Source organism: Schistocerca cancellata, chromosome 1, assembly GCF_023864275.1.
Source record: "Schistocerca cancellata isolate TAMUIC-IGC-003103 chromosome 1, iqSchCanc2.1, whole genome shotgun sequence".
NCBI lineage: Eukaryota > Metazoa > Arthropoda > Insecta > Orthoptera > Acrididae > Schistocerca > Schistocerca cancellata.
The window spans coordinates 498,996,798-499,068,886 of record NC_064626.1 but is presented as its reverse complement, the minus strand read 5'-3'; the positions used below and the strand labels follow the sequence as shown (position 1 = coordinate 499,068,886).

The following is a 72,089-nucleotide window of genomic DNA, read 5'->3' as shown; positions in this document are numbered from 1 at the left end:
CAAGCAAGGGAAGAAACGGCTGGCAAAACAAGTCCAAATCGCAAACCGAAGCACAAGTCCATAATCACAGCGTGGCTGCATTCGAGATCGATGGCTGAAGGCAGGCGATGTTGAAGATATACAGTAAATATGTATTGCGGGCATTCACAGCTGTAGAATCGTACTATGATGAAAAAGATAGCTTCAACTGTATGATAAATCTTTATATATGATCCAACTAGTTTCGCAGCGTTAGAGCCACATCTTCAGGAATAGATATTTATTTCATAATTTATTTCAAACGATAACCTAGACGTCTAGGTGGTCACTGCAGGCCTCATATTCTTGCGCCAATGTTACGTCTTTGATTTCATATTTCGAAATTATGTTCCCTACATTCCACCGTATTTTAAATTGGACTACCGACCTCTTGATAGTTTAACATTTTTATCACGATCGAACGAAGAATTTTGGGTTATCTACTGGATGTTGTTGTTGTGGTCTTCAGTCCAGAGACTGGTTTGATGCAGCTCTCCATGCTACTCTATCCCGTGCAAGCTTCTTCATCTCCCAGTGCCTACTGCAACCTACATCCTTCTTAATCTGCTTAGTGTATTCATCTCTTTGTCTCCATCTACGATTTTTACCCTCCACGTTGCCCTCTAATACTAAACGCTTTCCTTGCCCTTCCCAGTCTACATTTTATATCCTCTCTACTTCGATCGTCATCAGTTATTTTGCTCCCCAAGTAGCAAAACTCGTTTACTTCTTTAAGCGTCTCTTTTCCCAATCTAATTCCCTCAGCATCACCCGATTTAATCTGACTAGATTCCATTATCCCTATTTTGCTTTTGTTGATGTTCATCTTATATCCTCCTTTCAAGACACTGTCCATTCCGTTCAGCTGCTGTTCCATGTCCTGTGCTGTCTCTGACAGAATTAAAATGTCATCGGCGAACCTCAAAGTTTTTATTTCTCCTCCATGGATTTTAATTCCTACTCCGAATTTTTCTTTTGTTTCCTTTACTGCTTGCTCAATATACAGATTGAATAACATCGGGGATAAGCTACAACCCTGTCTCACTCCCTTCTCAATCACTGCTTCCCTTCCATGCCCCTCGACTCTTATAACTGCCACCTGTTTTCTGCACAAATTGTAAAAAGCCTTTCCCTCCCTGTATTTTACCACTTGCCACCCTCAGAATTTGAAAGAGAGTATTCCAGTCAACATTGTCAAAAGCTTTCACTATGTCTACAAATGCTAGAAACGTAGGTTTGCCTTTACTTAATCTCTTTTCTAAGATAAGTCGTAGGGTCAGTATTGCCTCGCGAGCTCCAACATTTCTACGGAATCCAAACTGATCTTCCCTGAGGTCGGCTTCTACGAGTTCTTCCATTCGCCTGTAAAGAATTCGTGTTAGTATTTTGCAGCCGTGGCTTATTGAACTGATAGTTCGGTATTTTTTACATCTGTCAACATCTGCTTTCTTTATCTACTGATTATCGTTTGAAATAAATTATGAAACAAAGGTGTATCCCCGAAGGTGTGGCTGTGAAGCCTCGAAATTAGTAGAATCATAAATGAAAATTAATCATAGAGCTGAAGCGGTCATTCTCATCGTGAAGACATAAAGTTACGACCGGAATTTGTGACATTTCTGGGCTAGCTGGACACATGTTGTTAAACTGTTGACTATCCCAAACTTCTGTTGCTGACCGTCACAAGAATAGTGTAATTTTGGATCGGGCCAAACGTCCATCAACAGGGACCTAATACAGAACGTCCCTGAAATTATCGTTTTGCTGGTTCAGGTGTAATGGTATTGGGAGGCATAATGTTGCATGGGTGCAGTGTCCTCCAAGTCTTTGAACACAGTAGACTCACTGTTAAACGTAATTGTGAGACTCTACTCGCCGGCCGGTGTGGCCGAGCGGTTCTAGGCGCTTCAATCCGGAACCGCGCGACCGTTACTGTCGCAGGTTCGAATCCTGCCTCGGGCATGGATGTGTGTGATGTCCTTAGGTTAGTTAGGTTTAAGTAGTTCTAAGTTATAGGGGATTGATGACCTCAGCTGTTAAGTCCCATAGTGTTCAGAGCCATTTGAACCACTTTTAGACTCTACTCCGTCCCCGCGTGCGTCTTTTCAGGTGTGCAGTCGGCCCGGAATTCAGTTTTATGGGTGCCATGCGCAACCGCATCGAACAGCGGAGGTGGAGCAGTTCTTGGAACGAGGGAGTATTCGGCAAATGGAATCAAAAATGGTTCAAATGGCTCTGAGCACTATGGGACTCAACTGCTGTGGTCATCAGTCCCCTAGAACTTAGAACTACTTAAACCTAACTAACCTAAGGACATCACACACACCCATGCCCGAGGCAGGATTCGAACCTGCGACCGTAGCAGCAGCGCGGCTCCGGACTGGAGCGCCTAGAACCGCACGACCACCGCGGCCGGCCAAATGGAATCGCCTGGGCGTTCCTCCGACTTAAATCCAACGAACACATGCGGGATGCGCCGGGGAGACGTATCGCATAACCACGTGCGCCAGCGACCACCCAGCAGTTGTCAACAGCACTTGTGAAGGAATGGAACGTCCTACCACAAGAACTACATACATCCCCTGTGGCCAGCGTGGGAGCACACTGCAGAGCATGCGTTGCTCTCCGTGGTGATCGTATACCGTATTAAGAAAGACGTCCCGGCTTTTTTAATGTCCAGGGGACCATCACGATTCGCGGTTACTTCAGTGCAGTTACTATCATTGAATGAAAATGTCACGTCCATTCGTCTCATTGCGTACTTATTTGTCACCTTCTGTATTATAGTGTAGCAATTCTTTCTACGTACGGTCCAAAAATCATCGAGCTATGTTACTTGGCAGGGATACATCATGCGAAATTTACTTTCATTCTTAAGTTTTGTACATCAGTTTTCCATGGAGAACTGTTGGCAGTCCTATTTTACCATCATAGCTTTTGTGGTATGATAAGTAGGAGGCGGAATAATACTCGTAGAAACTTAGCTTGGCATTCTATAAATAGATTTTCGCGATCATTAGACGTCATTCCTCGAGTGAAGTTTTTGAGCATATCTGTTGCAGTCTCAGAGACCATATCCTCTGTTTTTATTTCTGTTCACTCTACATCTGCATCTACATCCACACTCCGCAAGGCACCGGACGGTGTGTGGCGGAGAGTACCTTGAGTACCTCTGTCGGTTCTCCCTTCTATTCCAGTCTCGTTCGTGGAAAGAAAGATTGTCGGTATGCTTCTGTGTGGGCTCCGATCTCTCTGATTTAATCCTCATGGTCTCTTCGCGGGATATACCTAGGAGGGAGCAATATACTGCTTGACTCCTCGGTGATGGTATGTTCTCGAAACTTCAACAAAAGCCCGTACCGAGCTACTGAGTCTGTCTTGCAGAGCCTTCCACTTGAGTTTATCTATCATCTCCATAACGCTTTCGCGATTACTAAGTGATCCTGTAACGAAGCGCGCTGCTCTCCGTTGGATCTTCTCTATCTCTTCTATCAACCCTATCTGTTACGGATCCCACATCGGTGAGCAGTATTCAAGCAGTGGGCGAACAAGTGTACTGTAACCTACTTCCTATGTTTTCGGACTGCATTTCCTTAGGATTCTTCCAATGAATCTCAGTCTTGCAGTAGTTCAACACTACACTCTCATGTGTCCTATGAACCAGTTGAAGGTAGTATGTGGTTTTTCAAAATAAATTAAGCCAAATGTCGTCATGGTTCAGTTGAATACGGCACGACCAATTTCTCTCCCCATGTTCTTTCAGTTCGATACAGTACTCCATCTCTAATAACCTCGCCCTCGACGGGACGATAGCCACTAGTCTTACTTTACGTCTATACTGTAGTATTCAGTTGCAAATATTCTCAATTGGTGACTGAATTTTATTCTGGAAAAAAGAAAATTAATTGCCGCGAAGTGTAGCTTAAACCATAGGGTTAATAATAAGTGTGAGCAAACTGCCTTCATATTACCCTAGATCGAAAGCAGAGGATCGTACCTACATGATTAAACGGTATAGAGTACCTCACACCCGGCCTCAAATATTTGTCGGGAAGGAGTCCGGTAATTGGCGAGAAAGCAGCACGGTGATTACGAACTGGCGGCGTCGGCGACGGCTCTCGTTTAAAGAAGAAATGGCGCTCTGGATATTCAGTTAGTGAAGAGTTCCAGGAGTAAACACGTTTGTTTATACTTTTTTTGGTTTTTAAACTTCTGTCCCAATTGCCGTTCATATTTATGTTCCATAAATTACATCCACTTTTCGGTTTACTCAGACCAGCGCCAGAGGAGAAAAATTAACTGAGCTAGTGTGTAAACTCCGAGCGGGTGTTTACATACACATGTCCAGCCGGCGCGCCGAGACTGAGACTTCTGAGGAGACTTTTGATGTATTTTCACGGTAAATTCTGTTATCAGCAGCGAAGCCTTCGTGGCTCGTACAAAGTGGACACTGTAAAAGAAGCTCTACACATAAATATACTGAGCTGTCGGAATAAATTTTCGTCGACAATTCCTTTTCGCCCAGCCAGTCAAAAGACGCTTTAATTGCGGAAAGTTACTCTCCACTGGAGGTGTCTGGAGATTGTAAATCACACCCTGAACCACACACCTTCAACGAAGGATTCGTAATTGAAAGGAACGGAGGGAGATAAGGTGTAACGTACCAACAACAACGAAGTTATAGTTCATAGCACTTGAAAAAATGGTGGCAGACATATTTTACGGTAAAGGGTTACATATATCAGATACAACAAAAATGCAAACGCATATAGCCATCTAAACTGTGTGAACAGGTTGATCTATGCGTATAGGACGTAAATCTTTTATTTTATGGCTGACGTGGGCGCTTCAACTCCTTTATAATGCTTATGCTAGTGCCCCACAGTAAATTATGACTCTCTGCTTCGTACTTTTGTTTTTGCTCCGTGCGATTTAACCCATCCTTAGCAGTTATATAACTTAAATGTGGATCAAATGGCCGATCAGATAAGGGTCAGCGTACAATCGCCCACCATGACAGAGGCAGTACAATTACGTACACCTACATCTATACTTACTATATCATGTGACGGAGGGTACTTCTGGCATCACTATCATTTTACCCTTCTCTGCTCCATTGGTGAACGATGCATGGGAAGACCGATAGTTCATTACCTTCCATTCGAGCTCTGATTACTTCAGTTATTTCGCCGTGGTCATTTCGCGAGACATACGTGAGAGGAAGTTATATGTCGTCCAACTGTTCCTCAAAAGTGCCCTCTCGCAATTTCGGCAGTAATCATCTGCGCGGTATACAGCGCCTCTCTTGTAGCGTCTGCCACTGGGATTTGTTTAGCATCTCCATAACCCTCTCGTGCTTACCGAACGATCACGTCGCAGGACGCGCCGCTCCTCGTTGGATTTTCTCTCCCTCATCTGTTAATCGTACTTGGAATGGTCCCACACAGACGAATAATACTCAAGAATCGATGGGACAAGCGTTTGGCATGGAATGAAGCTGCCGGCCGCGGTGGCCGAGCGGTTCTAGGCGCTACAGTCTGGAACCGCGCGACTGCTATGGTCGCAGGTTGGAATCCTGCCTCGGGCATGGATGTGTGTGATGTCCTTAGGTTAGTTAGGTTTAAGTAGGTCTAAGTTCTAGAAGGCTGATGACCTCAGATTTTAAGTCCCATAGTGCTCAGAGCCATTTGAACCATTGTTTGGAATGAAGCTCTTGGCCGATTAATACCATGTGCCGAAGTGAGATTTATACGCTGCAAAAAAATGTTCAAATGTGTGTGAAATCTTACGGGACCAAACTACTAGGGTCATGAGTCCCTAAGCTTACACACTACTTAACCTAAATTATCCTAAGGACAAACACATACACCGATGCCCGAGGGAGGACTCGAACCTCCGCCGTATACGCTGCAACCTTGTCTTTTGTGAGCATTACTCATGAAGTTATTGTGGCGGGTTGTGAGTGCCTCGATAATTCAGTTGGAAAGAGCTTTGCCTGTGGGGGACAAGGTTCCTGATGCAAGCCCCAGTCTGCCACACAGTTTTAATCTTTCGGGAAGAAAGTTTTGTTATGGAGGGGCTAGGAAAACCACGGCAGATTCACCTACAATGTCCTCACCAACAAACACCGAAGAGCCAATGAAACTGGTACAGGTATGCGTACTCAAATACAGAGATATGTAAACAGGCATAATACGGCGCTGAGGTCGACAACTCCTATATAAGACAACAAGTGTCTGGCGCAGTCGTTACATCGGTTACTGCTGCTACAATGGCAGGTTATCAAGATTTACGTGAGTTTCAACGTGGTGTTATAGTCGGTGTTATAATGGAGCCAAGGTAGCCCCGGAGGGCCGGCAACCCATGTAATACCACAGGGGACGAGGTTGTGTATGCCCAAAGGCCTGCCCAAAACACAATCGTAAACACCGGGTATTTACACACAAGATATTGGAAACAGACAGTCCGAGCAGTACTTCCTGCAGGGGGAGCTCGAGCCACGGCCAGTGGGAAGTATCACTACGCCGAAATCTGATTGGCTGGAGACAGCTATTTAGGGGCTAGAACTAGGCCCGAAGTTTATTTCACGCCGGATGCCGACCTCGGGTACTGCAACCGTCGAAGATTACGTCTTCGTCTCGGAATTGGACTGTTACTGGTGTGTGAGTGTGTTACCACGAACCTTTGTGGAAAATAAGAAGTGAACTTTTGTTTGCCTCAGTTAGGAGACTTTTTATTCGTTATTGTTACCTTTCCTTTGTATGTTCAGTCATCAACCTTGTGAACTTACATCAATAAAAGTTGTGTTGTGAATCACAACAGTCGGCGCGCGAGCGATGAGACACACATCTCCGAGCTAGCGATGAAGTTGGGATTTTCCCGTACGACCATGTCACGAGTGTGCCGTGAATATCAGGTATTCGGTAAAACATCAAATCTCTGAAATCGCTGCGGCCGGAAAAAGATCCTACAAGAACGGGACCAACTATGTCTGAAGACAATCGTTCAACGCGACAGAAGTGCAACCCTTCCGCAAATTGCTGCAGATGTCAGTCCTGGGCCATGGGGCCGATATGGGCTTTCGGAGCCGAAGGTCCACTCGTGTATCCTTGGTGACAGCACGACACAATGCTTTACGCCTCGTCTGGGTCCGTTAACTCCGACATTGGACTGTTGATGACTGGGAACATGTTGCCTGGTGAGACGAGTCTCGTTCCAAATTGTATCGAGCGGATGGACGTGTACGGGTGTGGAGACTATCTCATGAACCCATGGACCCTGCATGTCAGCAGGGGACTGTTCAAGCTGGTGGATGCTCTGTAATGGCGTGGGGCGTGTGCAGTTGGAGTGATATGGGACCCCCTAATACCTCTAGATACGACACTGACAGGTGACACCTACATAAGCATCCTGTCTGATCACCGGCATGCATTCATGCACATTGTGCATTCCGACGGACGTGCGAAATTTCAGCAGGACAATGCGACACCCCACTCGTCCAGAATTGCTACAGAGTGGTTCCAAGAACACTCTTCTGAGTTCAAACACTTCCGCTGGGCGCCAAACACCCCAGACGTAAACATTATCTGGGATGCCTTGCAACGTGCTCTTCAGAAAAGATGTCCACCCTCTCGTTCTCTTACGGATTCATGGTATTTCCCTCCAGCACTACTTCAGACATTAGTCGAGTCCATGCCACGTCATGTTGCGGCACTTCTCCTACACGACATTAGGAACGTATACCGGTTTCTTTGGCTCTTCAGTTTATACAGTACATGATCTGACCGTCAGGGTCAGCAGCAGGCAGCGACTGTTTGCTGATGACGCTCTTGTGTCCCAGAAGGTACCGACTTTGAGTGACTGTAGGAGGATACATGATCACTGATCGCTTAGACAAAATTTCTAGGCGATGTGATGAATCGCAGCATGCTCTAAATGCAGAAAAATGCGAGTTATTGCAGATGAGTATGAAAAACAATCCCGTAATGTACGAATACAACATTAGTAGTATGCTGCTTAACACAGTCACGACGGTTAAACGACTGGGCGTAACGTTGCAAAGCGATAAGAAATGGAACAAGCACGTAGGAGCGTAATAGGGAAGAGAATGGGCGACTTCGATGTAATGGGAGAATTTTACGTAGGTGTGGACGTCTACAAAGGAAACGCTTCGTGAACTCAAACGGAAATCCGTGGAAGGAAGACGACGTTCTCTTCGCGAAACACTATTGAGAAAATTTAGAGAAAAGATATTTGAAGCTGACTGCAAAGCGATTCTGCTGCTGCCAACGTACATTTCGCGTAAGGATCACGAAGATAAGAGAAAGTAGGGCTCGTGTGGGACATTTAGCCAGGCGTTTTCCCTCGCTCTCTTTGTGAGTGGAACAGGAAAGGAGTAGGATGCATGAGAGAGAATATACAGTACCCTCTGTCATGCATCACAGACGTGCTTACGGAATATGTAAGTAAGTATAGACGTAGATTAAATTACGAACGAACTCATAATCGTGCCTCTGCATAGCATGTTACCGTATCACACTATGATGAAAATACGGCCCGCCTAGTGATTCAATGGAACACGGAGGCCCTGAGCCCCTTTAACTGCTTATTTTAGGAAATGATGAAGTAATGCGGTATGGCCGTCCATCTCTCCGCGTTTTACAGTGTAAAGTGCGTGTCTAACATCTTTTTCATGACACCTATGCAGTGTAGCATCCGAACAGTGTTCTTTCTTGACGAAAGTCACGCGTAATATCACTTTAATTCTCGAAATGCTGCCGTTGTAACTTAAGGGTAAGAGCTTATTGTGTATGACGTGATGTGCGGGTTTCACGCTCCTCGTTAGTGTTATTAATGACGATGAAAGAGAAAGGAAAGAGGGAAACCCGGTAACAGCACCAGCACCTAGTCTACTGCCAAACTTAATGTCCCCACGAAATAATTACAATCAACATTGTCACTTCCGCTAATTGAACGAGATTCTTAGAGAGAGTGTGGTTTCAATAAATCCTTCTAGTCGAATATCCTGGTTGGTCTGTTGAAGTTTAAGCTTCCTTATTTGATGTCCAATCCGAGCTAGTAGTGCGACCGTACTGATCTTGTCTGCAGCGGCGCTTATCTCCGTTCATTCTTATTGTAATTTTGTTATGCGTCGTAAGAAGGGAAAGCAGAAAGGTGGAAGGAGTATGTAGAGGGTCTATGCAAGGGCGATGAACTTGAGGACAATATTATGGAAATGGGAGATACGATACTGCGTGAAGAGTTTGACAGAGCACTGAAAGACCTGAGTCGAAACAAGGCCCCCGGAGTAGACAACATTCCATTGGAACTACTGACGGTCTTGGGACAGCCAGTCCTGACAAAACTCTACCATGTGGTGAGCAAGATGTATGAAACAGGCGAAATACCCTCAGACTTCAAGAAGAATATAATAATTCCAATCCCAACGACTTATCTTAGAAGAAAGATTAAGGAAAGGCAAACCTACGTTTCTAGCATTTGTAGACTTAGAGAAAGCTTTTGACAATGTTCACTGGAATACTCTCTTTCAAATTCTAAAGGTGGCAGGGGTAAAATACAGGGAGCGAAAGGCTATTTACAATTTGTACAGAAACCAGATGGCAGTTATAAGAGTCGAGGGACATGAAGGGAAGCAGTGGTTAAGAAGGGAGTAAGACAGGGTTGTAGCCTCTCCCCGATGTTATTCAATCTGTATATTGAGCAAGCAGTAAAGGAAACAAAAGAAAAATTCGGAGTAGGTATTAAAATCCATGGAGAAGAAATAAAAACGTTGAGGTTCGCCGATGACATTGTAATTCTGTCAGAGACAGCAAAGGACTTGAAAGAGCAGTTGAATGGAATGGGTGGTGTCTTGTGAAGGGAGGATATAAGATGAACATCAACAAAAGCAAAACGAGGATAATGGAATGTAGTCGAATTAAGTCGGGTGATGTTGAGGGTATTAGATTAGGAAATGAGACACTTAAAGTAGTAAAGGAGTTTTGCTATTTGGGGAGCAAAATAACTGATGATGGTCGAAGTAGAGAGGATATAAAATGTAGACTGGCAATGGCAAGGAAAGCGTTTCTGAAGAAGAGAAATTTGTTAACATCGAGTATAGATTTAAGTGTCAGGAAGTCATTTCTGAAAGTATTTGTATGGAGTGTAGCCATGTATGGAAGTGAAACATGTACGATAAATAGTTTGGACAAGAAGAGAATAGAAGCTACAGAAAAATGCTGAAGATTAGATGGGTAGATCACATAACTAATGAGGAGGTATTGAACAGAGTTGGGGAGAAGAGACGTTTGTGGCACAACTTGACCAGAAGAAGGGATCGGTTGGTAGGACATGTTCTGAGGCATCAAGGGATCACCAATTTAGTATTGGAGGGCAGCGTGGAGGGTAAAAATCGTAGGGGGAGACCAAGAGATGAATATACTAAGCAGATTCAGAAGGATGTAGGTTGCAGTAGGTACTGGGAGATGAAGAAGCTTGCACAGGATAGAGTAGCATGGAGAGCTGCATCAAACCAGTCTCAGGACTGAAGACCATAACAACACATGCGTCGTATCTTCTGTTCACCATCTTCTAATAGATGATTTCTTTTGTTTCAGGTAAGTGTCCTGGATAGCGGCCACGCCACGTAACTTTGTAAGTACTTTCTATAATATCACTGTAGCGCAGAGCAGAACCTCTGAGAATTCTTGCTGAGCCCACGCTCACAAAAAGACATGTTTAGCGACTTTCCCTATTAGTCTAGTCATTTCCAAAAAAAGAAATTGCTAGAATTGGTTGCGTAGTGTAATGCTGTGTCAGTATTGTTATAGATAAATATCAGCTGAACAGGACAGTAAGAGTGAACACCTACTCTAAAATATAGCTTTCTCCTCTACAGTAGCAGCGGACAGAGTGCACACCATGAAGACCTTATTTGATGGACTGTCCGCAGTAAATAATGTGGTATGCTCTCACTCCACTTGCCGCAGCAATGTTTGTGGATCAGTAGAGGTCTTAGGACCATTGTCTGGTGGTAAAAAAAGTACACAACTACTTCGCCTTCCCCTACCAGGAAAATTTCATAATTTCTTCTTTCTTCTAGCGTGTATTGACGACATCGGTTATAGCCTCAGGCTGAAAATTTGTGTATTACATGCGGTATCTGGTCTTTCATTTCTTAGGACGCAGCGTGTATCACTATGGCATAAACTGCATGGACACTTTAACGTTGCATAGCCATAACTGCTGTTACGAGTACGCGCAGCAGTAGCTTCGTGTGTGTTTAGGCCAAGGTCACGGGCGGTGGAGAATACTCGCCCTTCAGGTTGTTCGCCAAAGATTTTGCTTCTGTTTCGGCCCACTCTGCAAAATCTTGTGCAGTCAAGGCTTAAAAAATGGAAATGGCGGTTCCTCAGTCGGATGCGCCTCGTCGAGTTTGGCCATCTCCCTACGTTCCGTACTGACTCTGAACTTCAACAGTCATCCGCAGGACATGGCTACAACGTGACACACCATAGAAACGCAACAGCAAATCAATCCTATCAGGATTTTGCTTTGCACATCCCATCGCTCACTGTATATGTAAATGTCTGTTGACTCAACATATGTTCAACGGCATGTCGAAGAGATAATACAGTAAGTGGGAGAAGCCTATGAAATGGGACGGGAGAGAAATGGAAGTAGTGGTACACAGCTTCTACACCATTGTTCCCTTCTGGTCGAAAGTACCGGATGGTTATAATGAAGTGCAGCTACTCACAGTGGTCCAGTGTGGGCAGTAATTACCGTATGACAATGAAACTTAGTAGATATTCTAATACATTAATGCAGAACAGATTTACTCTGGAAGAAAATTTGTTACAATTTTGGCCACCAGCTGTAGATATGTAGCTGTGAATGCAAGAAAGACATTTAGAACTTTTCCTGAGTGTGATGGACTAGGAACTGGACGTGGGAAGAAAAGATCACACAATTGAGAAAGGCATATTGTTGATTTTACTGCTAACCGCCGCTTTGTTCAATATAAACATCGAAGACGTTGGTAGGACGCCGTACAGCGCCAGATTTGCACCTGGTGGGCAATGTTGGAACTATTGCTTTCTATCGTAAGCCGGTTCCGCACTAACGCATTAGCATATCTACCAAGTTTCGTTGCCATGCGATAATTATAACCCAACTGGACCTCCATGCGTAGCTGATCTTTAATTACAACGAACAATTGAATGGAGTGGAAAGTCTACATCAAAAATGGTTCAAATGGCTCTGAGCACTATGGGACTTAACTGCTGAGGTCATCACTCCCCTAGAACTTAGGACTACTTAAACCTAACTAACCTAGGGACATCACACACATCCATGCCCGAAGCAGGATTCGAACTTGCGACCGTAGCGGTCACGCGGTTCCAGACTGTAGCGCCTAGAACCGCTCGGCCACTCCGGCCGGCGGAAAGTCCACATCGCCAACGATTTTGTTTAAGACAAAAAAAAAAAAACGCGAAGAAAAATAGTGACCAAATGATAGATATGAGGATAGGGTATTTGGAGAGGCATAGTAGTAGTGAAATAATTACGCTTCCTTGAAAGCAAGGGAGACATCAGTTGTGTGGCTGGTAATTATTAGCTCTGCTTTCGAAGTGAAGGAAGACTGTAATGCGAGTCCTGTGTCTTGTTACTAAATCACATCGGTCTAAGACATTATTGGTATCGAATGTTGAGATGGAGGTGGAAGTGTATGTTAATGACACAGTATATCTGGAGAAAAGTATGGACGAGAAACCAAGATAAGATGAAACATAAAGTGTTAGAAACCAAAAGAAGAGGAAATTGGAATCATTTGTAATGTGATACGACCGGAAGATACTACAGTGAAACGGAAATGGACGATTAATGTGGAACTGCTACAAAATGAAATAGGCGAGGAAAGAATGTTAAGCGGAAACGTCAACAAATCAAGCGACAGGTCAATGAGACTTCCGTATGGAGCAGTTGATGGGAAATACTGTAGGGGCAGACAATCACTGAAGTATGTTAAACAGATCGTCGAGGATGGTTTGTTTACTAAAGCCATAGAAAAGAAAACATTAGTACTAGTTAGGAAGATGGGACGGCGGCATAAAAAAGTTGAAAGACTACTGGCTATTAAAAATTTTCAATTGAAAGTATTATGGAACGTGACCAGTATCTTATTAACCAGACAGGGTCTGCATCACCCCTAGACTGATCACTGGCTATGATACTGTCTACGGCAGATTATCGTCCCTGGATAACTGTGAAGAACGACATAGACAGTAAATTCCTCTGATGTACTGCACTGCAGTTCTTTTTAATACAGATAAATGCAACGCAATTAGCATAAACCGAAAGAACCCGGTAGTACCAGATTACAATATCAGTAGTTAATTCTGGATGATACTGCGTCGTCTGAACACGTAGTAGCACTTTATTAAAGGGAACATCAATAAGAGGTGAGTGAAACGAATACTGTGTGAGAAAACGCCGTACATCAATTAATGATACCACGTAGGCGACTCTAGAGCGACTTGTTTTAAATTGAGGTGACAAAAGTCATGGGATACCACCTAATATCGTATCGGACCTCCATTTGTCCAGAATAGTGCAGCGGTTCGATGTGGCATGGATTTAGCAAGTCGTTGGAACTACCCTGCAGAAATATTGAGCCATAATTGCGAAAGAGTTGCTGACGCAGGATTTTGTGCACGAACAGACCTCTCGGTTATATCCCATACATGTTGGTGGGATTCGTGTAGACGAATTGGGTGGGGAAAAACCATTCGCTTGAATTGTCCAGAATGTTCTTCAAACCAATCACGAACAATTGTGGCCGGGTAACGTGGCCCGTTGCCATCCACAAATATTCGATCTCTTTTTTTTTTTGTGGAAACATAACATCCATGAATGGCCGGAAATGGTCTTCAAGTAGCCGGACACCCATAGGTCCCAGTCCATTCCATACAAACACAGCCCACACTATTATGGAGCCACCGCAAGCTTACACGGCGTCTTGTCGACAACTTGGGGCCATGGCTTCGTGGATCTGCGCCACCCTCGAACCCCTACCATCAGCTTTTTCCATCTGAAATCGGTACTCATCTGATCAGGCCACGGTGTTCCAGTTGTCCAGGGTCCAATCGATATGGTCACGAGCCCGGGGGAGGTGCTGCAGGCGATGTCGTGCTGTTAGCAAAGGCACTTTCAACGGTCGTCTGTTGCCATAGCCCATTAACGCCATATTTCTTCGCGCTGTCCTAACGGATACGTTCGTCGTACGTCCCACATTGATTTCTGCGGTTGTTTGAAGCAGTGTTGCTTGTCTGTTAGCAATGATAACTCTACGCAAATACTGCTGCTCTCGGCCGTCAAGTAAAGGCCGTCGGCCGCTGTGTGACAGGTAATGCCTGAAATTTGGTATTCTCCTGAAATTTGATACTCTAGGTAAACTCTTGACACTGTGGTTCTCGAGATATTGAATTCCCTATGAATTCCGAAATGGAATGTCCCATGCGTGCTGCTTTAACTACAATGCTGCATTCAGAGTCTATTAATTCCCGTCGTGCGGTCATAATCACGTCGGAAACCTCTTCACATGCATCACCTGAGTACAAATGACAGCTCCGCCAATGCACTGCCCTTTTGTACCTTCTGTACGCGACACTACCGCCACCTGTATTAGGGCTGCTGACAAAATATCGGCGTATCGATATATCGATATTTTTTTCCGAAATTTACTGATATCTGTCGACGACACATTTTCCTCGATATCGGAATGGCAATGCCGAAGACTGATATTTTTATTGTATATTATATTCTTTTCGTAACTTTCGGTAAATATCTGAAATTGCTCTTTTCAAATCATAGTAGACCATAATTTAGGAGGTTTCCTACTTTTTGAGCTTTCATGAGCTTTCATCACATCCAGTTTTTCTCTTTGGCTATATGAAGCAAGTATAGGTGGCACAAAGAAGAATCCAATTGCACAGGGAGGTGGGGGGGGGGGGTCGGGAATGGTATAACAAGACTTTCGGTGTGAAAAAATACCACATCAGTTGTTGTGGCGTAGCAAGACAGCCACACCACTCGGAGGTAGCCGAAAGGCACGCTAGTAATGCAGACGGGCGTGAATTCTGGAACAGGATAACTATTAAATGGTAGCAAGAAAAAGTACGTAGCTGCTTTATACTTAACTTTTATTTTCTGATGAATACAGCGTTCTTCTTGAGACATTTATACTATAACTCTCAAAGTAGGTAAGGCTAATGGCGCCTTGCTAGGTCGTAGTCATGTGCTTAGCTGAAGGCTATTCTAACTGTCTCTCGGCAAATGAGAGGAAGGCCTCGTACGTCTAGTCGCTAGCAATGTCGTCCGTACAACTGGGCGAGTGCTAGTCCGTCTTTCTAGACCTGCCATGTGGTGGCGCTAGGTCTGCAAGTACTGATGGCGGCGACACGCGGGTCCGACATGTACTAATGGACCGCGGCCGATTTAAGCTACCACCTAGCAAGTGTGGTGTCTGGCGGTGACACCACATCAGTTGTGTTAAAAAAAAAACAATTTTTAACGCGACTAGTGTGCTATTTGTTCACGTCAACATTCTTCAAAAATGGTTGCTGAAAATGGTGAACAAAAATCTAAATGGTTTTTGCAGTGGGCGGAGACGTGTGAGGGGAAATGCTCACGGAATCGGCACACGGCTCTCCCCATCAGAAACTGCAACATTTAGCTTCGCCAAGCAATTTTGACACTACAAGTGCTATGCCAATGGCACTGGCCGAAATGAAGAAACAGTGAAGTCGACATGAAGTGTTCCAGACACAGCCGTTATCTAACAAAACCGAACGACCGACGCATAGGACCCCTTTTATTGTACCACTTACGTGTAGTTACCATTGTTAGCAAAGTGGTTATCGCCGAGCAAGAACGTGCGTCTTTTTCCTTTCAAATTTTGCTCTAAGGGGGATAGTAGCACGCAGGCTGCTATCTTGTTGATGTACAGAATATCTAATAATAAATCACCCTTCGTACATCCATATTTAAATTGGCTGATGGTGGGACATCAGCTGGCATAATTTTGTTTATTGAAAATGCAACTCATCCAACTGTATTTAAGATTTCATATTTATTTGGCTACTAGTTTCGACGTTTCGTCAACGTTATCTTCAGGCCCTATATAACATACTATACGTAAAACAATGTGAGACATCAGTAGTCTATGTGCTACTGTACAAATGAAATATATTATAAACATATTATATAAAGGATAGCTTCATTAAAAGTAGTTACATTTCGTTCATTTTCATTAAGATGCAATTTACCTTGACATTTGAAATTTACATGGTATAAACAAATACAAATGAGGTTATATATAGACGGTTATTTCCATTACAGATCAATACCAAACATTTGAAGAAAATGGGGGTATACATAAGTCTTAGTGACAAACCGTTACTAAATGGCTCTGAGCACTATGGGACTTAACATCTGAGGTCATCAGTCCCCTCGACTTAGAACTACTTAAACCTAACTAACCTAAGGACATCACACACAGCCATGTCAGGGGGCAGGATTCGAACCTGCAACCGTAGCAGCAGCGCGGATCCGGACTGAAGCGCCTAGAACCGCTCGGCCACAATGGCCGGCAAACCGTTACTCTTAGAGATAACAATACAGGCGTGAAACAGTACTAAAATTTTGTTACAAGCGTATAATGATACCTTAAACACTTCTTCGTGCGCACAATTTAGCTAACAGGAAAAAAAAATTGTGCGCACAAAGAAGTGTTTAGGGTATGATTATCAGCTTGTAACAAAATTTTAGTACTGTTTCATGCCTGTATTACTCGTATTATCTCTAAGAGTAACGGTTTGTCACTTAGACTTATATATACCCCCACTTTATTCAAATGTTTGGTATTGATCTGTAATGGAAATAACTGTTTATATATAACCTCATTTGTACTTGTTTATACCATGTAAATTCCTAATGTCAAGGTAAATTGCATCTTAATGAAAATGAACGAAATGTAACTACTTTTAATGAAGCCATCCTTTATATAATATGTTTATAATATATTTAATTTGTACAATAGCACATAGACTACTGATGTCTCACATTGTTTTATGTATAGTATGTTATATAGGGCCTGAAGATGACGTTGACGCAACGTCAAAACTAGTAGCCAAATAAATATGAAATCTTAAATACAGCTGGAGGAGTTTCATTTTCAATAAAAAAACAATAAATCAGTATTTAAATATACAGCTCTAGAACTGGCAGTATATTTATAATGTGTAGCCGATATTTTTATACGACGGTACGTCGACATGTTTCGTTTCTATGTATTGCTATATTGACACTTTTTTCGATATGTCGAGGTCCGGTAATTATATTGTTTTAAACATCCATATATTGGATTCCAGATATTTTAAAAATATCAGCAGTCCTAATCTATATATGTGCATATCAATATCCCATGATTTTTGTGACCTCAGTGTACGGGCTGCTTGAGAAGTGCTGCGATCCTTATCTGACAGCAGACGTTAAACGAAATCAGAGACGCACCTCTGAAGTCCTAGTAAGTCGGAATAGAGCACACAATGTAACAGAAAACTCAAGAACTTTAGTTGTGAATAAAGCACTATATCGCCCTCACTACAATGCAGACAGAAAAATTTAGAGATTCAGTATTCGCGCTAGACTGCAACAAATTAGCATCCTTCGTCGCATATCTCGGGCGGAAACCGCGGGAATAAGATAAATGCAATAAAAAAGGCTAATATTTGTAAAAATAGTGTACAGTGAAGCAGCATGTATTTTTTATTTCTATTCTTTTAAATTTATTTATTTATTTCGTTCTGTCTTGTTACCTAAAATTTAAATACAGGCTGTATTCACTCTTATTGAAATTATTACTGTCAACAGTCATTTCTTCCTATGTACTATTACAACTGACATAATACTACTTCCTGTCATCGTAACTATTTATGAAGATTGCAGCTATTACTATACATAACTCTAGCTATCGTTACTATTGGCCTCTAACTTGTTTCCCTTCTTTCCATCACTGGTAGGTACTATCTTCTTTTTCTTTTGCCTTTATCCCTTACCTAGAAAGCGATGACATGATTATTTATGTATTTATTTATTTATTTATTTAACCTGGCAAGATTAGGGCCATCAGGCCCTGTCTTACATCTAACCAGGCATTCTACTTATTTTACATTCATATGTTTTAGTAGTCATGTTGAACTACATCTAGTACAAGTAAACGTGGAAACAACAATTGCAAAGGCACACTTGGAAAAATACATACATACAGAGTTTATATACGTAGATGATAAGTACTGTTATAATTAGAGATTATGAAAGAGACAGATTTTGGATAGGAGTGCTAGCAGCAGGGAGTAGGAGGGAGACTGATGGTGAAGGGAGGAGAAGAATAGAGACACGACGAAACATAATTAAGGAAATATAAAGAAAAAGAAGATTGCGTGGCTAATAGAGATAGACGAAGAGGAAGAAGAGAAAGGAGCAAGATAGGAGACACTAGCTTTGCTATTTGACAGAGGAGAGGATTGGCCTTGTACATTAATTTAGTGGAAAACATTATGAGGATGATAGTAGGAAATGCTTCAACTTTTTCTTAAAACCAGCAGGGGATTGAATTTTGCGCAAGGTAAGGGGCAGCTTGTTCCAGAGGCGGACAGCGGCAACTGAGAAGGAGTTAGCAAAAGTTTTTGTTTTGTGAGTGGGCACAGTTAGGATCCCAAATAAGAGTGACCTCGTGTTACGATTATGATGGCATGAAAGATGTTTAATCTCTGAAGCAAGGTACTGGGGTGCTTGCCCAACGAGGAGTCGGTAAAGTAGACATAGAGTGTGATAGTCACGCAGTTTGTCCGGCCGCAGCCACCCTAGCTGGGAGTATGAAGCACTAACATGATCATATCGGCGAATGTTGCAGGTGTAACGCACACAGGCATTCATGGTTAGTTCTAGCCGTCTTTTGTTTTCACTACTCATGCCTTGTTGAATTACGTCACAATAGTGGTTGTTCGGTAGAACGAGTACTTGCACGAGCTGGCGTTTCAAGTCCCGTCGAAATACGTTCCGAAACTTTTTTAGAGCATAGAGACAAGCGGACGTCTTCCGGCACACTGCGACTGTATTCTCCGTGCAGTTGAGATGCTCATCAAAAGTTACACCCAGGTTCTTAACTGTTTTCTGATATGGTATTGGTATACCGTCGAGTAGAATAGGAGGCACCCGTTCGCGGAAATTTGAATTTATTATATTATTGTCGGATTTGTCACTGTTAAAGTTAGAAGGCTGCTGGATGCTCTTCCTGACACCACCCGTTTACCCCCTCCCCCCACCCTCCGGCAGGGAATTTGTGTACCATACCTGTCTACGTACGTTGGTATCCATGTGGTACTGTGCGATTGTAACTAAGGGTTTGCGAATTGTCTAATTGAGGCGGCACGTGGGTATCAGTCCGATATTCACCAAGTCGGGTGTAGGAAACCGCCTAAAAACTACAACCAGGCTAGCCGGCGCACAGACCCTCGTCGATAATCCGCCGGGCGGATTCTATTCGGTGTCGGCGCACCTGCCTGAATCCTGGAAGTGGCGTACTAACACACGCGGCTACCCGCGCAGTTGCTGGCATACGTTATGGAAAAAAAATTAAAGTAGACTGTAAACAGTAATGACACTAGATTTCTGTCTGCCACATTGGACAAAGCACTCCATCTGCTCCCAGCCCGTAGGCACCCCCTGACAATTCTTTCGGCGCTGCGAAGGGCGTCGTGATGGAATCAGCCTCTTCCGCCGTGCGCCGGCTGGGGAGACACACCTGTTCCGAGGGAGCATCGATGCCGGCGGTGAACAGCTCTGCAGCATGCCGGCGCACGTCACCTTGGTTCTAGTCCCTTGGGTGGCGAGTCACGGCCAAAATCTGCACTTCAACCCTGCTGGTGTTATGATCGCTGTGCGTGCTCACTTCGCCATATCTTAATTAATAGTGAAAACTGACACAGCTGGATACATGCGATGGTAGAAGCAGAAACATTCCAGTGAATACGGATGCGCAAACGAGACGTTTGCAAGATCGCTGCGAATGCTTGATTTCGAGCCACCACTGACTTGTGCGCGAAATATTGTCCTCGTTAGTACAGATGTTTTTTAAATGTTAACTTTTAGATTAACTCCTCCGCAAACTGGACTCAAATTTCACCCCTGGCCAATGTGGTACCTGCATAATGGTGCAACAGTACATTTTGCTGTTGATATAAGACTACGTCTAAAGCGGCAACATTATCCTAGATGGATAGGCTGAGCAAGATCTGTATCTCGGCCCTCTGGAATTTTATACTTGGAGTCATCTGAGAAGTAACTTTTACAGCATTCCCATTAACATGGTTGATGATCTGGAGCAGAGAGTGCTAGTCTTGTCAACATTTAGCATATGGTCTGGGGGTGTCTATAGAAATTCGCAGTCCACTGCAGAGGTAACTGATGTATTGCATCCAAATGTGAGGGCCACACGTGGAACATCTTCTATACCAAGAACAAGTGACAGTAATTCGTAACATGTAACATGCTGAAATAATTTAGTATTCTTGGTAACATAAGCCATGGACGTAATTTGAGCACAGTTAGATGCGAGATTAATAGAAAATCTACATTTCAGATACATTTGTGATTACTAGGGCATTATATCACACTGAGGTCAGTGGCGACTCGTAATCACACATACAGTTATCCCCCAAGAGGCTCATTTGCAAACCCATACTTATGAGAATGTTTTTGCTTATGTTATTGTATATTTTCATGTCCATATTTCGCTATTAATAATGATAAATCTTGTATAGGTTATCTGCGCGCCATACACCGCAACATAATGATGATAAAACGATGGTTACTTTTTTGAGAATAATTTCTGTATTGTATTGATATTTTCAGCTTATTCTTATCCGAACAGATATAGGTGATGATGGGCTACTAGTGGTCAACTAATTACACTAATATGTTTATGCGAGACCTAGTTTTTCAAGGTCCGATCGGTCGCGAAATGGAAACCACAGTGAAAATGAAAAATGTTTTATTTGCAACATTTACGCAGCCATACCTTGTTTACATAGTCGCCCCTCCGACTTAACAACCTCTTCATGGAAGGCAGCCGCCTGTGATTTCAGCCAATTCTCTACGCTGGTCCGCAGCTCGCTGTCTGTGCCAAAATGCTGTCTTCATAGCCAGCGGTTCCTGTGAGCGAAGAGATGAAAATCGGAGGGAGCCAAGTCCGGGCTGTACGGTGGGTAATCCGACAATTCCCATCGAAAACACTGCAGGAATATCTTTGGTACAGCTACTGTGTGCGGCCGATAATTGTCATGAAGAAGGTGAATGCCTGAAGACAGTATTCCTCTTCGCTTGTTCTGAGCTACACTTCATAGACTATTTTCTCGAGTCGCCTGATTCACCCACAGAGCAAGATCATCGTCTGGTACTCTCTTTCTTCTCTGGCCGCCTGCATTGTGAACGTTTGTACGTCCTGTTTTAAAGTTCCTGCTCCATTGTCGCACTTTGCTATCAGGTGTAACAATTAAATTATGTGGGCCGCATGAAACCAGGCCGAAACCCTAGACGTGAAGAATGATGGTAAGCACTTGGCGGGAGGCTCTGTTGTTTCAGATACCACGCGTTAACTGTGAACTAAGAACTAAAAAGTGCAACGTTACGCAATCCATGGGCGTAGGAGAGACTCTGTGCAACACCTCTGCTGAAAGCACCAGCTGATTTTCACTGTCGTTTCAGATTTCTTGACCGATCGAACCAAAAAAAAAAATTACTGCATATACACATACATTCCGCAACCTACCGTACGATCCGTAGCGGAGGCTATCACGTACCACTGCTAGTCATTTCCTTTCCTGTTCCACTCCCAAACAGATCGAAGGAAAATCGACTGTCTATAAACCTCCGAGCGAGCCCTAATTTCTCGAATCTTATTTTCGTGGTGCTTATCCGAAACGTACGTAAGCTGCAAAAGAGTCGTTCTGCAGTCGGTCTCTAAATTCCCGCAATAGTGCCTTGTGAAAATAGTCATCTTCCCTCTAGGGATCGCCATTTGAATTCACGAAGCATCTCCGTAATACCTGCGTGCTGACCGATCTTACCGGCAATAAATCCAGCGGCACGCCTCTGAATTTCCCGACGTCTTCCTTTAATCCGATTTGTTGGGGATGCCGAGCACTCGGCCAGTACTCACGAATGGGTCACACAAGCGTTCCATACGCCGTCTCCTGTATGGATAAGCTACACTTCCCCAAAATTATCCCAATGAAACGAAATCCAACATTCGCCCTTCTCTACTACCAACCTGACGCGCACATTCCATTTGATTGATACTGCTTCGATATTTAATCGATTTGACTGTATCAAGCTGCACACTACTATTGCCATATTCGACAGTTACAGGACTGTTTTTTTTTTCTATTCATCCGCGTTAAGTTACATTTTCCTACATTTAGATCAAGCTGCCGTTCATCACACCAACTAGGAAAGAAAATGAAATGATCGTGTGTCATTGTTGGCCCGGAGGTTCCATCCAAGGCAGTTCGGCCGCTGAGAGCAAGTCATTTCAGTCGACGCCACTCTGAGCGACTCGCGCGCCGGTAATGAGGATGAAATGATGATGAGGACAACACAACACCCAGTGCACGAGCGGAGAAAATCGAACCCGGACCCGCTGCATGGTAGGCAAGCATGTTACACCACTTAGCTAAGCAGGGAAACACCAACTATAAATCCTGTCAAAGTCAATTTCTATACACCTACAGTCACTCAACGACTACACCTTCACGTACACCACTGCATCATCAGCAACCAGCCGTTAAGGGGCTCCGGAACGCCCTATACTTGCAATGTTAAAATAACGCTTATAAATTACATCTTTCCTCACAAAGTATTTGAGGTAGGAAGTTGAACTTTTTACAGATTATTTATTGGAATATGAGCTACAACTTAACACAGGGATTTTACAAAATTTTAGTTCAGTTATTAAAGATGATTTTTTTTCAATTGTAATGAAAATTCACAACATTTTTTTGCAATTTTTTATTTATATATTCAAAAATATACAGTTTTTTGGAAAAAGGCTGTGTTAAATTATGCAGAAGGCACTGTGTAATATTTACTGAAAGATTGAAACAAATATGTTTGGAAGATCCTTAGAAAACATGTAATTAGTATGAGAAAATAAAAGTTTTGGGAATCGAGCGACAAAGATTGGATTAACTTTTTAGTGCATTCCAGGTCCATAGGATGGATTATCTTCATCCTCTGTAAACTCCTCCTCCAGCTTCCTCTTGTTCCTCCTCCTGTTTACTCTTGCTTGTATTTCTAGACTCTTTACAGCCCTGTCTGCAGCCCGAAGGCGTTCCTTGTCTAAAGCAAGCATCGCTCGTACCATGTTAGAACCTATCTTCATTCCCATATTTCTAAATACCTTGCACCTTACAATGTTGCCATCACTGAAAGTCGCAACAGCAACTTTACTTTTACTCATTATTATACTTCAACAAAACAGAGAATTAATTACGAATATTTTCGAGATAACGACAGAGTAAATAAACATGAAACAATCGACAATCACACCAGCGATATATATTGAACCATCACAGGTTAGCCACAACACATACTTTATCTCACATCACTAAAATGTACCTGATGAACACGGACGTTAATAATAACACCATTTGACAGCAGTTTAACAGCGCCACAGTGGGTCACGCCCAAGTAGAACACATTTCAAAAAAAATTTAAAAATAGTTGTAGTCTTCGGAATTGAATAAATTATATATATATTAAAAGGTAATAGTCTGCAGATTCAGAAAACGCAAAAAAGTAAAAATTGAACTTTTCATGATTTTGAGCCTTTCCGGAGCCCCTTAATCGCGTCTTACCCTGACAGTCAGCTCATTCACGTATATACACAATACAAGCAGTCCTATCGCACTCTCCTGGTGCACTATGCCCTTGTCTCTGATGGCCAGTTCCACTGTCGACAGAATTTCTGTGTGATCATAGTGATACAAATTATTCGAGCCGAAACTACACGCTGGTAAAGCAGCAAAAAGCAACACGTACCGATGTGTCGGACGTGGAAGGGTGTTTGCTCGATTCGCAGTGCGTCTGTGGGCCTTACTCTCCTGCTCCCGTGTCGGCGCTCCCATTGTCGATCGATGCTCCTTGCGAGACACAAAGCGTCAGGGATGACCGCCCCATCCCCTGACCCCTGATTGCCGGTAGCCTAAGCGCCCTCCCCCCCACCCACCCCCACCCCCCATGCTGCAGGTCGGGTTCCCCGCCCGAGGCCCGCGCCCCTCTGGCGTTAATTACATCGGACGCTAATTATCGCCGTCACAGCCGGCTAATTGGCCGTTTTTGATCGAGTTGTCCGCCCCGCCGCTCTGTCTATATGCACGGGGCGTCGTGACGCCACGCCGAGCCAGAGCCGACGCCGCTCTGACACGCGGGGCGTCCCGCAAAAAGCGACACCCGCCGCCTAATCACCACCAAAGGCCCCCAGGTGGTCTTCCCTGCCCTCCGGTCGTAATGCTCAAATGGACATCACAGGTCATTTGATATTCTTCCGTCGACGCCAATATCGTCAGAGGTAAAGAGGCGGGCTAATCACATGTCCAGCAGCATCTGCAGTGGTTCTGGCGTAACATACCATTTTCTGGCCGTGCCTGTGCGCACGTCCTGTTCGCTACTGTGGGCGTTACAGCTGGTTCCCGGTATACTCGGCGACGGTGTTTGTGTCCATGTCAAACGTTGCTTTCGTCCATACCTGAGAGTGTCCGTGGCGGAGAGAATCAACGCACACTGAATGGCCTCGCACCTTTTCCCTATCAGACAGAGATAATCACTCACTTGCTGACCTGTTTTTTGACCACGTAGGCTGCTGGATTCTTCTCCCGTTGGCAGAGGACGGGGGGAAAGGCAGGGAGGGGCTAGTTGTCTACACTCTGGTAGCATCAATAAAAGGTGGACAGGAGAAAGCTACAGCCAGTGAGTGGCCTACTGAGATGTTGATTTGAAAATACTCTGTAAGACAGGGCATCTCCACACACGTCTTCAGCCTGTAATCTCATTGACTGGAGAAGGATTCTCTTCAGTGATGAGTTCCGCTTCGAGGTGAGCCGAAATGACGAGCGAATACATGTCTCGAGATGCCCCATACAATGGTGGGACACCATCCTGACTGTCGTCCGCGTTACGGCCCAACAGCCTGGAGTGGTGGTCTGGGGTGCCATTTCACTTCATAGCCGGACACCTTTGGTTGTCATCCGCGGTACCTTTACAGCACAGTGGTACTTCGATGATATTCCACGCCCCATTTTGTTGCCCTTGACGGTAAGCCATCCTGGGTTTACATTTCAGCTAGATAGTGCTCGCTCGCGTGTGGTGAGGGTGTCTACTGCTCGTCTTCGTGCTCGCCAAACCCTGCATTGGCCAGTAACGTCGCAAGATCTCTTTCGAACAGAGAACGCGTTTGCAGCATTATGGGCAGGGCATTGGAGGGGAAGAGCTGATATTAGTTTTGTAATGGAAGGGAGTGTAGGAAACGAAGCACGAATTCTCACAAAATAAAACTCTAAACTACTGAAAAATTTTGTTCATTAATCACCAGTTTATAATAAGGTTCCCGCCATCTACAGCGTACTTAAATCAGGGGAAATAGTTCGTATGAAGCTTACAGATATTATTCTTTTGTTACACAGGTAGCCTTTAGATACATGCGAATTTCACATGGGCAGATGACACGAGAGAAACATCACTAGTATAAGGTACATCGCTACTGGCAGTTTTCAGAACAAAGAGTCGATTTGTCTCTTTCAGTAGCAAGGAGACTAGCGGTAAACGGCAAAATACTTTTGAGGTTTGACGACAAATGGGTGTGGATACATTTACTATTGGTCGATGTTCTGGCTCTCTTCTAGCTGATACTGGTCGGTAAGAGGAGCGAGGAGTGCCACCCCTGCCCCTATCTAGCTTCGCCCTACTTAATGGCGCTTTTTAATCTGGTAATTTTCACTCTTATCCATAGACTAAGATGCCTTTCTTCTATGGGAATCGCCTTCCCGCGAGACGGTTCTCCAATGCAGGAATAATACAATGATCCCTTTTTGGAATACTTCTGCCTAAATATACTCCCGTTGGTGACTAGATGCTTACTTTATTTCCACGGTCCATTTAATGCGAACGCAGTGCGTTTATAACTGCAGATTTCCAGAAACTGTCAAAGATTTATCAGCGACTTTATAGTTACCGCAGTCGCCAGTGGAGCGACAGAGCTGACGGTTTTGAACATAGCACGTGCCTAATTGTACCAACAGTGCTGATGTAGTGTTGTGCTAGAAAGCAACCAGCTGCGTAAATACTTGTGGTAATGCGACGTCCAGGAATCCCAACTGCGGTACCATTGCTAAACAGCAATACTTAGTTCAAGGGGAAGTATTTATATTCTTCGAAAGCCTGTGTAAGTAAGAGCGCAGCAGTTACAAGGCCTGAAATCTAATTTTACGTATCCATCACTGCTATTTTATTAAATATTCGAAGTTTCATAGGTGTAGCTACATTTTAAAGCCGCAAAAAGTCCCTTTTTTAATTTATATATATATTTTTTATTTGTTGTGTGCATATTCGCCATGCGCTCCTGGCTATCGCGCAACCGAAACAAAGTACAAGTAATCAAGAGTTGAATGTGGATGTATAAAAACTTGTAAACTAGTATATACTGTGGTTAATGCAGTTCAGAGTGTTAAACATCGGCCCCCTGTGTGTATGAGAAGATATTGAAATAAATCTGAAGCCAAAAAAAAAAAAAAAAAAGATTGGCCACTGATGACACTTTTAATACAGATTTTAATAAACTGAAACGCGTTTAGTTCGAATAAAACTTAATATATTCGCAAAAGACGACATAACAGACATATCACACCTTCCTCCTTTTTTCACCCATGCATGCTCAGCGAAGTTTCACTAAGATGAATGGACCCCTTTACCAGCATTTTCCTTAATGGCACCTACAGACAGCTACATGAACAAAAGAGTGGGATAGTAAGGAAAATAAAAGGAATCTGATGACGATGGTGAAACTTCACTGAAACATTTCTACGGTTTAAGGTATAAAACACTTTCCTTACAAGTATTGCCTGTGTGTCCACGGTAGTGGCACTCTTTGTACTGAAACTGCAGCCTACGTGGTGGTCACAGTTGGGTATGAACACATCAGAAAACATCGCGGACTTGCGAAAAATTCATTACCCTTCACTCCAATTGGTTTCTCTCAATATAGTGATGGGCGAAGCGTCGGTTCTTGATCAGACCTTTCAGTCTGAAATGGATCGCTAGTATACGCGACACTGATATTCACGCATAGGCGATGGTTAAAATAGCGTGACATTTATCACAAAGTCGAGTGCTCACAACGATTAACGATGTATAAGCCACATGTGTTACTAGAATACTTTCCCCAGCACAATGAGTAGTAAATAATTCTCCTCAATAGAAATTAGTCTGCGCTGCCCGCAGTCACTTTCTTGCCTGAAAGGTACGCACTCCAAGACCAACTGCCGGGCACATCTCTTCCCGGAGCAATGTTACAGACACCCCAACAATGCACAAAGTGATTAGGGTCGTTCAGATCGCTCTCATTTTACAAAAGTTGTAGTTAGATTGAGTTCACGAAAGAAAGACCTTTTGCCCTTCGAATACTAAAATTTATTTTTAGTCTTTATCATGACTGGTACTGATGTTGAATGAAGCAACAAGTTTACTGTTTGCAGTCACTGTTTATTTATTTCCACAACGTGTTTCGGAGTTAAAGACTCCGGTATGAGGTCGACTTGCGTGGATTAATATGGCATGTACATATTGCGTTATGGGTATGGAGTAACTTCGGACACCGTCTTATAGCGAAAAACAAAACACTAGTTTAGAACATGGCTCATAGTTTATTGGTGGAGGGCTTTCAAGCAGTAACAAAAATATAAAACTGAAAGAGAAATAAATAAAATATTAAGAATACTGAAGGTATTTTTATTTTATTTATTTTATCCCTTTGTACACTCTCATTTGATGTCTTAATACTGAAGTTATAAGTTTTCGTGTGCAAGCCATATCCCAATAGCCAATCACGGCGTAGCATTCAGCGGCTGTTACACGTCAGCGGAAATCACGTTATCGAACTGTAGTGTCATGAGCAAACCTACAGAGGATGCACAAAAATATTAAAAGAGCACGAGTTGCTAGCCAAGTCCGCAGATGGCGATGTTGCATTTGATCACGAACAGCACCTGAGAAATGGTCTCAGTAAGTCGTGGCCAAAACAGTCTTCTGAGCAACTGCGAATGCATTATGTCGGAGCTAAGTGAATCCGAACGTGGGCAAATTCTTGGTGCTCGAATGGTGGGTGTTTCCCTAACAAGAGAGCAGAGGTGACTGTGCTATTTCAAGAGGGGACGTATCGAAGATTTAAACAGCATACGTGGAAAGAGGACAAACATATCTGCTAAGTCACAATGCGGATGAAAGTGTGTATTGAGTGATCGTCGCAGACGGTCATTGAAGAGCATTGTGACGTAAACTGAGATGCCGACAGCTGCAAATGTTACTGCAGAACTATGTACCACAGCACAGCACCAAAATAACGCGAAGAGAGCTCCAGAATCTGGGAATTACAGGGGACACTAGAATTCTAAAACCACGCACCAGTGATTCAAATGCTCTTAATAGAGAAATATAGTGACGAAGCTTTAAAAGCTGGGCTATGAGCTAATGAAAGAAAGTCATTTGGTCGCATGAGTCTTGCTGCACACTGTTTCCGATTTTTGCCAGAGTTTACATCCCAAGAGTGATACATGGCGTGGATTCGGTAGTCATTTGGACAGCCACACCGTGGTATTCTATGGGCCTCACGGTTACTCTGCAAGGCCACGTTACTGCCAAGGGTTATGCGACAATTTTGGCTGATCAGGTCCATCTCAGGGTGCAGTGTTTGCTCCCCAGTGGTGATGCTCCCTTCCAAGACGACAGGGCCCCCGTCCATGAAGTTCGCATCGTCCAGGACGAGCTTTCTGGGCACGAAGTTGAACTGTCGCATCTCGTCTGTCCGTCACAGTCACCCGACCTCAGTATTATTTAGTCTTTGTGGTCCTCTTTAGAGATGAGGGATGCATGATCGGTATCTAGCTCCTTTATCGCTACCTGAGCTTGCCACTGTTTTGCAGGAAGAATGGTTTATGATTTCCTTGAAAATCATGCAGGACCTGCATTTATCCATTCCGAGATGACTGGAAGCTGTTCTGAATGCCAAAAGGTTTCCTACAGCGTACCAGAAATGGTGATGTGTTTGTGGCGTTTCCATTTTTTGGCCACATCCTTTTGGTGGTTTTGTGGTAAGTTCTATTGGACCAAACTACTGAGGTCATCAGTCCCTAGGCGTACAGACTACTTAATCTATCTTACGCTAAGGATAACACACACACACCCATGCCCAAGAGCGGACTCGAAACTCCGGCGGGGGGAGCCTCGCGAACCGTGGGAAGGCGCCCTGGACCACACAGCTACCCCGCGCGGCCACCCTTTTGGTCGCAAACATCGATCAGTAAGTTTGTGTGGCGTCGCTGCCTGCTGCAACATGTAAAATGCTTTGGATGTCAGCAAGGGAGTTATGACTGCAAGAGCCTTATATGTAACTAGTTATATGGATGAAGAATGAAGGAATTAACGTTTCGGTTCTAGGCGCTCATTCCGGAACCGCGGGACTGCTACTGCCGCAGGTTCGAATCCTGCCTCGGGCATGGATGTGTGTGATGTCCTTAGGTTAGTTAGGTTTAAGTAGTTCTAAGTTCTAGGGGACTGATGACCACAGATGTTAAGTCCCATAGTGCTCAGAGCCATTTGAACCAATTAACGTTTGCTCAAAGCAGAATCATTTCAAAACACGTACTGACGCAAACGCGGACATACAAAAAAAGCTTTAACTTTAAATGGAAACATTTTAGGTTAGGCTGTACCGTGACTGTCATTGATATCGAATGGAACAACAAGTTTAGGTGTTAGCAGTCACTGTTGTTTAATATCCACAACGCGTTTCAAAAGGTGGATTTATATTTGTTAATACGACATGATTCTAATGGCTCTGAGCACTATGGGACTTAACTTCTGAGGTCATCAGTACCCTAGAACTTAGAACTACTTAAACGTAACTAACCTAATGACATCACATACATCCATGCCCGAGGCAATACGACATGTGTTTATTGTGTTACCACCTCGGGATAAACTTTCGCATTATCCCCAGTGGTCACTAGCTGCTTTCCTTGCCATCATGCATCACATATAAACTTTTAAATTTTAAAAAAATGTAACAGTTTACATGCGATGTATTACAGCAGAGAAATGAGCCTGTGACCACTGGAGACAGTGCGACAGGTTACCCCAAAGTCGTACACATAACGTATTAACACATATAAATTCATTTGATGATGGAGCTTCAAACATTTGAAACACGTTGTGGATATAAATAAGTAGTGACTGGTAACAGTAAACTTCTTAAGGTACAAAGGATTTACAGACATTGGCTTCGAGAGGGTATTGATTTAAATCAAAGGGGAAAGTTGAAAATAGTGCCAGACCGGGATTCGAATCTGCGACTCCTGCGTACTAGTCAGGTGCGCTGACCACTGCGCCATTCGGACAAATTGGTCATCACAACTCCACGGGCTGCCGTAGCACACCTCCAGTCAGACCCAAATTCTCTACCTATCCACACACTACCAACGTATTGCCCCTTGCCCATTATCCTCATTATTCGCGTCATTTCGGCAATTTCCGTAAGAGTTCGAGACTGTTGTCCATCTGCACTGAAGAGACCATTTGCTGCCTTGCCTTATATATATGGCAGAGGGGGAGGGGCGTCTGTTCTTTTGGACATGTAAGAAAGAACAGACACCACCTACATAGAAGTAAACTTATTATTTCATTCGAAAAGCTTTAACCTTACGACGAGGTTCTTAGAAAAGCGAAGCTTTCCTCCCCGATCACCCACGGGATCCAAAATTGAAGCCCACCAGCGGAGGACTGGGCGTGTTGCTTTCTGATCAGTTGTCGCTTCTTCCAGTTCAGCGGCACGACAAATAAACTTGAGGAGAGGCAATATAAAGGCCGTCGCTGCAGCGCGGCGGAAGCCCGCCGCCGACTTCCGATTGCCGCCATTGTCGGTCAGAGCCCCGCTCGTCCGCTGGCCGGTCCCCCGGGAGCCGAAGAGAGGCGCGGGGGCGGTGGCGGCGGCGGCGGGGGCGGTAGCGGCAGCGGAGCGGCGGGGGCGGGGTGGAAGCCGGAAATGGCGCTACCTGCGCGCCGGAGATGGCGCCGCGCCGCCAGGAAGCGCTACAAATTAAAAGCCGCGCCGCGTGCACAGCTGAGCCACCGCTGGCTGGGCCGCTCGCTAATACCACCCACGTACACAAGGCACGGGTCCCGTCCCGGCGGCGTGACGCGACTGCCGATCATCGGCTCGTTGCCTCATCGGCGTTGTCGTCCTAAGCAGCGAGTACCTCACACGCACCGCGTTGTGGAAGGGCTGCGAAAAGAAGCATATCGGCGTCCATTGTTAAGAATTGGTTGTCAACACGCACAGTCAGCTTCAAGGGGATTTTAAAAAGTGATCATATACAGCTTATGTTCCTGAGGTGTACTGAGTCTCACCTTTATTTACGATAATGATGTAGGCTGAAACAATGAAGTAAATCCGTACCAGCACTGGGATTCGAACCTGGATCTCATGCCTAGTGGGCAGATGTGCTGTCCGCACTGTGACTACCAGAGTACGGCATCAACTGAGGCGGGAATCGGAATTTGTATTGGGGAGCGCGACGTACTAGAGTAATCAGTGCAACTGTGGTAGTCACAGTACCATTGTGGCACACGAATGCCGGACATTTGCCACGCCGGACATTTGCCACACTTTCCCCTTCGCCAGGTAGCGATCCCTCAGGTAAGGGACGCCCTTCCTCGTACTACTTCTGTCCGCTTTCAAACTGCCGTCTCCATATCTTACTCGATACAACCAGTACGTAAGGGTCCTTCTTCTTCGACATCTTGGCGAAATACGGAGCTTCTTTTCCGAAATCGAAATATTTATATCTTTTGGGAAACGAAAGCAATTCCGACGATTATGTCAGTATTTAATTAGTTCTGCCAAGTACGAATATAGATCCCTCTGTCTGTACGGTAGCTTCCTTTCACGCTTACTGATTGCGATAGTCCATCGCCATGGGAGCAACAAGAAAGGAACGATGTAAAGAGAAGGCGAATGTACGCTAATCATTTCTTTTTGATCGCTGCATTTGTGCCTATTTTAATTACTACAACTGCATGCCCAAAAGACAATAAGGAAAGAAGAAATGGGTATGTAAATGTTTGAAAAGAAGAACGACATACTCCATATTAATTTACTCTCTAAAATCCGATATCCCTTGCGGCGAAACATTAGTTAATAAAGTGTAGCGGGACAAGTACGTTCATAAAAAGAGATAAGAATATCTACATGTCATCTAAAGTCGACGTACAATTTTAAAATGTTAGAAATAAGGAAATGAAGTAATACAGAATGTATTGTACCGTACGTTGTTGATCTACATTTTTTAGCTCTGGTATTTACAGGGTCACAGAGAAAGCATCCTAGGTTTTGGAGGGAAAAGCCGTAATTGTAATGATCTCCACTACAACAGAAACAAGAAGCACAACTTAAGGAAAAATAATATAATGTGTGTTCCAGCTCACAAGCGACATTGAAGCAGGTAGTTCCTGTGACTTAGTATGGACAGAGGTTATATTCGACAACCGGAATAAATTAATGACTGGCTCCTTTTACTGACCCCCGGTCTCAGATGAAACAGTTGCTGAACATTTCAAAGAAAACTCGAGTCTCATCACTCATACAATTATAGTTGGCAGTGACTTCAATCTACCTTCCGTATGTTTACAAAAATACATTTTCAGAACCTATTGTACATAGAAAACAACTTCCATAATTGTTCTAAATGCTTTTTATAAAATTATTTTGAACAATTAGTTCACGAGGCCATTCAAATTGCAAATGGTTACGAAAACACACTTGACCTCTTAGCCACAAATAATCCTGAGCATTACGACGGGTACAGGAATTAGTGAACACACAGTCGTAGCGAGGCTCAATTCCGTAACAAAGAAATTCACCAAAACTAAACGCGAAATATATATATTTATAAAATCGACTACAAATTCGGTTGACGTCTTTCTAAGAGACAGTCTTCAATCCTTCCAAACTATGTAAGTGAAGACTATATGTGGCTTAAGTTCAAAGAAATAGTATCAACAGCACTCGAGAGATTCATACCAAGTAAATTAATATCAGACGGAACTGATCCCCCATGGTATACAAAACACGACAGAAAGCTGCTGCAGGAGCACCGAAAAAGACACGTATAATTTAGACGAGCGCAAAATCTCCAAGATTGGCGAAGTTTTACTGTGACTCGAAATTTGGTGCGGATTTCAATGCGAGATGCCTTTAATAGTTTCCACAACGAAACTCTCTCTAGAAATGTGGCGAAAAATCCATAGAGATTCTGGTCCTATGTTAAGAAAACCAGCGGAAAGGCTCAGTAAGTACCTTTACTGCACGACAGCGATGAGGAGGAGGAAGGGGAGACAAGGGACTCAACCCTTCGGAGCATGTAAAATCGTGGCAAATGTCCGGCGTGGAAAGTGTCCGCACACCGTGGCACACTGGGTAGCGCTTTGGCCTAGTGAGCAGAAGACCTGGGGGTTTCAAATCCCGGCAGTGGTACAGATTTAAATTCATTGCTTCAGCTTAAAACATTATCGTATTTCAAAAGTAAGTTACACATTGTTGAGGCAGACCAAGTAACTTTCATTGGTTGCTGCACTATAGTTGTAAAAGACGAAGATGTTGAGCCGGCCGAAGTGGCCGCGCGGTTCTGGCGCTGCAGTCTGGAACCGCGGGACCGCTACGGTCGCAGGTTCGAATCCTGCCTCGGGCATGGATGTGTGTGATGTCCTTAGGTTAGTTAAGTTTAACTAGTTCTAAGTTCTAGGGGACTAATGACCTCAGCAGTTGAGTCCCATAGTGCTCAGAGCCATTTGAACCATTTGAAGATGTTGATATGTTGATGTTGTTATGCTGGTCTTCAGTCCAAAGACTGGTTTGATGTAGCTCTCCATGGTACTCTATCCTGTGCAAGTCTCTTCATCTCCGAATAACTACTGCAACCTAAATGTTTTTGAACCTTCTTACTGTATTCATCTCTTGGTCTTCCTCCACAATTTTTAACCCCCACATTTCTCTCCAGTACTAATTTGGTGCTCCCTTGATATCTCAGAATGTATCCTATCAACCGATCCCTTATTTTAGTCGCCCGCATCTCGTGGTCGTGCGGTAGCGTTCTCGCTTCCCACGCCCGGGTTCCCGGGTTCGATTCCCGGCGGGGTCAGGGATTTTCTCTGCCTCGTGATGGCTGGGTGTTGTGTGCTGTCCTTAGGTTAGTTAGTTTTAAATAGTTCTAAGTTCTAGGGGACTGACGACCATAGATGTTAAGTCCCATAGTGCACAGAGCCATTTGAACCATTTTGAACCTTATTTTAGTCAAGTTGTGCCTCAAAATTTCTTGTCTTCCCAATTCTGTTCAGTACCTCCTCATTAGCTACGCGATCTACCCGTCTAATCTTCAGCATTCTTGTGCGGCACAATGTTCAGAAGCTTCTATTCTCTTTCTGTCTGAAAGCTTCGTCGTTCACGTTTCATCCCATCCAAGGCTACGTGCTAGACTAATTCCTTTACAAAAGGCTTCGCAACGCTTAAACTTGTATTCGATGTGAACATACCTCTCTTCTTCAGAAACCCTTTTCTTCCCATTCCTAGTCTAAATACCTTATTCTCTCTACTTCGGCTATAATCAGTTATTTCACGGCGTAAGCAGGCAAACTCACCTACTACTTTCAGTGTCTCATTTCCTAATCTAGTTCCCTCAGCACTGCCTAATTTAATTCCACTCCATCACATTACCCTTGTTTCACTTTCATTGATTTTCATGTTATATCCTCCTTTCAACACGCTGTCCATTCGGTTCAGCTCCTCTCCGACGTCCTTTGCTGTCTCTGACAGAATCACAGTGTCATCAGTGAACTTTGAAGTTTTTATTTCTTCTCCCTGAAATTTAATCTCTTCTCTAATTTTTTTCCTTGGTTTTCTTTACTGCTTGCTTAATGTAAAGGCTGAATAGCATCGAGGATAGACCAGAACCCTGTCTCATTCCCGTCTAAGCTTCTGCTTCCCTTTCTTGCCCTTCGGCTCTTATATTTGCTGTACAAGTTGTATATAACTTTTCGTTCTCTGAAATTTGCCCCTGTTACCTTCAGAATTTCAAAGATTGTATTCCAGTCAACATTGTCAAAAGCTTTCTCCACATCTACAAAACCTATAAAAGTAGATAGCCCTTCCCTAACCTACCTTCCAAGATAAGTGTGTAGTCGTGTTCCAACATTTCTCTAGAATCCAAACTGATCTTCCCCGAAGTCCACTTCTACCAGTTTTTCCATCCTTCTGTAACTAATTCGCGTATTTTGTAACCATTACTTACTAAACCGATAGTTCTGTAGTATTCACGCCTGTCAGCACCTCCTTTCTTTGGAACTGGAATTACCGCATTGTTCTTGAATTCTGAGGGTATTTCGCTTGTCTCACACCTCTTGAGCACCAGGTGGAATAGTTTTGTCATTGTTGGCTCTCCTAGGGATATCAGTAGTGTTGAAGCTAAGTCGTCTACTCCTGAGACGTTGTCTCAACCACCATATCACACAAGAGCTTTGGAAGTGAAGTTTTTGGGACGTTGTGTAATATTACACCGGAACGCTACCAGAGTGGTTTGACAGGTTCTCGGAATTACCATGAGAAGTCAGCGCTAGCGAAACGAGCTTTTCACGTGATTTTCATTGGACTGTTTCCCGTAAACACGTACTATGTCAGTGATCTTGGAAAAGAGCTGTGGTGGTGACGTGGCTCTGTTGTTGTTCCTCCGTAGTGATTTGCGAAGATGGAAAAAATTTATTCGAGCAGTGATTAAGTACTTCGTGAAGAAAGGTATGAAAGCAAAGGACATTCATGCCGATTTGCAGAATACACTGGGGGACTCTGCTCCTTCATATTCAACTGTTGTCAAGCGGACTCATGAATTTAATTTTGGTCGGGAGAGCTTAGATGATGATCCACGCAATGGTCTGCCAAGATGTGTCACTACACCAGAAATCATTGCAACAGTACACAAAATGGACATGGAGTATCGCCGACTGAAAGAGCGTGAAATTGCTCACGCCTGCCAGATGTCATCTGAAAGGGTATATCACATTTTAAGTGAAGAATTAGAAATGATAAAATTATCTGCATGAAGGGTGCCGCGACTCTTGGCGCTGCATCAAAAACGCATGAGACTGGACGTATCGGAACAATGTTTGGCCTGTTTTAGGAGAAACGAACCAGATTTTTTGTACCGGTTTGAGACTACAGATAAAACTTGGGTGCACAACTACACCCCAGAGACAAAACAACAGTCAAAGCAATGGAAACATTCTGATTCTCCGCCACCAATGAAACCAAAGACAATTCCTTCGGCGGGAAAGGTCATGGAATCAGTCTTTAGGGATGCGAAGGGGAATATGTTTGTAGATTATCTCCCCACTGGGCAAACAATTACTAGAGAATACTATGCTAACCTCCTGGACAAATTTCAACAAAAGATTCGCAAAAAAGGCCAGGTTTCGCAAGGAAGAAAGTCATCTTCCATCAAGACAACGCGCCCGCACACATGTGCCGTCGCCTTCGCAAAATTACACGAACTAAGATGTGAATTGTTGCCACACCCGCCTTGTTCACCTAATATGGGTCCGTCAGATTTCTGTCTCTTCCCAAAACTAAAAATTTTTCTTGGTGGGCGAAGGTTCACTTCAAACGAAGAATTGATAGCTGGAGTTGACAACTATTTTGCAGGCCTGGAGGAAACTCATTTTCGAGATGGGATCAAGACACTGGAACATCATTTGACCAAGTGCATTAATCTACAAGGCGACTACATTGAAAAATAAAAATAGTTTCAGTGATGTAAGTACTTTTTTCTATTCCGTTCCGAGAACTTTTCAAACCACCGTCTTAGTTGATGGTTGGCTATTCATGTTCCTTTATTAAAAGTTACAGTCGAGTTGAAATTACATTGCATCCAGAAATCTTGTTACTCCTGTTCTCAGATTTAGTGGACGAGTGCTTAACAAACATGCGAATTAGAATACATCAGTGCTGCTTCGAAATTCAGCCACAAGTTTGTAGTCAAATGAGTATAATCTGTGGTGGGGCAGGAGGAAAATAGCGTTACATAGTTAAAGCGACCATTAACTTTTAGTGAAGTGGCTAAAAGCGGCGTCAGTCGAGTAACGACACAGTACTCTGTCTCTTTTCACATGCAACTCGAGTGGCCGACAAGTGGTGCTATTTTAGTTGCATTTGGAAACGTGACTGAACTCACTGCAGGGAAGTGGTGTGTATACCCCAGTCCACCTTATGTAACCAGCGCAGTGGAGACGTGACAGGCTGACAGAAAGCAGCTGTAGTATTTGATGTACCCATGACCACACCGTCAAAGAAGTTGCCGATTTTTTGAGTGTGGTCGTGTCTACAAAGAGTGGCGTGCCACTCGCAGCCGTGTAACGCGGTGCAAGAACAATGGTTGTAAAAAGATCTTACCCTACAAGGAACTGAGACGAGCGTCACACCTTGTCACTGACACTCTATTTCAGACCCGACAGAATTTACTGCTACCAGTGAACGTAGGTTCATTTCATCCAGTTCCAGACCGATTGCCGCGAAGAGATCTACATGCAATGGACATTTTCAGTCAGACAACTTGGAACGGGCCACTGGTCACAGCGGCACGTAAAACTGGACGTCTTCAGTGTGACAAATGACACAGAAACCCGTACAGTAGATGACTGGAGGCGTGTACTGTGGTCCAATAATTCGCTATGTTGCGTTGCAGCGTCGAACGCAATTACTGTCCATTGATGCATTTAACCTGCAGCGTGTGGAGGGAGAAATTCAGGCCAGAGGTAGTTCTGCGACGTTTTGAAGTTTTTCTTCGTATGACGGCTTGGGCCCACTCATTCAGACACATGTGTACGTGTACCAGGATGTGTATTTCATCATTTTCGGCGCCCAAATGTTGCCGTTTCTACTACACATTCGTGGTGACCGTGTATTCTCCTTCGAATAGCTGTGTTCATAGGTCAGCAGTGGTTAGCACACTCGCTCTCGGGATGATGATGTTTCAAATTCGTGACCTTCCATCCAGATTTACGTGTGCCGTGATTTCCCTAGATCGCTCCAGGGATGTGCCGGGATGGTTCCTTCCGAAGAGCACGCTCCTGCCTCGTACCTGACACAATCCGAGCATGTGCTTCGTCTCTGATGATATCGATGTCGACGTGACGTTAAACCCTAACCTTCCTTCCTTGAGAGAGCTACATGCATACGTTCTTCGCACCCTATCACTCCTCACTTCGTTCGCTAAATCACTCGGACTTAATGCCTTACAAAACGTCTGGAACCATTTGGAACAGCGGGTGAAACGTAGTGATCTATATTCCCTCAGTTTGGCAGCTCTACAGGACCTAATTATTGGTGAGTGACTTCAGCTGGATATCGCATACCTGAAGAAACTTGTGGACTCCCTTCATTGCAGAACTCAGGTTGCAGCACTTCAGCTGGATATCGCATACCTGAAGAAACTTGTGGACTCCCTTCATTGCAGAACTCAGGTTGCAGCAAGGCCATAGGCGGTGTTAGACGCGTATACTTGAGTATTGCTCATCAGTGTGGGATCCGTACCAGGTCGGGTTGACAGAGGAGATAGAGAAGATCCAAAGAAGAGCGGCGCGTTTCGTCACAGGGTTATTTGGTAAGCGTGACAGCGTTACGGAGATGTTTAGCAAACTCAAGTGGCAGACTCTGCAAGAGAGGCGCTCTGCATCGCGGTGTAGCTTGCTGACCAGGTTTCGAGAGGGTGCGTTTCTGGATGAGGTATTGTATATATTGCTTCCCCCTACTTATACCTCCCGAGGAAATCACGAATGTAAAATTAGAGAGATTCGAGCGCGCACGGAGGCTTTCCGGCAGTCGTTCTTCCCGCGAACTATACTCGACTGGAACGGGAAAGGGAGGTAATGACAGTGGCACTTAAAATGCCCTCCGCCATACACCGTTGGGTGGCTTGCGGAGTATAAATGTAGATGTAGATGTAGATGTATCATGATTTATCCTTGAAGATAACTAATCTTTCGTCCTATGTTGCTAATATCAACTGAAATAAAAAAATAACTCTGTCAGTCCCTTTATGTGTTGTAGACGTTTGCAGCCATTCTTCCTCAGTTGATAGTGTAATGGTTTTGTCTTATCGTAATCACCACCATCCATGTGACACCTACTGAGGGATAATAGGCTGCTATACATTTTGGTGTGTTACAGTCTTCCTGTACATCTAAATCTACATACATACTCTGCAAGCCACAGTACGGTGCACGGCGGACAGTACCGTGTACCACTATTAGTCATTTCCTTTCCTGTTCCACTCGCAAAAAAAAAGTGAGGAAAAAACGACTATCTATAAGCCTCCGTCCGATTCCTAACTCTCATCTTATCTTTGTGGACCTTACGCGAAATCTACGTTGGCGGCGAAGGAATCCATCTGCAATCGGCTTCAAATGCCGGTTCTCTAGACTTCCATAATAATGTCTTGCGAAAAGAGCGTTTTCTTCACTCCAGGGCTTCCCAAATGAGTTCACGAGGCACTTCCGCAATACTTACATGCAGATCGAACCTGCCGCTAACAAATCTAGCAGCGTGCCTTTTAATTGCTTCCATCTCTACCTTTAATCCGACTTACTGGGGATTCCAAACATTCGAGCAGTATTCAAGAACGGGTCACTATCGTGTTCTATAAGTGGCCTCCTTTAAAGATAAGCTACACATTCCTAAAACTCTCCCAATAAACCGAAGTCGACTATTCATCTTCACTACTACAATCCTCACATGCTCGTTCCATTTTATATCGCTTTCCAACGGTACGCCCAGATTTTTAACCTATTTGACTGTCTCGAGCAGCATATTATTAATGCTATATCCGAACGTTACACTACTGTTTTTCCTACTCATCTGCAATAACTTACATTTTTCTGCATTTAGAAGAAGCTGTCGTTCACGACACCAACTATAAATTTTTTCTAAGTCATTTTGTATCCCCGTACACACACTCGTGGACGACACCTTCCCGTACATCAAAGCGTCATCAGCAGACAGCAGCAAACTGCTATTCACCCTATTCGCCAGATCTTTCATGTACATGGCGACAATTATTGAACTATATGAAAAAAACGCAAATTAGTTACAAACTAAGCCAACGGCCTTGCCGCAGTAGTAACACCGGTTCCCGTCAGATCACCGAAGTTAAGCGCTGTCGGCCTGGGCTAGCACTTGGATGGGTGACCATCCGCTCTGCCGAGCGCTGTTGGCAAGCGGGGTGCACTCACACCTTGTGTGGCAAACTGAGGAGCTACTTGGTTGAGAAGTAGCGGCTCCGATCTCGGAAACTGAAATACGGCCGGGAGAGCGGTGTGCTGACCACATGCCCCTCCATATCCGCAACCAGTGACGCCTATGGGCTAAGGACGAGACGGCGGTCGGTCAATACCGCTGGGTCTTCATGGCCTGTTCGGGAGTAGTTTTTTTAGTTACAAACTCAGGCGTGCACACACTCTATGCAATAAGTAAACATCACTACAGATATTCGGATTTAGGTTATGACATGTTCGATATGCCTGCCATCATTGACGATGATGTGGCGCAGACGAATAGCGAAATTCTGCGTGACCCGCTGTAGTGTCGGAACACTGATGCTGTCGACGACCTCCCGAATCGCTGCTTCCTGCTCAGCAATGGTTTTGGGGTTCTTGGTGTACACGTTGGCTTTGATATAGCCCCACAAAAAAGAGTCGCATGCGTTCAGACCCAGAGAATGTGGTGGACAATCGAGGGCCATGCCAATGGCCTCTGGGTACCCCAGAGCCAGAATGCGGTCCCCAGAATGCTCCTCCAGGACGTCAAACACTCTCCTGCTTCAATGGGGTCGAGCTTCGTCTTGCATGAACCACATATTGTCGAAATCAGGGTCACTTTGGATGATGGGGATGAAATCATCGTCTATAAACTTCACGTACCTTTCGGTGGGCACCCTGCAATTAAGGACTATCACGCTGATTATTCCGTGACTGGACGTTGCACACCACACCCGTTGAGGGCGAAGAGACTTCTCTATCGCGAAATGCGGTTTCTCAGTGCCCCAAATACGCCAATTTTGCTTACTGACAAACCGATCCAAATGAAAGTGGGCTTCGTCGCTAATCTATACCATACTAATTCCCATCACGACCCGCGGCCAAACATGTAGTTTGAACGTCGTAACTCAAACCGTTCAAAAGTTGTTGTTGTTGTGGTCTTCAGTCCTGAGACTGGTTTGATGCAGCTCTCCATGCTACTCTATCCTGTGCAAGTTTCTTCATCTCCCAGTACCTACTGCAACCTACATCCTTCTGAATCTGCTTAGTTTATTCATCTCTTGGTCTCCCTCTACGATTTTTACCCTCCGTGCTGCCCTCCAATACTAAATTGGTGATCCCTTGATGCCTCAGAACATGTCCTACCAACCGATCCCGTCTTCTAGACAAGTTGTGCCACAAACTCTTCTTCTCCCCAGTACTGTTCAATACCTCCTCATTAGTTATGTGATCTACCCATCTAATTTTCATCACTGTCCGCTCCCAGTAGCTGAGTAGTCAGCGCGACAGTATGTCTATCCTAAGGGCCCGGGTTCGATTCCCGGCTGGGTCGGAGATTTTCTCCCCTCAGGGACTGGGTGTTGTGTTGTCCTAATCATCATCATTTCATCCCCATCGACGCCTAAGTCGCCGAAGTGGCGTAAAATCGAAAGACTTGCACCCGGCGAACGGTCTACCCGACGGGAAGCCCTAGTCACACGACATTTACATTTTATCTTCCTCATTCTTCTGTAGCGCCACATTTCGGAAGATTCTATTCTCTTCAGAAGTTATGACGTTTTTATTTTATATAGTTCAATAACTGTCACACTGTATATAGAGAACAAGAGCGATCCTGCACACTTTACTTTGACACTCCTGACGATACCCTTGTCTCTGATGAATACTGGACGTCGAGGACAATCTGCAGTGTTCTATTATTTGATAATCTGCATCTATGTTGCTTGAATGCATGCAAACTGCGCCAAGTGAAATTTGCGCACATAAATCCAGGAAACAATCTGCCCACTAAGGCACGGTCTGCCTGCACTCTGAAAGCCCTCAAATGGTTCAAATGGCTCTGAGCACTATGGGACTCAACATCTTAGGTCATAAGTCCCCTAGAACTTAGAACTACTTAAACCTAACTAACCTAAGGACATCACACACACCCATGCCCGAGGCAGGATTCGAACCTACGACCGTAGCAGTCCCGCGGTTCCGGACTGCAGCGCCAGAACCGCTAGACCACCGCGGCCGGCCTGAAAGCCCTCGTCACTCCAGTGGATGACTGCTTGAACAGTCATTCTTAGCACGACTAACTCAGATTGGCATTTTGATAAATAGAAACTTAGTGTAAATAATACTGAAGAGCAGATGGAAATGAAGCACAAAAAAGGGGGTAGACATATTGCTTGAGTGCAAAATGAATTTGCCGCCAGTACCCGCTTAACGTTTATGATGATCTGTTCGGATGAGGCACGCCCTGCCGTTTATTTCTTTTGGATTTGGCTGGGGCTACCAGTGAGGTGCTGTTCCTCCTGTTCCGATCCTATCGAAGCCGTCATGCAAATGACCAGCAACGTAAAACATCCTACTGCCAGAAGAAGAGTGCCGCAAACGTTCAACTTATTGTTATACTATATGCCGTGTTACATACGGAGTTTGCACTAATTCTAGTTGTTTCAGCGTTAAAATCCTACTTTTCCCTCTTTTATGGTGCATACTCGTCCTCTTAACATATATCTTACTTAATTTGCCATTTTGTAGTGCTCATAAATCCTACACTTGGATATGGGATCCTTACCGGATAGGATTGACGATATGCATCGAGAAAGTCCAAAGAAGGGCAGCACGTTTTGTATTATCGCGAAATAGGGGAGAAAGTGTCACTGAAATGATACAGGATCCGGGGTGGACATCATTAAAACAAAGGCGTTTTTCGTTGCAGTGGAATATTCTCACGAAATTTCAATCACCTACTTTCTCCTCCGAATGCGAAAATATAATGTTGACATCGACATACATAGGGAGAAACGATCACCATAATAAAATAGGAGAAATCAGAGTTCGTACGGAAAGATATAGGTGTTCGTTTCTTTCATGCGCTGTACCAGAATTGAATAATAGAGAATTACTATGAATGTGGTTCGATGAACCCTCTGCCAGACAGTTAAATGAGATTTGCAGAGTATCTACGTAGATGTAGATACTATGATACGTAGAATTAAAGAATTCTGAAAGTTTTGTAGTCACATATAGAGGACACGCTCATATATGTAACGCTAGGAGTGTTATGGGAAGGTTTGTTCAGGTCATGTCTCGTGCATGTATGCATACTTTTGGCCTTTTAGTTAGTTATGTTACGTGCATAACCTGTACCATGTGATCATATTTTATTTTATAATTATTTTAAAGTATGCTTTGTCTCATTGAAGAGATACGATTTTTAAATTTCGTACTCATTATTTGATTTTCATGTTTTCTCTTGGAGTTTGTGAACATCCGATTGTAAGAAGATTGCGTCCGACAGAAAATAAATTAAATGATTATCACTTCAGATTGTAAAAATTATGGTATTACGGTTCTCTTCATCAGGATTTGAACGACGTAAGAGCCGTCGCCTCTCCTACCTGGCGGGCAAGTTTCGGATTGCGGTCAGCGGGATTAGTGGAGCTTTCTTCGAAGTTTTCTGAGCACAGATTTTACTGGGTGCAAACTTCAGTGGGCGCAAATGTCACTGGGTGCAGTTTACAAGAAACTTTATTATTAAATCTATATGTTTTATCGAGTAAAGTCATGTCCCCACAGTCCGTTAGTTCGACGTCTTGGTCTTCACTTATTTCTTGAAATCTAGAAAAGAACTTCCTTGGTTCATTTGTCAACCTTTCACCTGGCTACAGGCTCTGCCCACCGCCATTTCATTTGCTCTGCTGTCATAATTATATCTTCTCACGGTTCGCGCGGCTCCCCCCGGCGGAGGTTCGAATCTTCCCTCGGGCATGGTTATGTGTGTTGTCCTTAGCATAGTTAGTTGAAGTTAGATTAAGTAGTGTGTAAGCCTAGGCACCGATGACATCAGCAGTTTGGGCCCATAGGAGCTTACCACCACAACCACCACCACCACCACCACCACCACCACCACCACAACTTCTGCTTCGATCCGTTCCCTGACTGATTTGTTTCGTTTGCTGTCTGTCCCAGGAATTCGCGACACTCATCTTTCTGTGTGAGACTTTCGGCGTTTAAATGGATTTTGCATTGAAAGTCCGTATCTCGCTGCGATGTGTCCAGATATGTAACACACAATGATGTAGCTTTCCTTTTCAGACAAACTCATAGTGTGATTTTGAAATCCCTGTTTAGTTTATCAAAACAACTTCAGGACCTATTTAGTGTTTTGTTTATTTCTTTAACCGTGCATTCAGTGGTTATAAGAATAAATTTTGCACCTCTTTTGAAACTGAATTTCATTTGTTTTACGCCCATTTCATATTTCATCTAATTATTTGACGCATAATTAGTTTTCTTGGTGCATGTCAAATAGCAGATACGAGAGATTTAAAAGAAAAAGGTAAGGTGCCCCAAACAACAAGGCTAATCCAGCTTGCTTAACGGAAAAAATAAAATTCAGCTGCCAAAGGCAAATAACGGTTATTTTTATATACAAGATAAACAGCTGTTTATTTATGTTTCCATAATGCCTTTCAGAGGATTGCATCTCCATCATCATGTGGATTTATTTGAAACCAGCATAACAGTTTCTTTCTGTACCTATTATTTTCAGGACAATGGGTGGTACCAACTCTCCTTGGTAGCATTTCGTATTTCCAAATAACACCAACATTACACACTTCATTTGCCATGACCTGATCGTATATATTCGGTGTAGGGAATATAAAATGAGTTGTGTTACTTGACGGGGGTCAGACTAATAAAGATTTGGTGCTTGTTGCCTAACCCTTCTAGTTTTTTTCTTATTCTTGGAACTTCACGCGATTTTTTTGCATATGCGCGTGCACGAATAGGGCAAGGATACTGAATAAATCGAATAAGGCCTTTTCAGAGGACCCTTGCGTAATTTGGTGAGACTATGTAACGTCAAAGTGTGGTCAGTATTAAGAAGCCAAGGCTCAGACTGTAGGTTAAACTGCACGTTCCTCTGTAACCGGTGGGCCCGTTGCTTCGAAGGACGCAGGACCTCCTACAACACTATTCCTATCATCTGTTTGGAGCTCACATTCGTCTCAAGTTGTAAAGATCTACTAATTATACTGAAATTGTTAAAAGCTAATATTATTGCGCATGAGTGATAATCACTTTGGTAGCAGTATTTGTTAATAAAGTTCAAGAAAGGAATCTTCACACATATTGTCAATTATTTACTTAAGCTGCAAATGGCATCAGTGTCCAAGGGTTCTTCATAACTGCATAGCATAAACGTAATTCAGTAGGTCCCGGGATTCGTAAATGACAAGTTTAAGTTGTAACTACTTGTTTGCAGAATACTCTGTTCTATTACTATGTAACATTATTCAGTCCAGTCACACTGTCCAAAAATATAAACTCGGAATCCACATAAAAGTTAAGAAGAGATACATTGTCTTTCTAGTCACACAAATCAAAGACCTACACATCGCGTTCACACACTCAGATGTAGAATGAGACCGACTCTATGACGCAAATGGCGCCAAGCAAGAATTGTATGTGCCCCACGGATTGTCATGGAAGTTTCAATTACTATCTACACTCCTGGAAATGGAAAAAAGAACACATTGACACCGGTGTGTCAGACCCACCATACTTGCTCCGGACACTGCGAGAGGGCTGTACAAGCAATGATCACACGCACGGCACAGCGGACACACCAGGAACCGCGGTGTTGGCCGTCGAATGGCGCTAGCTGCGCAGCATTTGTGCACCGCCGCCGTCAGTGTCAGCCAGTTTACCGTGGCATACGGAGCTCCATCGCAGTCTTTAACACTGGTAGCATGCCGCGACAGCGTGGACGTGAACCATATGTGCAGTTGACGGACTTTGAGCGAGGGCGTATAGTGGGCATGCGGGAGGCCGGGTGGACGTACCGCCGAATTGCTCAACACGTGGGGCGTGAGGTCTCCACAGTACATCGATGTTGTCGCCAGTGGTCGGCGGAAGGTGCACGTGCCCGTCGACCTGGGACCGGACCGCAGCGACGCACGGATGCACGCCAAGACCGTAGGATCCTACGCAGTGCCGTAGGAGACCGCACCGCCACTTCCCAGCAAATTAGGGACACTGTTGCTCCTGGGGTATCGGCGAGGACCATTCGCAACCGTCTCCATGAAGCTGGGCTACGGTCCCGCACACCGTTAGGCCGTCTTCCGCTCACGCCCCAACATCGTGCAGCCCGCCTCCAGTGGTGTCGCGACAGGCGTGAATGGAGGGACGAATGGAGACGTGTCGTCTTCAGCGATGAGAGTCGCTTCTGCCTTGGTGCCAATGATGGTCGTATGCGTGTTTGGCGCCGTGCAGGTGAGCGCCACAATCAGGACTGCATACGACCGAGGCTCACAGGGCCAACACCCGGCATCATGGTGTGGGGAGCGATCTCCTACACTGGCCGTACACCACTGGTGATCGTCGAGGGGACACTGAATAGTGCACGGTACATCCAAACCGTCATCGAACCCATCGTTCTACCATTCCTAGACCGGCAAGGGAACTTGCTGTTCCAACAGGACAATGCACGTCCGCATGTATCCCGTGCCACCCAACGTGCTCTAGAAGGTGTAAGTCAACTATCCTGGCCAGCAAGATCTCCGGATCTGTCCCCCATTGAGCATGTTTGGGACTGGATGCAGCGTCGTCTCACGCGGTCTGCACGTCCAGCACGAACGCTGGTCCAACTGAGGCGCCAGGTGGAAATGGCATGGCAAGCCGTTCCACTGGACTACATCCAGCATCTCTACGATCGTCTCCATGGGAGAATAGCAGTCTGCATTGCTGCGAAAGGTGGATATACACTGTACTAGTGCCGACATTGTGCATGCTCTGTTGCCTGTGTCTATGTGCCTGTGGTTCTATCAGTGTGATCATGTGATGTATCTGACCCCAGGAATGTGTCAATAAAGTTTCCCCTTCCTGGGACAATGAATTCACGGTGTTCTTATTTCAATTTCCAGGAGTGTAGTTAGCTTCTGTTTTTAAGTTTAATAATATTTTTAATGTAAAGTTTATGTTTCCCAAATGTAAATTGTTTTAGAGATTTATAAAAATAGCAGATAGTAATAGTACTGTAAAATTACATTAAATATTACTGAAGTCACTGGCGTTATGTAGATACATCAACAGGATATCGGTTTTATATCAATAAGACTACAGATATGGACATTTGTCTTGAACGACATCAAAACGACTTTGCAAAATGAGAATAAGTGACAATATTCTGTTTTATACCCTTTTAGTGTTATTTACTGAAAAACTTATTTTCATTGTGTAATATCATAGCGCAAGTGATTATCGATAAGTAAACGGAAAAATATGTATGTGGCACAGTTTCGCCCGAGTACTAGAAAACTTCATAAATGTGCAAAATAATTAGTTTAATACTTTATAATTAATAAGAAGTTCAAACACGGCCAAAAACCAGGTGTTATTGCACATTTTTATTGGGGGGAGGAGGGGAGGGGAGAACCTCGGACACGGCTTGGTTTATTACAAAGTTGTCTCATTACACAGATGAAATATTGAACGGCTGCAGGTTATTTTAATAGTATACCAGTGAGCTTTCCGATACCACCAACATTCAGTTTTCTTTACAGTAAGATTTCGTTACACACACATTTTTGAGTCTCCAGTTGGTTTCGAAGCACGTGTATGAAGGTCACAATATATATCTTTGAATTTGAAATCACTTATTTTAAATAACTGGATTTAAAGGGAGTTATTTACATGTAGACTATATGATTTGCTGGTATGTGTAGCGTGTAAGATGTGTCTGAAGTATAATGTTGTTGTTGTTTTGGGGGAAGAGACCAAACAGCGAGGTCATCGGTCTCATCGGATTAGGGAAGGACGGGGAAGGAAGTCGGCCATGCCCTTTCAAAGGAACCATCCCGGCATTTGCCTGAAGCGATTTAGGAAAATCACGGAAAACCTAAATCAGGATGGCCGGACGCGGGATTGAACCGTCGTCCTCCCGAATGCGAGTCCAGTGTGCTAACCACTGCGCCACCTCGCTCGGTCGAAGTATAATGGAAACGCAGAATGTTTATAATTGTGGACGACTAGTAATTAGTATCCAGCGGCGAAATGTGGATTGCAAGCATCTACAGGAAGAGCTGAGAATAACGTCGTGACACCTTCAAAATTCATTTCTTCTTCACCATAAAAGGAAAATTGTACACACATAATGTCCTGAAAAAAACTGTTTGTATTACTGTTTGTTCACCGATTTATGGATTCTCAATAATTCCACAAGTAACTCCGTAGCTTACTGCTTTCCTCAAGCGTTCCAACTACACGAAAACTTCTTCGACTAGGAAAACATTACTTCATTAGGAAGAGAAAAAAGTAGGACAAGTATTTCTACTGTCATTAGATATTGACTAGCATGTAGTCACAGCCGGCCGCGGTGGTCTAGCGGTTCTAGGCGCTCAGTCCGGAGCCGCGCGACTGCTACGGTCGCAGGTTCGAATCCTGCCTCGGGCATGGATGTGTGTGATGTCCTTAGGTTAGTTAGGTTTAAGTAGTTCTAAGTTCTAGGGGACTGATGACCATAGATGTTAAGTCCCATAGTGCTCAGAGCCATTTGAACCATTTTTGTAGTCACACATTATCCCTCTCACAGATGTGTTATTTCAGACAACGATACTGCGAAGATGTACCATGGAAATAATTCACGCAAGGGTTGTACTCACCCGTTGTATTCATGAAACTACAAAACTTGGAAAATTTTGATCGAACCTTTTATACAGGATGCTCAAAAATTCCTCTTACAAACGCCGAGGACTTGTCAGAAGAGACTGAGTAGACAATGCTACAACTGTTTGAAATCATGTATGCTAGGTAGGTATGTAGCAGGACAGTCATGGCGGGGGAAGGGGAGGGGTGTTTGTGTCGAATAGGCTGATGTCATTTGATGCCTGTCCTACCTCTTTGACTTGATTCGAGCCTCATTCACGTGTCTGCGATTGTCTGAGCAACATGGTTGAATACACGTTTGCAGAATACGCCGACATGATCCTCCTGTATGGCAGAGCTCACGATAATGGAAGAGCTACTCGTCGCCTTTATCATGATCGTCAACCACAACGTCCAACTTCACCACATACTCTTTCCACCACAATTACGCAACGGCTTCGAGGAAGTGGTACCTTCACCGTCAGCAGGAGGGACTGTTATGTTCAAAAGAAGCGCCGCACACCCGAATTGTTTCTGAAAATTGATTAAGTTTCGCTGGCCGGAGTGGCCGTGCGGTTCTAGGCGCTGCATTCTGGAACCGAGAGACCGCTACGGTCGCAGGTTCGAATCCTGCCTCGGGCATGGATGTGTGTGATGTCTTTAGGTTAGTTAGGTTTAATTAGTTCTAAGTTCTAGGCGACTGATGACCTCAGAAGTTAAGTCGCATAGTGCTCAGAGCCATTTGAACCATTTGATTAAGTTTTCTTTTTGTTTCTTTGATTGTTAATGTATGTAACTGTAAAACAAGTCATTTAATGGGTCACGCTTAATAAACTAATTGTAAAAGTGGCCGTGTTACCAAATGGTTGTAGCATGGAAACGGTACGTTTCCGTACATGGTTTCCCGTTCAGAATGTTATCTACTTACTTCCCTCTACAGTCCTAAAATTTGTAAACGGAAGTTTAGAGCACCCTGTATTTTATTTTTATTTATCGTACGTCAATACATGTACAAACACTACAAAACTACTACACGTCAACATTTAAACGCAGCTCTCCAGCATAAAATAACACAAATGACAACATCTATACGTGGATATCAATGTCTTTTATGTATCTTATCACATCACTCGTGTACTCCGGGTGCTGCTAAAGAACAGTCATTTCAAGGCAAATATCTAAAGCCAAGAAGCAGAGGCAGCCAGATAATCTCAAAGATCTCCTGGCTAAAATAAATGTGTCACAAGACATGGTCTCACACGGTTCTTTTCATGACCCGCCAGCTATCAAGATCTGCATCGCAGGCAGTAAATCAAAATATCAAGTTTTACGAACACGCTGTATTTGTTTCATAACGATTCCAAATAAGAACCAGGATCAATAAGCACAAGTTAATGCACCGGGCACTGACTTATGACGTCCCCTGTCATACTGCCAGTCTGTCAGAAAGTAAACTGACAGTGCTACAATCAGCGGCAGGAAAACACTCTGCTAGTAGGCATACAACTGTGTGTTACTGTGGCTGGGCGTCTCGTAAATCACTGTTAGCAATACTTCTATCTGCTTTTGCGCATGAGTTTCATAGATCGGTTGTTAAGCGTCCGATTACCTTCTACCGCCTTACGCCAGCTATGAGCATGACGTGAGACTGATCACCAGACACCGCCGTTATTCGATCTGGCGGTGCAAAGCTTTTACTTTTTGCTGAGTACGGGACAGAGTAAGCGCTTGCATCTGCGCTGGGCACGCATTCTTGCCCGAAAGGCAGTTTTGTGAACAAACCTTTAACAGAAACGTGCCATATACCATCTCTTGCGTCTTGGAAGGCTACCCCTGTGCTATCTCCCTTCCACAATGCTTAAGGGGGGAGGGGGCAGCCTTAACAGAATTGTTCACTCTGCTAGCCTACAATTACTCCGCGGAGGGAACTGTTGAGCGAGGCGTGCAATTAAACGTTCGTCCTGCGTAATGTTCTGCATTTATTATCCTAATGAGAAGGACATTCTGATATCAAAGTTACATTTCTCTTTCGCTACCTTGTTATACCTCAGACTGTGCGGCGCTGCCCTGATTGTTGAGCACATGAAGACAGTTCTAATTACAAAAACACACACTGGGATAAGCCAAGGTCACTTAGTACCCAGTAAAACCCGAGACTGTTACTGTTCCAGAGTGGGATACCCAAGACGTGTTAAAATGTGAGCTACTTTCCAGCTGAGGCGCACGGAGATTCACACTTCCTCAACACTTGTGGCGGGCCACGTAACTTGTTTGTGCGATACGAACTATACTTATAGAAATTGGCTTCTTATTGCTGCATAACAATACACACTTCTTTGTCTTGTTTAGCTCTAAAACGATGCCGACGAAATCAGTAAATTCATAAATACATTCGTAAGTTTGAGTTGTGAACTATAAATTGGGCTGGGGACACTATTGAATTCCAGATACCCAAACATTTACGAAATAGTATATAATGATTAAAACAACTTAGAATTAACGTACAATAGAGAACTCTCTATATTGCATGTGTTATAAAGTAATGAATATACACTGTGTAACAAAATTAAAGGATCACCTTTTCGTAACCCCGTAATTGTCTCCGATTCCGACACGTAAGTCTGAAATTAGACTCAAAAGTGCTTCCAGCCTTTCTCTGTAATAGAGCAAAAAGTGATGTGATGTGACCTTCGGGCTCGCCGACACTTCAAACAGCAAGGTGTCTACATATGCAGAAAAAAGGGGGGGGGGCAACTCAGGATTTCATGTTCACATACAGATTTCGATGAATGGTTCTCAGCAGTCCCTAGTGATTCCAAGCAGCACGGCAGAGTAAAAACTGCGTTCGTGTTACACTCCAAAGGGCTCAGATCATGTTGAGTGGGGTTGCGGCCCCACGATGTCCTTAGTGAAGGGTTGAAACGCCCAGTGGCAGGCGATGTGAACAACGTCCTCCTGGTGCTCGTCACACTGCGAACTGTCGTTTTCGACCGCGAAATGTGCGAGAATCAAAGCCCCATGCCATAAATACCTCTCCCTGCGGCGTTTTCGTCTCTGTTCTTAGCGGCGGTTTGTTTGAAAAGGCTTTCCTCGACCACCCATAAGAAAACTGCGTGATTTCAACGCTGGTTCTCGCGGTCCTGACATTCATCGCTGAGGCGTTAAAATAAGGACTGAAATGTGAGTAAGAGAAGGTTTAAGGATCTTCCCATCGTGTGACACGTCCACGGTAGCGTTGAGCAGAATTTGATGAATTTTGGTGTCAGTGTGACATCATTAACCCACATTACACCTCGCACCACCTCACGCCAGCTCCTGAGCTCTGGCCTCCTTTTCGCAAGTGTCGACACCTTGTTAGAAGCGTCGTTGAGCACCAGGGTGACGTCTTAGTGTGGCACGCTGTCGTACCATTACAGTGGAAGATTGTACACACTTCTGGACAAGTTTCAAACTTATGCGCCCGAATCGGAGACAATTACGAGGTTTCGAAAAAGTGACCTTTGCAATTTTGTTGCGCAGTGTAGTTTCATACTCTATAATACAAGCAAAACAGAACTCCTTTACCGTATGTTAATTCCATTGCTGGTTAAATGATTGTGTATTACTAAGTAACTGCTTTGGTATCTGGAAATCAGTAGCCCAGTCTGTTATTCGCAATCCGGGCTTATGATGATTACGTGTTTACTGATATCGTCTGGCATTGCTTTACAGCTAAACTACACGCGATTTATACATTTTTCGCCACAGGAACACTCTTGCGCATTCGCCACACCTAATCGGAACAATTTTTTCCTTCAAAATCCTTTATTAGCTTCACACTTTATGAGTCTTCATTCTGGAGACTGGCTAGACGCAGCTTCAGCACTAGTCTATTCTATGCAGGTCCCTGAATATCTGCATAATTGCTACAACCTATATCCTCTAGGAACTGCTTAATGTAGTCAAGCTTTTTGCCACAATTTTCATCCCCCACATTGCTCTCCATTACTTACCTTGATGCCTCAGAATTTGTTCTACACTGAAGCGCCAGAGAAACTGGTAAAGGCATGCGTATTCAAATACAGAGATATGTAAACAGTCAGAATACGGCGCTGAGGTCGGCAACGCCTATATAAGACAAGTGTCTGACGCAGAGGTTAGATCGGTTACTGCTGCTACAGATTATCAAGATTTAAGTGAGTTTGAACCTGGTGTTACAATCGGCGCACGAGCGATGGGACATAGCATCTTCGAGGTAGCGATGAAGTAGGGATTTTCCCGTACGACCATTTCACAAGTGTACGTGAATATCAAGAATCCGACGAAACATCAAATCTCCGTCATCGCTGCGGCCGGAAAAACATCCTGCAAGAACGGGACCAACGACAACTGAAGAGAATCGTTCATCGTGACATACGTGCAACCCTTCCGCAATTTGCTGCAGATTTTAATGATGGGCCATCAACAAGTGTCAACGAAACATATTCGGTATGGGCTTTCGAAGCTGGAGGTCCACTCGTGTACCCTTGATGACTGCACAACACAAAGCTTTACGCATCGCCTGGGCCCGTCAACACCGACATTAGACTGTTGATGACTGGAAACATGTTGCCTGGTCGGACAGGTCTCGTTTCAGATTGTATGGAGCGGATGGATGTGTACGGTTATGGAGACAACCTCATGAATCGATGGACTTTGCATGTCAGCATGGGACTGTTCAAACAGGTGGAGGCTCTGTAGTGGTGTGGGGGGTGTGCAGTTGGAGTGATATGGGACCCCTGATACGTCCAGATACGACTCTGACAGGTGACACGTACGTAAGCATCCTGGCTGGTTACCTGCATCCATTCTTGTCCACTGTGCATTCCGACGGACTTAGACAATTCCAGCGGGACAATGCAACACCCAACACGTCCATAATAGCTACATAATGGCCCCAGGAGCACTCTTCTGAGTTTAAACACTTCCGCTGGCCAGCAAACTCCCCAGACATGAACATTATTGAGCATATCCGGGATACCTTGCAACGTGCTGTACATAAGAGATCTCCACCCCCTCGTACTCTTACGGATTTATGGACGGCCCTGCAGGATTCATGGTGTCAGTTGCCTCCAGCACTACTTCAGACAGTTGAGTCCATGCCACGCCGTATTGCGGCATTTCTGCGAGCTTGCGGGAGCCCTACACGATATTAGGCAGGTGTACCAGTTTCTTTGGCTCTTCAATATGTATCTTTTAGTCGAATTGTGCCATATATTTATCTTATTTCGATTCAATACAGTAACTCTTCCTCAGTTATCTGGTATAACCATCTGTTTATTTATTTATTGTCCAGCTAATGTAACCTTTACAAGGTTACTCTTTTTCATCCTAAGTTAGCAGATACTCAGACCTGGCAGTGATCTCCGTTGTTTAACAACCAAATTCGTAAAGCTCTAAGGAAACAGAGATTGTTGCACTCTCGGTACATAAAAGAACGAACAAATGTTGCACGCAAACGTTAGCAGAAATTCAAGCGTCCGTAAGAAGAGCAATGCGTGAAGCATACAACAGCTTCCTTCGTCTTCTCTTAGCGAAAGATTTTTACGAGAACTCGAGACAATTCTGGTCATACGTAAAGTCAGTAAGCGGGTTGAAGGCCTCTATCCAGCCACTCGTCGGCCATTCTGGGGTGAAAAAGAAGACAGCAAAAGAAAATTATTATTTAAATTTCACTTTTAAGAAGTCATTCCCGCAAGAGGATCCCATAAGCATACCGTCGCTTGACTGTAGTACAGACTTCCGGATGGAGGGCATAGAAATTGGCGCCCGTGATTTAGAGAAGCAACTAAAGTAGTTGGAAACAAATGAGCCAACAGGTCCAGATGGAATCCCAATTGGCGGAGCGGTTCTAGGCGCTTCAGTCCGGAACCGCGCTGCTCCTACGGTCGCAGGTTCGAATCCTGCCTCGGGCAGGGATGTGTGTGATGTCCTTAGGTTAGTTAGGTTTAAGTAGTTCTAAGTTCTAGGGGACTGATGACCTCAGATGTTAAGTACCATAGTGCTTAGAGCAATTTGAACCATTTTTGGGATCCCAATTCGGTTTTACGGGGAGGACTCTCCGGCGTTGGCCCATTACTTAATCTGCATTTATCGCGAATCTCTCGCCCAGCGAAAAGTCCCAACCGGCTGGAAAAAAGTGCATGTGACTTCTGTACACAAGAAGAGCAAAAGACCTGACCCGCGTAATTGCAGACCAATATCCTTAACATCGGTTTGCTGTAGATTTCTGAGCACATTTTGACTTCGAATGTAATGAAAATTCTTGAGACCCAAAGGCTTCTCTCCACGAATCAACACGGATTTAGCGAGCATCCTTGTGTGAAACTCAGCTAGCCCTTTTCTCACATGATATTTCAGAAACCATGGATTCGGTTAGATTCCATGTTCCTAGATTTCTGGAAAGCATATGGCACGACGCTCCGCTACTAATTGTTAACGAATGTCCGACCGTACGGCTTATGTTCCCAGGTATGCGAGTGGCTCGAAGACTTTTTATGTAAGAAAATCCAGTCCGTGGTCCACGACGGCGAGTGGTCATCAGACATAAGGGTATCGTCAGGAGTGTGGCAGGGAAGCAGGGAAGTGTGACAGAACTGCTTTTATTCTCTATATGCATAACTGACCTGACGGACAGGGTGAATACCAATTCACGGATGTTTGCTTTGACTCTGTTGTGTACGGCAAGGTGTCGTCATTGACTGGCTGTAGAGACATACAAGACCAATTAATAAAACTTCTAGTTGCTGTGTGATGATGGCAGTTTACTCCAAATGCAGAAAAATGTAAGTTAATGTACATGATTAGGAAAATTGTCCTGTAACGTTTGAATAAGGCATTAGTAATGTGCTGTTTGACAACCACATCGATTAAATATGTAGGTGCAATGATGCAAAGCGATATGAAATGGAGTGAGCACGTCGGGGTGGTAGTAGGGCAGGCGAATGCTCGACTTCGTTCTGTTGTTATAATTTTGGGGAAGTATGGTTCATCCATAAAGGAGACGGCGTACAGAAAGCTATTGCACCCCATTCTTGAGTACTGGTCGAGTGTTTGAGATCCCCACAACGTCAGATTAAAGGTAGACATCGAAGGAATTTAGAAGCGGACTGCTACGTAAGTTACCGGTAGGTTTCATCAGCACGCAAGTATTATGGAGATGCGTCGTGAACTCAACTGGGAATCCTTGGAGGGAAGACAATACTTTTCTCGCAAGACAGTGTTGCGAAAATTTAGAGATCTGGCATTTGAAGCCGATTGCCGAACGATTTTACTGCCGCCAACGTACATTTCGCGTGAGGAGAGATACGACGCGATATGGGGGTACGACGCAACAAATTAGACAGTCGTTTTTCCCCCGCTCTCTTTCCGAGTGGTGTAGGACAGGAAGGCAACCCCCCCCCCCCCCCCCCCCGCGATTCACTGTATGGTGCCTGAGCTGTTGGAAATTGCCTTTTGAAAAACTCGTTTCAAATCCAAGATTCACAGCCATGTGTTAGTACAGGAAGAAAACACTGTTCGGAAACAACCTTCTTTTTTAAGTTCGTTGGCTCATTAGAATAAAAAACGGTGGCGTTTCTTCCATAAAAGCGCTCTCCTTTATTCGGCCGAAAATTTCAGGTTTCAATTATGCTTGTATATATCGTTAACATTTTTTAGACAGTTGTTGGTCAATATTATTTGTCTTGCAGTTATCCACTTGTTGTACACAACATTTGTTTTGGACAGATTTATCTTATGGCCCGATTTTTCGCTACTGTCCGATAAATCCTTCATAAAGGATTGCATTCTGTCATATTGTTGGCTAGGAGTACAATATAATCTGCTAATCTCATGTTATACGTCTTTACCCAAGTATTCTAATTTGCCTTTCTTTCCAAATAATGTCGACATAGATATCTGAAGGAGTGCTATAAATATTTCGGGATATAGGGTGAACTCGCTTTATTCCTCTTCAAATGAAAAATTCCCTCATGAGTTTTTCTAAGCTGGTAAAAACCATAGCGTTATCACAGGTATCACATAAAATATTTAGGTACGTTGTTTCCACACCTTTTTCGGTTAGTATCAGTAAACTGCAATGTGGCTCACAGAATGAAAAATCTATTCAAAACCTATAACAGCTACATATAGTGGCACTTCACTTTCATTGGCTCGACCAATTATTTCACACATAGTGTGTATGCCATCAACAGTGCTGTAACCATTGCGGAATTCAACTTGTTCTATGGATTGTGCGTTCTCCACGATATCACTGATGACTTTAGTGAGAACTTTGTAGATGACAGGGAGTAAACTGGCGGGAAGGCAATTCTTAAACTCATGAAAACTTCCATTTTTTAAGTAGAAGGATTATCTTTGCTTTGTTTCAGGAGGTGGAAATGCTGGCTTTTTGTATACAAGCAGTAAAGATTTGAGCCGTCTTTCAGTCGTCAAACCACCACGACTCCCAGCTGTGCCATTCTGCACGTAATTTATAGCTTTACTTATTCCTTTTGGGAGGAGTTTTGGGACTTTGTTATTTTCTTTTGCATACGGAGTTCTGAGTAGTTCAGGAGTTATTTCATATAGTGTGCTGTGGAAATCACTTATTTGCTCTAGAATGCCTTTTTATCCGTTATTTGCCTTTATCACTCACTCGCTATTATTTCTTTTTACCAATAATACGCTTTTGTTTAACTTTCTTAAATCACATTTTATTCTCTAGTGCTAGTTTTATCGCATTTTCGTTTCATGTCTTTATATCTGCTCTTATTTTCTTTCTTATACACTTACATAGTTCTGAATATTCTATCTTGTCAATAGCTATTTTAATCTTCATTCTCGTCGCTTTAACAGTAAGGCTATGGTTTTAGCCATTAACTTTGTTGTTTAGTAACTTTCATTGATTCACTTTTTTCTTCTTCTTTTAGTTTTAACTATCGTTCCACTAGTTTCTCTTCTGTTGACTGTTCTAATCTTATGCGAAGAGTCCTCTGGAATTCTCTTTCTTTTTCACTTAAATAATTCATGCTGGTATATCCTTTTTTCGCTGATGTAAGGGTCGTTCTGTTTTGTCGGTCTACTTTCCCACTCATCAGTCTGTGGTCTCTACCAATATTAAATTAGTTTAAAAGTGAAACATCTGTGATAGCTTTGTTTTAGTTTGCAATAATAAAATCTATTTGATTCAGACTCTCGTGATTTAGACTTCTCTGTGCCCAATTTTTATTACAGTGTTTCTTAAAATATGTACCTACCAGCTCAGTTGGAGGGACTGTGACAAAATGTCACAGGGAAGACTGCAGAAGATTGACGCAAGATATAAAAATCACATCAGGGTATGGAAATATGTTACACATCACTCAACATTTGCAGACCACCTGAAAAAGAAATACCTCACACCAAACGCAGCAGAAGAAGACACTCCTCCCTTTTCAAGAGAACTTCCATTTACATGAAGAATTAACACCCAATAAACAGTTACTAGATCAGTATTGGAAAACACACGATACGTACAATAACTGAGAAAAATCACAATATTTAAAAAAAAAAAGCTTTTCCTTTCCTGCCCTTCACTCTCTCTCGCTCTTTACCTCCATCTCATTATAACTCACCTTCCATTCTACTAATCTGCATTCAGTGTTCACACATTTTTGCCCCTTCCCACTCCTCTTCGCCCCTTCCCGGCTCTCCATGTCGCACCACACCGTACCCCAACCTACTCATCATTCAGAGCTTCGGCTCCATCATTACTCCTCCATTTCCCTTGCACATTAAATAAATTCATAGTGACATACTAAAACAACACAACACACATAGGACGAAGCGCGGAGCAAGAGAAAAATTTTATAACACAGGAAAATTAGCGGTTAGGTTGGTTACACTGTTCACACAAAACGCACAGAGATATGTTTAGCTAGAAAGATGCAAACAAACGGTAGTGGTGCTACAGTGTGTTGTGTTTCACATCAAGAAATGTATAGTTTTGCAAAGCAATGTGGGACTAGGCAGAAAATAACGGTGCCAACCGAAGGAATACATCAAAAATGTGGAAGCAGATAGCGTTTCACGATTAGAGCGAAAATCGGACATAAAATACCGTAAGACTGTAACGAACTTTTTTTCGATCTAGAAACCAAGCTAAATTGTACGTTACTTTCATTGCATACCATTGATGATGTCTCATTTCAATCAAACAAAATGCGTTTGTTGACAAAGATGAACGTTTTCTTGTAGTTGCAAAAACGGACTTCAAAACCTTCAGTAACTTGATGTGTTCGGCAAACTGAACAAGCCTTTCACCTCTTTCACATTTCTCATCGACTCCATGGCAACCTACACAAACTAAGTAGCATGTCCTTGTTTTTTGACACGAGGTTAGGCGTTTAAATCCCCAGTTACCAGTTTAAAGTTATGGTCCCGCTCTTTATCGCGTACATATTTTACCTCCTCGAAAAATGCTTCTAATTTATCGTCAGAAAGGCTTTGAGTAGGTGCAAATTTTTTAAGTATCTGCAACTTTTCTATCTTTGACATATCTGCAACTTTTCTATCTTTGACATTTTAATGACAGTCCGTGCTACCTTACTTGATATTCCTTGCATTACTGATACCTTATCAATTATCCTCTTCTTCAAAAGGAACCCCTCACCATTTATTCTTCTGGTTCTCCTTAATGTTGCAGAATGTTTCTTGAATTTAGTGTTGCACACTACCTTTACGACGTGCTTCACTCAGAGCGGCAGGAGGATATTTCATTACCTGCAATTCCTTCTCACTATGTTCACCAGCAAGTAATCGGTACTTACATGTGCAGATTTGCAGAGGTTTGTCATTTGCAACATTAGAAAGTTTCTGCAAGAGCAACGTTTAACACCACTCATCATATCAGACTTAAAGGATTCAAGCATAAGCGCCACATTTGCTACAGAACGGACTGGTGAAATAATTTTCCAAGCCGCCCCCAACGTGGAGTACAGACAGACGCCTATGGCTGGCTGCTCCATCGGAGTACAGACGCTAACGAGAACCTCCCAAACCGTGTAATTTCCAACACTCTTCTGTAAAAACGCATTTCAAAAGTTTCTGTTCCCTTTATGTCTTAAATGGTTTAGTCCGCCTTTCACTTCTGCATTTCCATGATATTTAATTATCACGCCATTTTATTCTCAGAAGGCTAGCTGAAAAATTTGGAGGTTGGTTGTTGTTGTTGTTGTTGTTGTTGTTATGTTCACTCCGAAGACTGCTTTGATGTGGCTCTCCATGCAACTCTAGCCTCAGCAAGACTCTTCATCTCCGAATAGCTACTACAACCTACATCCATGAGAACTTGCTTATCGTATTCATCACTTCGTCCCCTTTTACAATTATAGCCCCTCCCATTATTAAATTCACGATTTCTTCATGCATTAGTAATATATAATCAAGTTTTGAAAAACACCCGCATACGTAGTTACTGTTGTTGCACTCTTCAGTCCGAAGACTGATTTGATGCAGTTCACCTCGGTTCTCCATCCTGTGCAAGCCTCTTCATCTCCGAATAACTACCGCAACCTAGCTCTTTTGAACCTGCTTACTGTATTCATCTTTTGGTCTGCCTCTACAACTCCCCCCATTATTTCCGCCAATACTTAAGTGGTCATCCCTTGATGCACCAGGATGTGTTGTAACAACAGATCTCTTCTTTTAGTCATATTACGCCACAAATTTTTTGTTCTCAAATTCTGTTCAGCACATTCTCATTAGTTACATGATCTACCCATCTGTTCTTCAGCACTATTCAAAAGCCTCTATTCTCTTCTTTTCTAAACTGTTTATTGTCCATGTTTCACTTCCATACATGGCTACAATTCAGACAAATGTCTTCGGATAAGGCTTCCTAACACTCAAAAATATAATCGCTGTTAACAAATTTCTCTTTTCTGAAACGCTTTCCTTGCCTTTGCCAGACTACATTTTATACCTGTCTACTTCGGTCATCATCAGGTATTTTACTCCCCAAATAGCAAAACATCATCTGCTACTTTTAGTGTGTTATTTCCTAATCTAGTTCCCGCAGCGTCTCCTGAGTTAATTCGACTACATTCCATTACCCTTATTTTGCTTTTGTTGATATACGTCTTATATTCTCCTCTCAGGAAACTGTCCATTCCGTTCAGTTGCTCGTCCAAGACCTTTGCTGTCCCTGACAGTACAACGTCACCGATGAAATTCAAAGTTTTTATTTAGATTTAATACCTTCCACAAATTTTTCTTTGGTTTCCTTTCCTGATTGCTCGATGTACAGATTCAATAACATCGGGGATAAGCTGCAACCCTGTATCACTCCCTTCTCAACCACTGCTTCCCTTTCATACACGTCGACTTTTATAACTGCTGTCTGGTTTCTGTACAAGTTGTATATAATCTTTCGCTCCCGGTATTTTACTCCTGCTACCTTTACAATTTCAGAGTGTAGTCCAGTTGACATTGACAAAAGTTTTCTCCAAAACTACAAAAGTCAGATTTTCCTTCTTTGATTAGTACTGGTTTTTCATCTGAGCTCTCGATATTCACAGAGCTGCTTCTCATTTTTCCAAAGATCTCATTAATTTCTCTATATGCGTTAGGGTGGAGCCCCTCCACGCCCACACCGGCATGACGGCCAACTCAAAAGGTCTTCTGCCATCTCTGCATATTCGTTAGTTTTCACTAAGTGAGGTGTCGCAGGATGTGGGTACTGCGATGTTTGCGTACGTCTGGCTATGATTACCCATGAACACGCGCACATCTGGAGACAGATTGGGTCGAAAATTGAACGAAGGGTAGCGGCATGAATGGCAGAGGGGTAAAAAAGTGCCAAGGCAAAAAAAAAAAAAACCTTCTGCGATAGTTGGGTCGGGTTGTAAGAGTAGTAGCGGTTTTCTTGCTGCCTGCGACCAGTTTAGCAGGGTAGGCTTTGTTAGTAGTTGGTATTATGCAGGCGGATGCCTTTGACGTTGTGTTATTCGGTGGCTGCAGATGGGTGCCGCTGTTGGCTTCTCGGTCAGCGTCAGCACCCCTGTCACACTTAGCTTTATCATCATTAGGGTCCGATGGGTCATATATCGGATTCACCGTGTAAGGTGGTGCTGGGAGTTTGTTTGTACGTTAGTGTGAGAGCTTGCTGGCTTCTCTGCTGTAGCCTGTTGGCCGGTTCTAATAGCAGCTGGCATATCCAGTCAATGTTGCTGATTTGCAGGGTTCACTTGGCTCTGAGCACTATGGGACTCAACATCTGAGGTCATCAGTCCCCTAGAACTTAGAACTGCTTAAACCTAACTAACCTAAGGACACCACACACATCCACGCCCGAGGCAGGATTCGAACCTGCGACCGCAGCGGTCGCGCGGTTCCAGACTGAAGCGCCTAGAACCTCTCGGCCATGATTTGCAGGGGCTTGCCGATATTGTTGCTTGTGGGTGTATGTTAGGTCGCCATAGGTGTCTAGTAGTGTCTTTGGCCGCTTACGCTTGTGAGCGGCGTTATCGATCATCCCCCTAGTTACATACGCTTCTACATCCTTATATTTGACCTCTAAGCCATTCCTGCTTAGACATTTTGCAGGAATGTACAACAAACAGAGCCTAGAAAAGAGGTTAAAAGATGAGTGTCAAAAAAAAGGAAAACACGACCAATGAAATGTAGTCGAATTAAATCAAGCGATGCTAATAGAATTAGATTAGAAATTGAGACATAAAACTAGTCTGTGAAATTTGCTGTTTGTGCATCAAAATAATTGATGATAACCGAAGTGGAGAGGATTCAGAATTTAGCCTGGCAATGGCAAGAAATTTGTTACACCATCTATAATATTACTGCTTGCTCAGTGTAGACACTAAATAATATCGGAGACTGGTTACAACATTGTCTCGATCCCTCCTCAGTCACTGCTTCCCATTCATGTCCCTCGGCTGTTGGATCTCCAATAGCCGGCCAATGTGACCGAGAGGTTCTAGGCGCTGAGGTCTGGAACCGCTCGACCGCTGCGGTCGCAGGTTCGAATCCTGCCTCGGGCATGGATGTGTGTGATGTCCTTAGGTTAGTTAGGTTTAAGTAGTTCTAAGTTCTACGGGACTGATGACCTCAGATGTTAAGTCCCACAGGACTCAGAGCCATTTGATCTGCAATATGATTTCTGCACGAGTTGTAAATAGCCTTCCGCTCTCTGAATTTAACCCCTGGCACCTACAGAATTTCAAAGAAAATATAAACGCCTTTAGTAAAATGTTTTAAAATGTTCTTTGTGGGGTGGAGATGATGGCCCGCATGACCCTCCCCACCCCTCATCCCCCCTCCCCCCTCCCCCGCACCACGCTTGGATAAGCGGTGATTACCATTGTGCCCGTAGTTGCGGCAGGCCATCACTCGAGAACACTTCTACGAGCGCCTGACGTGCCAAATTCGCACGCACGCACGCAGAGGACACGATGAGAGGAAGGGCACTGCGGTGGCACGTGCAGTGGTACTGCACTGGCAAAAGCGCAGGGAGGACTCGCGACCTGGCAACGCGGCCGTCGGCCGAGCCCCGTCCTGAAAAATGCACACGCCAGCGCCGGCGCGCTACAGCCGGCAGGCACTGTACTGCCCAGAGCGGCGGCTGCCTGGCCAGCCAGCTTCGCAGCACCGGACCCGACTTGGCCGGCGCGCTGATCCGATCAAAGTGAAACACCAGAAATGGGGGATCAAGGGCTCTGCCGCTCACCGCCCGAGCGACACAATTGTCCGGCGACGTTGTTTTCCCGTCCGGCAGCCCGGCCACCTGCCCCGCCTACCACCGTGAAACGCCCTCTCCTCTCCCTGTATTTCTCAGCCCCTATCAGTTCCCACCCATCCCGCCCGGTCCTCATTCAATCTTCTCCGCGTCGTCTGCAGTCTGTTCGTCACATCCTCCTGGCTGGGCTGCTAGAACCTCTCGGAAGACTGTAGAAAGCTGGAGGGAATTCTCCCCACAGCTGTGTCTCCATTGGAAGGTACGCCGGCAGTTATTACTGTCGGCAGAGTAAAGTCGCTTCGCTCGTAGTACACGAGCCAGAAATCACTCAGTTACAGAATTTGTGTATCACTGGATTGGCGCAGGAGTTCGTAGCGTTTTTCCATAAATTTAATAAACGCAATAGATACACATAACGGAGACTTTATTCATCAATAATACGCCACTGCCCATTAAAATTGCTACACCAAGAAGAAATGCAGATGATAAACAGGTATTCATTGGACAAATATATTATACTAGAACTGACATGTGATTACATTTTTACGCAATTTGGGTGCATAGATCCTGAGAAATCAGTACCCAAAACAACCACCTCTGTCCCTAATAACGGCCTTGACACGCCTGGGCATTGAGTCAGAGCTTGGATGGCGTGTACAGCACCGTCAACACGATACCACAGTTCATCAGAAGTAGTGACTGGCGCATTGTGACGAGCCAGTTGTTCGGCCACCATTGACCAGACGTTTTCAATTGGTGAGAGATCTGGAGAATGTTCTGGCCAGGGCAGCAGTCGAACATTTTCTGTATCCAAAAAGGCCCGTACAGGACCTGCAACATGCGGTAGTGCATTATCCTGCTGAAATGTACGATTTCGCAGGGATCGAATGAAGGGTAGAGCCACGTGTCGTAACACATCTGAAATGTAACGTCCACTGTTCAAAGTACCGTCAATGCGAACAAGAGGTGACCGAGACGTGTAACCAATGGAACCCCATATCATCACGCCGGGTGATACGCCACTATGGTGATGACGAGTACACGCTTCCAATGTGCGTTCACCGCGATGTCGCCAAACACGAATGCGACCATCATGATGCTGTAAACAAAACCTGGATTCATCCGAAAAAATTACGTTTTGCCATTCGTGCACCCAGGTTCGTCGTTGAGTACACCATCGCAGGCGCTCCTGTCTGTGATGCAGCCTCAAGGGTAACCGCAGCCATGGTCTCCGAGCTGATAGTCCATGCTGCTGCAAACGTCGTCGAACTGTTCGTGCAGATGGTTGTTATCTTACAAACGTCCCCATCTTCTGACTCAGGGATCGAGACGTGGCTGCACGATCCATTACATCCATGCGGATACGATGCCTTTCACCTCGACTGCTAGTGATACGAGGCCGTTGGGATCCGGCACGGCGTTCCGTATTACCCTCCTGCACCCACCGATTGCATATTCTGCTAACAGTCATTGGATCTCGACCAACGCGAGCAGCAATGTCGCGATACGACAAATCGCAATCATGATAGGCTACAATCCGACCTTTATCAAAGTCGGAAACGTGATGGTACGCATTTTTCCTCCTTTCACTAGGCATCACAACAACGTTTCACCAGGCAACGCTGGTCAACTGCTGTTTGTGTATGAGAAATCGGTTAGAAACGTTCCTCATGTCAGCACGTTGTAGGTGTCGCCACCGGTGCCAACATTGTGTGTATGCTCTGAAAAGCTAATCATATGCATATCACAGCATCTTCTTCCTGTCGGTAAATTTCGCCTCTGTAGCACGTCATCTTCGTGGTGTAGCAATTTTAATGGGCAGTAGTGTATATTCTCTTTCACTGTTTACGACAGTCTGCCAGCGCTGGAGTAACTTTTCGATTCCACGACAGGAAAAACCTTGCGGTTTTGAGAGAATGAATTCGTCGAGCCATGTTGGGGCGCATTTTCATCTGGGAAGGAAGTTCCTGGAAGGTTGTTCGATAGAAAGCGGGGAAGGTGAAAATCAGACGGGCAAGATAATTATAAGGTGGGTGCGGAGTGACTTCCCAATCCGACTGTATAGTGTTTCTTGTCAGTCTAGCAGAATGCGGGCTGGAAGTATCGTGGAGTAGCATCCCTTCACGCAGTCTTCCTGGCAGTTGTTCTTGAACTGCGTCTGCAGACGTCCCAGTTGTGATGGTCACACCTCGGGGAAGTAATTCGTAGTACACATCAGAGTCGCTATTCCACCAGATGCGTAACGTTATCTTTTGTAGAAGCGCGCAGGTCTGAGTACGGGAAGTTGCTGCTTTGTTTGTGCTCAACCGCCCCTTTCTTTTCCCTATGTTAGTGTAAAGACACCATCTCTCGTCACCAGCAACGATACGTGACAGGAGATGTCAGTAGTATTCACGAGACATTAGATGTCGAGCAAGCAGAGATGAACATACGGCCACCCGCCGATTTTTTTGATTTTGCCTTAGAGCGTGCGGTACTCACACTCCTGAGTTTTGAACCTCCCCCATTGCATGTAAATGTCGCGCGATGGTGGATTGACCGAGGTTCATCACATTTTTCCAGTTATCGAGTACACTGACGTGGGTCAGTGTGGATTAATGCGTTTATACGGTCTTCATCAAACCCCGAAGGTCTTCCCGAATGTTGAGAGTCACTAATGTCAAACCGGTCCTCCTTAAACCGAGAACACCATTTTCTTGCCGTGCTGTGTCCAGTGCAGTTATCCCATACACGGCGCAATTTTTTTATGCCTCTCTGCTGCTGTCACCCCTCTACTGAACAGAAGAATAAGTCGGAAACGTTCCGATTTCTCCACTTGACACTCGATTTTCTAAAGTCCACAGTTCCACTCTATACTTCCAAATTACAGAATGACAATACGTAAACTCAAATAGCTACAGTGAACTACAAATTTAAAAAAAAACGGTAATAGATAAATAAACCCATAGCAACCTATATACCACTATGCGAAATATATATTATCTGGAACCGTTCAAAACAGAAAGAACTGAATTTTATCTAATGTAAATACTTTTAGTGTAATAGTTTAAGACAAAGTGCGGTGGTCCATTTTATTAAGCGTTCAATTTTTTTGAGGATTCCATTTATTAAGCATTAGATTTAAGAACCACTATAATTTGGAAGGGAGGCAGACTGTAGCCTATAGGCGCGGATGTATATGTGGTCGAGCGTCTTACTGGCGCAGAGCAGTACCGGCGGCGTGTCGTAAGACCAGTTGGTAGCCAGCAGGCGGTGTGAGAAGGGTAGTTCATGTTACGCGAGTAAAGGAGCAGTTACGTGCGGGGAGTCGTAAGAACAAGCTTCAAGTGATGGTTTGAGCAGCATGCGGTCGCAATAGATATTTTAATAACTGTCGGTACTCTGAAAATATTCGTGCGACATAGGACTTAGTCAAAATTCAGCAGTTGAGACGTGTTGTCGAGTTGACCTCTACGGGCAGTTAGTATTGGGGAAGGTGGTACATTTTCGTATTAACGCGCTATATCAAGCTTCACTGTGGGATTTATTTTATTATTAACTATTTAAAAATACATATAGGACCATCATCTTTAATTATTTCAAAGAGCTACTGAATGACTGAAACAATCATTCCAGTTAAAATCTTCGTGGTCGACTATACCATTTAAATGTGACATCATCGATAAAGAACTTGCCCCCCCCCCCTTCTAACAGCCGTGTACCGCAAGTCTCTAGAGGAACGGAAGGTTCCAAATGATTGGAAAAGAGCACAGGTAGTTCCAGTTTTCAAGAAGGGTCGTCGAGCATATGCGCAAAACTATAGGCCTATATCTCTTACATCGATCTGTTGTAGAATTTTAGTACATGTTTTTTGCTCGCGTATCATGTCATTTCTGGAAACCCAGAATCTACTCTGTAGGAATCAACATGGATTCCGGAAATAGCGATCGTGTGAGACCCAACTCGCTTTATTTGTTCACGAGACCCAGAAAATATTAGATACAGGCTCCCAGGTAGATGCCATTTTCCTTGCCTTCCGGGAGGCGTTCGATACAGTTTCACACTGTCGCCTGATAAACAAAGTAAGAGCCTACGGAATATCAGACCAGCTGTGTGGCTGGATTGAAGAGTTTTTAGCAAACAGAACACAGCATGTTGTTCTCAATCGAGAGACGTCTACAGACGTTAAAGTAACCTCTGGCGTGACACAGGGGAGTGTTATAGGACCATTGACTTTCACAATATATACAAATGACCTAGTAGATAGTGTCGGAAGTTCCATGCGGCTTTTCGCGGATGATGCTGTAGTACGCAGAGAAGCTGCAGCATTAGAAAATTGCAGCGAAATGCAGGAAGATCTGCAGCGGATAGGCACTTCGTGCAGGGAGTGGCAACTGACCCATAACATAGACAAATGTAATGTATTGCGAATACATAGAAAGAAGGTTCCTTTATTGTATGATCATATGATAGCGGAACAAACACTGATAGCAGTTACTTCTGTAAAATATCTGGGAGTATGCGTACGGAATGATTCGAAGTGGATTGATCATATAAAATTAATTGTTGGTAAGGCGGGTGCCAGGTTGAGATTCATTGGGAGAGTCCTTAGAAAATGTAGTCCATCAACAAAGGAGGTAGCTTACAAAACACTCGTTCAACCTATACTTGAGTATTGCTCATCAGTGTGGGATTCGCACCAGATCGGGTTGACGGAGGAGATAGAGAAGATCCAAAGAAGAGCGGCGCGTTTCGTCACAGGGTTATTTGGTAAGCGTGATAGCGTTACGGAGATGTTTAGCAAACTCAAGTGGCAGACTCTGCAAGAGAGGCGCTCTGCATCGCGGTGTAGCTTGCTGTCCAGGTTTCGAGAGGGTGCGTTTCTGGATGAGGTATCGAATATATTGCTTACCCCTACTTATACCTCCCGAGGAGATCACGAATGTAAAATAAGAGAGATTGGAGCGCGCACGGAGGCTTTCCGGGAAAGGGAGGTAATGACAGTGGCACGTAAAGTGCCCTCCGCCAAACACCGTTGGGTGGCTTGCGGAGTATAAATGTAGATGTAGATGTAGAACTGTTATCATTTATTTTATTTAATGCAAGCAGTTGCACTTTATGTTATTTATTATTCGCTATGAGTAACCGGTGTCTGGTAAATTAGGCTGTAAAATCACAGGCAACTGATCTATATTGAGCAGTCAAGCAACCGCACGGCGCTAAAGTTGACATGCGTGGCTCAACCTCTACGACAATAGTAAATCAAATACCTAATCTGAGCCACACATTTCCCAATGCCAGTCTTCAAGATATTCTTTCCCGGTAAGACGCAAATGGTTTGTCTTAACTCGGATAATCAAATGCAGCCTTAACTTTTCACATTCATTCCACGCTTTTCACTGGTAAGTCGCAAGTATCACATCAGATCCGTTCACTATTGAGGATACAGTGAATTCGGGGAATCCCTACAAGAAAGTGAAGCTCCATGGACCGACCCTGGTACTATGTGGGTGAGACGTAGGGAACAATAACACCGAAGTAGCAGTCATTGTTTGAAGCGCCACATAAAGTAAGAACGAGCTGCAGCTCTTATCTGGGCTGACCCAGTGCGCGCCATGTCACAAAGCACACAGTCGCCTCTCTAGGGCGGCAGGGGAAAGCACTAAGGGCGACATGTGGCTGCTTTATTTTGCTGGCTCTGTCGTGTCTGTCGAGTGGTGTGTAAGAGAGGCGGGGGTGTGAGGCGGACGGGGAAAATGGAGGGGTGTGCCCGTTGTGACGGTTATGAACCGCTCCTAATTTTACGGCTCTGCATAAGCGGATTTTTGGTTTGCGCTTTTCAAGTCGCTTTTAATCACATTAGCGCTGAAGAATGGAAGCACAAAACGGCATAACTTGTGCCGAGAGTAAGCGGCTTGAGAGTCGTCTCTTAAAAAAATTGCGGAGACCGCGTGCAGCAAAACGCCCCCCCTGCCTTTGTCATGCGAGAGCGCTGGTTCGCCACTTCCACTGTATGAGAGTGCTCCTGCAAGAGTGAGGGCGTTGTTGTGTGTCGGCTGTGTGTGCTCTGAAATTCAAAGGTTGGAAAATATCGTGGGCAAAACCTGTGACAGTAAAGGCGGCCGGCAGTAGCGACGAGGTTTTGATTGCGACATGAAGCTCTCTCAATATGTCTCTGTAATGACAAATCCGTACCAAACAGGAGTAACATGTAGACGAACATATACAAGCAAGAGCAGCACGGGTGGTCACAGGTTTGTTTACCCTTGGCAGGGTGGAGCGAAGATGCTGAATGAACTAACTGACAGACGCCAGAAGTACGAGGGTCGTTCAATAAGTAATACAAAACTTTTTTTTTCTGAGAGCAGGTCGGTCTTGTTCAGGATTCTAATACAACATATTATTCCCCACTCAACAAAACCCTGCTTTTCAATATAGTCTGCGTTCAATGCGACGGCCTTACGCAACCTTACTTTGGGGGGGGGAGGGGGGGGAGGGAGGGCCTTTACGAGCGCGTTGTATACCACTCCACTTGTCGACGTCAGAGCCAACGTCTTGCTACATCAATAAGCTCCCCAACACCCACGTACTGCTTCCCGCGGGGTGCGCTCTTCACTGGGCCAAACAGATGTAAAAGTCGGAAGGTGCGAGATACGGGCTGTAGGATGGACGAGGAAGAGAAGTCCAATGAAGTTTTGTGAGCTCCTCACGCGAGCGCTGACTTGTGAAGAAGACCGCAAACCTTCTTTCCTTCCCGTCTGGGCAAGTTGTGCAGTGACTACATTACATGTAAAGCTTACTTTTTAGGGAGAGGGTTTTAATGTGCTGCTGGGTGACTGGCTCACCCAGGTTTTAGGTAAGAGGTCAGCCAGTCACGATTACCTCCTTGTTTCCCTTCGGTTTCTGTTCTCTTTTCCTTGTGTTTCCTTTCCTTTTTAGTGTGTCCCTTCTCCTCTAGTTTTGCCTCTGTGTGTGAGGATTTGGAACTGCGTTAGGTCTGTGTGTTTTAGCCGTTCTCCTTGTTCGCTGTTTGTCTTAGTCCCTTCACTGCATGTGTTCCTGTTTTTATGCGTTTGGGCGCTGATGACCACGCTGTTTATCGCCCGTAAACTTCAAACACACACACTAAAGCTTACTGGGAAAGGGTAAATGCTAGGTACAATGAAGATAATTCGACTGTAATACTGGCACTTCAATTTGATGTCCCCCACAACTGACAAAATTTACAAAAAAAGTTAATTTCTTTGTCCGCCCACACACTCCTGAGAATTGCACATTAACAATTTGCAATTATGCGCCCCTATTACCGGCAGCTGCGTTGATAAATACTCGGCACCTCGCAAGGATAACTACCAGGTCAAGAATATTAGGTAATTTGTTGGAAGTGGTTAAGCGTTGGTGAAAAACTCGCTTCTGAGCACACAAAGAGCTCTAACCGCAGAACTCTGCACGAAACACGCGCTGGTGCAGTGCTGCGATACAGACCGTGTATCTCCCTTCGAAGGCGATGGCCAAGACGCCAGTTTCGGCCAATGTCGAACGCTCTATCATAGCCGAAATCCCTCCAACGGCATTTCTGAGATCCACCCAATGATCGAGTAGTCATAACGCCCCTAGGCAAACGAAATTCCCGTCTTCGCCACGTGTTGCCCAGCACAGGTGGCTCCGGATGCCGGACTATTCCCAAAAGCTCCGTATTGTCCCGCGTTTCCGGGGACCGCTACCTGCCGCCCACGGCGGCCCGGCAAGCTACGGCCAGCTGCAGACTCGATATTCCACAATTCTCAACTTCCAACACTTTTCACCAACTCTTTAAGTTAGTGACTTAATCATGCAGACTGCTCGAGAGTGCCTCATATTTATCATAATTCAATAGAGTCATGATCTGATGCCCTTGCCAGTCCCTTTATTATTAATACTAATGTTGGCAAGCCAACGTGCAAGTGCCCATGTCCGGGCTTCTTACAAGGGGTCACTG

The 72,089-nt window shown here is 44.2% G+C and overlaps 1 pseudogene; it reads left to right on the top strand.

Annotated features, from left to right (window-relative positions):
* The first annotated feature begins 40,600 nt into the window (after positions 1 to 40,600).
* On the top strand, positions 40,601 to 40,718 carry LOC126105286 (5S ribosomal RNA; annotated as a pseudogene).
* Positions 40,719 to 72,089: the final 31,371 nt, after the last annotated feature.